We start from the raw sequence: 61682 nt of genomic DNA on the forward strand, positions 1-61682 counted from the left end.
TCTCTTAACACTGCTGACAGCTGGATATGCCTAATCTAGCATTTGCCACTACACTCTACCCTATGCTGTCTATCCCTCTTCTCTCTCCCTTGATTTCACTTGAACTGTTATTCCATTTTATGTGAGTAGTATGATGAATTGTCCTAATGTGGGACTGCCTAATGTGGGATGCTGCTCCAGTGGGTGTGGCTCTTCCCCAAACTGATGAATGTCAGTGAAACTATGGCAAAGCCAAAGCTGTAGGGTCCTGTGATCAATGTGGATGTGGATTTAATGTGTTGCCCTCACATTGTAGCCTAATATAGCCTACTACTGAAGTCCGAAAAGCAAAAAACGTCCCATATTAGGGCAATCTACCCCTACTTATTGCTGCACTAACAATATCCTAATGGCACTTATTGCTGCACTAACAATATCCTAAAGGCACTGTACGCGGTACCTTTAACCCTTAAAGGTGTGGGTTTTTGAACATTCTAAAATAAGATTCTGTTCATGAACCCAGATATTCTTTAGATCGTTCATTTTCCAACATTCCATTCACAGCGGTGTGACGGTACACCTTTATTAACTGTACCTTGGTTGCTGTAAGTTGCTTTGGATAAAAGTATCAGCTAAATGACTAAATATTGTACTCTAGAAGAATATTAGAATATATGCTTAATGTACCATAATGTTAGGATGTGTAACATGCAACATACAGTATGTTACTAAATTGTGCTGTCAAATGCCCCATGGCATCATTATTGCTGTACATAATCGAAACTTATAAAATATAAAACCCAATTATTCCTAAAAGAGCTAGGCAATCTGATTAAAATAATTAAATCAGATTGCAAACATATCTGAATGATTTAAGTACTTAGGCCATTTTAACAAATGTATTATTTAGTAGTAAAATGTATCAGTTACACAAGAAAACAAAAAAGAAAAAACAATATGTGTTTCTATATATTACTAATATGTCTTATTTGAGGCTTTGAGTAACACAGGTTTACTTTTCAATATAAATTTGACATTATTTATTTATTTTATTTACTTTTGTTTTCTTTTTTAGCAACAGATATGATGGATCAAAATAGCTCAAAGACTGCATTTGTCATTCCTCACACTCATGGCCAAATGCACGCGCACATACACACACACACACACGCAAACGCACACGCACACACACACTAAAGTAGAAGTCAATGTATTTCAGTACATTTGGATTACTGCTTCATGAAATCAATTCAACAATTCAGTATGAACTTGTAGCCTACTAAAGCATGACGCATATACAGATAAAAACACACACGTAAACACTTATATTAAAACTTGTTGAACAGTTTAAAAACCTACGCTTAACAATTAAAGCACACACACACATACATGTATACACACACATATACAGTACATTACTGTATATTATGTCCTTTACAGAAAAAGCACATGTACGTGTGCATTAAGTGGTCACCATTGTGTGCACTAGTGTTTTGTTATCACTGGGGTTGGGGTGAGATCTATCAAGAGTAAAAGTATCTTTAGGCTACCACAGTGCTAGAAATCATCATTCATATTGTCCATCAGGTGAGCAGGCTGCTGTTAGAACAGGACCTCCTTCATATTAATATACATCTTAAACATTTCAGTGTCTCCTAATGATAGACATAATGATTTTTCGGTTGCACTTTACTTGAAGGTATCTACATAAGAGTGACATGACACTGTCATGAACGTGTCATAAACATTATAAACAAGCCATAAACGTTTATGACATAACGCTTCTGTCACTTTTGTGTCATTAAGTGTCATTAAGTTTTTGTCATGACAAGTTAGGGTTAGGGTTAGGGTTATGGCAGTGTCATGTCACTCTAATGTAGATAGTAAAGTGTTACCGATTTTTCATTTACTTTTGGGACATCTTTACAAGATCACATGGAAATAGGGAAGCTGTGGTAAAAATAGAATAAAAGGTGTCATGAAATATAATAAGCATCAGCTTGTTGGAGGAAACTCCACTCACTGTGTTCTTTGTGTCCATCTCATCAATATATTGGGAGACCCTGATGGTCATTGTCCTGTCCTTATTGAAATATTAAGTCTCACACTGCTCAGAATGTGATCACAAAATGTTAGGGATCATCTAATTATTACAATTATTCATTAATAATTTGGTGCTCAGTTTGGCAAAGAGTCCTATGAGAATGCTTTGCTAAGACCAATTCAAAACAAAAAAACTGTTTCAAAAGTAGCCAGACATGCTGGTCAAAGAGGACAATTTAATTTTAAGATACTATGTGGACATTTTTTTATTATTATTATTATTATTATTAATAATAATAATAATAATATAATAATAATAATAAAACCATTCAATAATGACTTACAAATATCAACAGAATGTGAAGAAACAACCATTTTGGCGTAATTTCAAAAACGCCTATGCTTTGTATTGTCCAGATATCCACTGAAGTTAGCATGCAAACCAGACAGTACCGGACCGGCTCTCTTGTAATACCACATTGTACCACGTGTGGCTGCTGTATTAAATACTATACATGTCAATGGGAAAGTGTCATGTTGCTTTGTTCAAGACAACTCAAAGCCTGCTGAATTCCACATAGCTTCTTTAAGATTTGCCTAGACCGTCGCTATCTTAAGGGGGCTAGTTGTCAGGTATGGTTGTTCCTGTTCCACCTTTTCCTGCAACAGTAAGGCAGACAGCTCAGTGCCTTAAGGTGATGACACATCGGACATCTTTCGGAGCAATGCGACTGGTAAACACATAGCCAGTTCCATGTCTTCTGATTGGATGATCATGACAATTTGCCTACTGATGAGCCCAGAAAAAGAAATTTCGGCAATATCAATGGGAACGTGCCAGAACAACAATACTCAGGAACAGTGTCCAGCAACATTGCTCAGAAAGTTACCCTGTGTAACATAAGCTTTAGACAGTCACGTATAGTCATCCATTTACATCATGCATGTTGTACCTCAGGCTTCGTTCGGGCATAATTTGTTTTTCCAAAAGCTACATTTGATTTCTCCAGGAGGCTGCGGTAGACATCCATGTCATAAGGAAATGTGAGTGTTCCAAAGGCTTCACCATGACAACATGGAGTTCACCATGCCGCGTGAACTCAGTTGTGCCTAGGTTACCACAATGTCCACATGCAGCTTGGCTCTTCTGTTTCCTAGTAATTCCCTTGGTAACACTGGAACTTGTCTCTCTACCTTTTTACACAGGATTAATGTGTCTCAGTGCAGTATGATCTCAAAACCATGTAAATATAGTGTGATATATAGATGTGTGAGACAGGATGATATGCAGGGCATTTTGCTACGTTGATCCCATTCATCTCAGTTAAGCCCTAATCCGAGGCAGTACCTGTGAAGAGAGAGGGATGGCTCCAAGGACTCCTGTGGATTACAGACCACAGACTATCAGTAGCAGCAGCAAGGCTGTTGACAAATAGGGGATATTTGTGATTTTGTGTGTGTGTGTTGTTAGAATATTACGCTGATACCGTCTCTGAAATCAGAAGGGCTGAACAGGAGAGACTGTAGTGCAAGCTCACCCTCTCTATGGCATCTCTCTGGCATGCGTTGTTGAACTGAATTTGACCTGAAATTGAATACGTTCTCAGAAATATGCACGTTGCCATGAAAGAAGTTTCTCCTCACTGTGCCAGGAATCTACAAAATACATTAAATGTTTGGTTTGAGTAAAATTGTACACTAAGTCATGTATGCTCATACACTCAACCAGAGAGGACAACACACACACACACACACACACACACACACACACACACATACACACTCTCTCTCTCTCTCTCTCTCTCTCCCTCTCTCTCTCTCTCTCTCTCTCACACACACACACACACACAGACACACTCAGGCACACTCACCTGGCAGGAACAAACAGAAACATATCCCAACTGGGTCCAAACATGCACACAAACCTATTGTCTTAAAACTTCTCACACTTACACACACATACATATTGATCCAAATTTAGATACTAATGCATACCATACACAGTTTGCACAAGTGGAGGCTTTGGCATAGTCATGTTACCATTGGTATTTCCCAAACATACACATACATTCACACAGGAGACATGTGTTTAAGCAATGATCAGAAGAGCATGTATTTAAATACCCCACTGGGATGGAATAGACATATATAATAATCATCACAAGAGCAGCACAATACAGCCAACCACGGAGAGAAAGATAGAGAGAACAGGAACAAAGTCAAAGGAAAAGAGGATCAGGAATGCCCCCACACTGGCATCTGAGCACCAGGATCATGGGCATGAGTCTTTGGGCACAAGTGTGCTTCCTCCTCTCCAGACAGGAAATGATGTACGCACAGGGACAACATGGAGAGGAGCAGAAAACCATGCTGCGGACCAATCACAGAAAGAGAAGAACAAAGGGCCAGTCGTCTTAGACACTCCCCTCACTCCCCTGTATGAGATAGCAGACACCCCAAATCAGATTCAGGTCTATGTTTCGTTTTGTCTGTCCCTGTTCTTTGTGCCTAAGCACCATTCTACAACAAAACTGCCATCACACATACTGATTTTTTTTTTGTAGCATGAACATAGCATTTTCCATAACAACACTGAGCCGTTTGGTGTGCCTAATGTACAGATGCTGGTGATACAGGAGTCGTCACTAACGCAGGGCCAGGGTAGAGTGTTTAAAGATTGGTAGGTAAGAAAGTACAAGTGAAAACAAGAGAAAACAGAAACCGAAAGGGAGGGAGAGGTTGAAGTCAGGGGTCCAAACCAGAGGATTTTGATGATTGATAGGTTTGGTAAACTGAGGGGGGTGGCCTGATTCCCTGACTGACTGCTCCCTCACTTCTAGAAGCACCAACCACTTTCCAAACACCCCACCCAGTCCAACTGAAGAGGGAGAGGCAGATACATTATGTGTGTGTGTGTGTGTGTCTGTGTGTGTGTGTGTGTGTGTGTGTGTGTGTGTGTGAGAGTGTGTGTGTGTGTGTGTGTGTGTGTGTGTGTGTGTGTGTGTGTGTGTGCACATGGTTGTCTTTTGATTGTCACTGCTGGAGAAAGACAGAGTTCAGCTGTTCTCCTCTGTTTCTTCTCTTCAGTCTTTAAAAAAGGAGTAAAAATGAGCGAAAGAGAGATGTCCTTGTATCTCCTAAAAGTGGGAAAGACAGAGAAAAAATACTTCAGTGCAAGAGCATATGTACATCTTATCTGAAACCATACTTGTACATTTATTAAATTAAATAAAATCTTAAGATTTCATACATTATTTTAGAGGCAGTAATGTATCAGCCTTCTGACATCACCTTATTGAAGTTTGCCGCCACTGTGGGCGTTAAAGGTGCTCTAAGCAATGGCACACGTTTTTAGGCTAAAACATTTTATGTCACTTACTGCAAACATCACCTAACCAACCGCTAGCTGTCTGTATCCTGTATACACTGTAAAAAAACGCGATCTCTGTGGGCCCCAAAAACGGCAACAAAAACAACCTGGGCAAACCTAGCCCATAAAAACATAACAAACTGTTCCAGCAAATCACAGACAAGATGCGCGTTTAGGAGAGTTTCAATGGCATGGGAGCAGCATGGGAGGGAGGGGGAGGAGCTAGCTCTCTGTTTTGTTTGAAAGTCAACAGAAGTGACATTACCCAGCATCGCTTAGAGCACCTTTAAGTTCCTAATGTTTCATCAAAATGCTGTAATTCTAGTTCAGTTGACTATTTTAGGCAGTTTTTTAAAGGTAGAAGTTCTAAAGAATTCGTCTATGCTTATAAAAGTCCCATTTGTTGCAACCAGACATATCTGATAATTGTGCGCATGTACAGTAATTCCCTGTGCATTAGCCACATTGTGTATACTGTAGGCCGCAGGACAGTGTTTTATGCAAGTTAAAAGAAACAAAACCGTATTAATACCATATTAACTGCCCCGTGTATTAACCTCATAGCTGAAGAAATTTAGCTAAATCAATGTATTAGCCGTGGCTAATAGGTGGGAAATTACAGTTATTAAAATACATTTTCCCACATCTGCCCCATTGGTATGGTATATCAGCATCAGTTTAAAATAGTGTCTAAGACAATACAACAGATACTGTACTGAGTATGTGTGATTGTGTAAATAGGAAACCAACAACTGATAGCCATTGTGTTGATCACTAGTAACTTGCCACTAATTTACCACACTAGTGACAGATGAGCTAACATTAATTTGAGTGTTTCATACAGATGACCCAGGGACATTTTTACAGTAATGGACGTGGAACTACTCTCTTAAAACAAATGTGTTGAAAACTCATCTCTGTGTCCAGATAGGGACAACACATTCATTTTAAGAGTGTAGATCTGACACAGATGGCTGCTCCCAAAAGTTTTCCTGTATTTCACACATAATGTAGTTGCCCAGCATCAGTGTTTTTGCATAAGATTGATAGAGAAACCCCTTCAAAATACATTGCATTCAGAGCAATTATGAAAACCTAAACCTAACCTAAATTTGAGTCCAAAACAAAAACCTGAACATCTGGGGGGGGGGGGGGACGTTGCACTACTGCACATAACAGATAAGCATCCACAAGGTAGGCCAGACCTCACCTGCGCTGCATTGCCATGGAGATGTCCTCTAAAGGCTGGTGAAGCAGTCCTCACTGGACTGGTCAAGCAGCTGGCACAGCACCCCCCCTCGCATGTACTCCTCCGGGTCACACACCCCTGTGTGAGGGGGGGCTCTCTGTACAGGGCCAGGGTAAGGAGAAGGGGGCATAGCTCTCAGACCAGGGCTCATCATGGGCAGGTCTCGTTTGGACGTGTTTCGGGGATCCTCGTAGGCGTGGGGGTTGTACCAGCAAGGGGAGGAGCTGTATCTGGGCGAGTCGTACTGCGAGATCTGCTCCTTACTCACCGACGAGCCACACTGAGGCAGGAGGCGGGGAGTTGGGGAGAGGGTGGGGCTAAATGTCCTGGAGGAGGAGGAGGAGCAGTAGGGCTGAGAGGGAGGGGCCTGGGCTGGTTTGGGGTAGGGCTTCAAGACATCCAGTTGCACAGATGGGCTGGGAGAGAGGGAAGTGGAGTCGGTGGGGTAGATCTGAGAGGCGCGCTCATCAGAGGAGGCGGTCGAGCTGTGCCCGGAGTATGGCGAGGGGTACTCACAGGTCTCAGGGCCGTGGCTCATCGGGGATAGGCTGCTACTGTCTCCGCTGTAGTAGTCCAGAGTCTCCTGGAACATGCTCCTCGTGGGAGACTTCTGGGACGGCAACTTGGATTTGGTGGTAGAGCGCTCCCTCTGGCACGGCGAGTACCCATATCGTCCTCCTCGGGACCCCCGCGACCCCCGACCCCCGACCCCAACCCGCTTGGACCCTGAACTGTGAGAGGACGGGCTTACAGGGGACCCTGGAGGCACGGTCACTGAAGGACAGGCCTCTTTCTCACCCTGTGGGCTTTCGCTTTGTTTTCTCCTTCCACGACCTGGCTTGGACCCGCCCTGGAATAGCATGCTCTGGCTCCAGTTGTAGGAGGGACCGGTAGAACTCTCATTCCAGTCCATCATCAGCTTCTCCAGACTTGATAAACTAGACTGTCCTTCGACCACAGGCACCTCCCTTTGTCTGTAGGCCCCCCTGCCACCTCCACTAATGTGTGAGGAGTCAGATGATGACTCAGAGAGGGTGTCTGAGCATGTTCTTTGCTTGGTTTTCTGAGGTGTGTAGTTTGAGATGTCCAGGATGTCTTTGGACTCTGGAGATGTTGTGGCACCAGTGTACTCTGCATAGCTGTGGTACTGGCTCCCCACAAAACCCTCGCTCCCTCCCCAGGCCTGGCGGTACCCCCACTGACCTGCAAACTGCCTATACTCCTCAGGCAGAGAGCCAGAGGAGGAGGCGTGGTGGCTGGATTTGGACATCATCATGTAACCCCCTCCTGGAGATGTGGGGCCGTTCCCCTCCCCTCTCATCAGGGCAGAGTGGCCAGGACTATAGGCTCCATAGCTGCATTTGGCTGCGGGCTGGTAGTTTGCGTAGCCCATCTGACACTGGGTAGAGGGAGATGACGAAGCCTTTGCCCCAAAACCAAAGCTGCAGTCACTCGCCCTCTGCTGGGTGTGGCTGGGAGAACTAACGGCTCCTGCTGGTATGTGAGGGTGTGTGCCAGTACTGCTGGTATAGCCAGAGGGAAAAGGGGCATAACCTGTGGAGGGGTGTGGGGAGCTAGGAGAGCGGGACTGGGAAAGTGTAGAGGACTTGGAGTAGGAGGGCGTAGTTGGGGATATTTGTCCATATGGATAGGAAGGTCTGATTGGGGTGCTGCTACTGCTTTTAGTCTGGGGCAGACCTCCATCCACAGGAGTACTTTGTCCTTTAGGGCTGCATTTGGGGAATGCAGGGGACCATCGCTGGGGTGATCCCTCAAATCCCACGGGGGGCTTGCGGGCAGGGGGACTGGACATGTCTAGCAGGTCAGAGGAGTCATCTGAGTCGAGCAGCGAGCGGAAGTACCCTGCAAATAGTCCCTGGGCCTCGTCTCCACCGCTGCTCTGAACTCCTGGGCTGCCATACATCCCCCCACTGCCCCTTCCCTCAGTGCAGGACAAGGAGCCAGGTGTGTTCTTACCCTCCCAGGCCATACTCCCATTGGCCCAGTCATCGCTGGCCAATCCCTGGCCAGCTTTGAGCTGTCCATTTTTGCGTGAGCGTCGTTTGCGAGGTGGCTTCTCACCTGGTGGGGCCATAGGATCCACCTCCCCTGCTTGTTTTTTTTCCGAAAGCGAGGCCCTGTTCATCCCTCCAGCCCCACCAAGTCCACCTCCCTTCCCCCGTTTCCGTGGAGCCCCTGGTTCAGACGGCAGAGCCTTTCGTTTCTTCCCGATTGTCTCAAAAAAGTCACAGAAGGAACTTTTGGGGCTACTGCCTCCCATGCCTGCAGCACCTACTCCTCCTCGCAAACCAGCCCCGCCACCTCTCCCTCCCCTTCTCCGGAACCCAGAGAGTCTTTGAAGGAGCGCGGGGAGTGCAGGGTTCTGCAGCGAGGCACTGGCACTCTCGGGCTGCGTTGGTGTCCAACATCGCGGTGGGGAACAGCGTCCAGTGGGGGGAGGCTGCCGCGTTAAGAAGGCCAGCTTGGACAGGACATCAGCATACTCAGTGTACGTGTCATTGGTTTCAGTCACATAGCAGGGCTGAGGCGAGGGCAGCTTGACCCGCCTGCGTCGCCGTGGTTTCTTGGGCATGTCGGCGTTGCCTCCCGCGGCTGCAATGGCAGCAGCAGCTGCCCGGGTCTCCTTCAAATCAGGCTGGCCAGGCAGGGCCTGTTTAGGTGGTCGTCCACGGCGACGCTTCAAGATGACAGGTAACTCGCCAGGGGGAAACATCACCATGACACTCTTCCCATTGTTCTTCATGCGCAGCAGGGCAGTAGGCTCACGAGGAGGTCCCTCTCCCTCTTTCCTCTGACTGCCCACACCCATGTTTGCCTCCTTACTACCTCCCACCCACGACACTGCCTCTAGTGAGGAGATCTTATAGCTCTTCTGCCGGCGGCTGAGGTGCACAGGAATTCGAGGTACCTTCACCACAATGCGCCGTGCACCCCTAAACCTACCCTTCCGTTTGATATGAGGGGGACAGCCCATGGGACAGCTGGAGGTTCTTGTTGGTGGAGTGGAAAGGGGTGGGGGGTGGGGGTTACAGGGGGGTGCAGGAGGAGGAGGAGGAGGAGGAGGAGGAGGAGGAGGAGGAGCAGGAGGAGAAGAAATCTCAGGCGTTCGTTCTGTTTTCACCCGCTCAATCTCTCCTCCTCTCCAGTTTTTCTCCTCTCTCTTCACTTGTCTTTCCTCCTCCTCCATCTCGTCCTCTTGCCGGTCCTTTGTGCTTTCAGACACTCGACGAAGCCGGCTAGACTTGCGCAGGTGGCTGGGGAAGCGGGGTCGCCCAGAGCTCCGCAGCGTGTACTTCCTCTCTAACTCGGCAGGGCTAGAGATGGGGACATGGCCTGCGTTGCAGGTTGTTGTGGTGTGGTTTGGCTTGGTGTGGTCAGGAGGAAGGGGTGTGGCGGGAGGGGATGTGTGTGCAGGTGGCATGGGCTTGAGCAGTGGTGAGGGTGTTTGCCTGTGTGTTTGTGGCTGCACAGTGGAGGATTCCAACTCCATCTCAGGGTGAGTGTCCCCTTGTGTGTAGGATGGTGTTTGTGACTCTGTGTGCATGAGGGGCTGTGCCGTATGTGTCTCCACCTGCTGCAGGGGTGTCGCAGTGTCGCTTTCCAGGTGGGTGTAAGCGTGGCGGTCTGATCGGTCCTGCTGCGCATTCGCGTTCGCCGCCTCCTCGCTCCTGCGCCTGCACACGTGACGCTGGTTGTCATGGCTGCGCAGGCCGTTAGCAAGCGTGTGAGAGGGGTAGACACTGTAGTGCAGCGCGGAGGCCGAGGGGGCGGGACCTATGGAGCCACCGGCCCCCGTGGCTCCCCCGCCCGCCCCCCAGGCTTCCGGCTCCACGCACTCTTCCTCCGCCACCCCCCCACACACAACGCGCACGCCTCCTGACCTCAGCCGCCCAGACAGGCCGCTCATGGGACTGTGTGTGTGTTTGAGATTGCCCCCCCTGTGTGTGTGTGTGTTTGAGATGCCCCCCCTGGTGCTTTGCACAGTCCAGTCTGAAGAAGTTTGCTTTGTTGGTTTAGCTGTCAAAATATGGGAACCTCTTCCTCTGGTCCTTCTTCTCCAGAATCCCCAGTAGGAAATCAGAGTGGGCTATCACACAAAATCCTGAGGGCACACCAAGGAACAGAGACTAATTAATACTACTTCACTGAATTGCAGGTCAGTGTCAGTCATATACAAACATTTCTCTTATTACAGTTATACTCATGTAGGGTGTTACTATATATTATGTACTACCTATGGTAGATATATGATATTTTTATCATTTTCAAGGTTTTAAACCATGAGGTAATTTAAACCATGAAGTAATTTTTAGCTAAAACTACTTCATGGAACTCATTTGTGGCTTTTGTCAAATGACTAATGCATTACCTTTACTGCTTTGGCATCCATTCCCATTTCTGAATCTGTGAGGAAATAATACAATATCAGTCAGATAGTAATGCCTTTCAGCCTTTGTCCCACATCCTGCATATTTAAAAACTAGATGTACCACAGAGCGGTACAAAATATCGCCGCTGCTCAGTCCTGCACATTCTCTCCGCAAAAATAAATGACGCTTGTCAATTTGTCTCCATCCCCTACTTTTGGGGGTTGCCTTTGTGTATGTACAGCAAATGAGTGTGTGCATGTGTGCTTTGCTTTTGTGTATATGTGTGCTTCTTTTATTTGTGAGTGTGAAGGTAATGGTGTGTGTGTGTGTGTGTGTGTGTGTGTGTGCGTGTGTCTGCTTGCCTATACGTCTGCATGTATGTGTAAGTGTTTTGGGTGTATGAGTGTGTGTGTGTGTGTGTGTGTGTGTGTGTGTGTGTGTGTGTGTGTGTGCGTGTGCCTGCATGTGTGTGTTTTTATGTGTGTGTGTGTGTATGTGTGTGTGTGTGTGTGTGTGTGTGTGTGTGTGTGTGTGTGTGTGTGTGTGTGTGCATACCTGTGTATGTATGTGTGTGTGTGTGTGTGTGTGTGTGTGTGTGTGTGTGTGTGTGTGTGTGTGTGTGTGTGTGTGTGTGTGTGTGTGTGTGTGTGTGTGTGTGTGTGTGTGTGTGTCTGCGTATGCATGTATCTTTAGGTGTGTGTTTGCGGGTGTTTATGAGTGTGTGTGTGTGTGTGTGTGTGTGTGTGCGTAGTGTACAGTCACTAAATGTACACATATATTCATTTATTGTATGGTCCCTAATGACCGGAATTCCACGAAACTTGGCATGCATTCACAGGGTGTGCAATTTTGTGCAGTTTTGAACATGTCAGCCAAAGATACCTGTGATTACAACGTAAATGCGCACTTCGGTTTTGCTTTTTCATTTTCAACTAGGTGGTGCTATACATCAAATGAGTGGATATTGGATGGGTTCACATGGCCCCTGGAGGCCAATATACAAAAACTGGTCATCCTAGGCCCAACAGTTCTCAAGATATTCACAGAAACTGTGTCCGCCTATTGGCCTCCAGGGGCCATTGACCTGCAGTTCGAAGCGAAAATCAATGGTTCCGTGTCCTCCTTGTTGGGCTACACCAAGGTTCGTGCAGCCCAGTCTTTCAGTGTCCCGGGAATCGCTATGCTAGCGTCACAATAATGCTTCACATAGGGCTGGGACGATAACCGCATAGACCTCTGAAGTTCACCTACAAAAAAGCTGCCATCTTTGATATCCGGTATCTTGCGATTTTTCCTATGGGAAAATAACATGGGGGTTTTGAATTATTGCACCTGTTAAACTCTCGCTGGGACGAAGAAGTCTGAAATGCAAACGTTTTGCTCGACACACTTTTGTCCTCTGCCTTCAAGTGGCTCCTGTGATCTTCCGTACGTTAAGACGGCAAACTTAAGATTTTGGGTTTTGGGACATGGATTCAAGGTTTTCTAAACAAAACTTCAGAACTAATCATCAAAAGATGAAGCAAACCTGATCTTTTGCGTGCGTGTTAGGGAGCTCAATGTTCCAACATTCCATTTGTGTTTACTATGCGAGAGTAGGGGAGAACCGGCACAATCGTAACACTGTTCTAATATACGTACTTTTTATTACTTTCATATTATATACTTCTATCAATATGAAGTATTCAAATTACTATATATTTTTAGCTATTAGTAATTATGCTGATCAAAAAATACTATAAATCATTAAAATAAATGAACTTTATGAATTCCAAAATATAAAATAGAAACAAATGGCAAGCCATAATTTTCTGTGTGTGTCTGTGTGTGTGTGTGTGTGTGTGTGTGTGTGTGTGTGTGTGTGTGTGTGTGTGTGTGTGTGTGTGTCTACAGTAGGATCGCCACTGATGTGAATGATCACACAATATTCAGTATTACTAATGGCATCAAAGTGGTGGGGGCCCCCAAATCAAATCAATACTGTGATTCCCGGTCCATGCTCTGACAACAGCTCAGATATGGAATGTATATGGAGAGCGATAAAAAGGTGACCTTGATGTTGTGCCGATAAAGGCAGCGCGATGAAAAATGTAGGTGCACCTACATTTTTGAGCTGGTGCACCTAAATAAAAAAGTTAGGCGCACCAGTGCAACTTGTGCAAAAAGTGAGTCTGGAGCCCTACAACATCCAGTAGTAATTTTTTCTGAAAAGTTGGCTTTCATCCAGTGGCTGAGAAGAAAGCAGTGAAGGTACTCATCATCAAGAGGCTATGATGGCCATCTATCAAACTGTGTAGACATGGGTGCAGCCAGTAATTTCCTCTGCTATTTTACAAAAATACAGATGTTTTTCACATATATCTGTATGAGACATTTTTCTGAATGTAAAACAGTGCTAAAGTAGAATGTCATATTGTACTATTTCATGTGTGAGAAAACATACATTATTTGTATCAAGTCCCATGATAGATATGTTGCAGTCACTAAAACTCTCAAGACTGGCATCTGAAAATGTTTTTTAGTGTCTTCCTCACCAGGAGGAATAAACAAAGACCAATACAAAATAATACAAACCATTGGCCTGCTTGTGTCTATGAATCAGTGACCTAACCTGTGAAGGCCCAAACCATTGGCCTGCTTGTGTCTCTGAATCAGCGACCTAACCTGTGAAGGCCCAAACCATTGGCCTGCTTGTGTCTCTGAATCAGTGACCTAACCTGTAAAGGCCCAAATCCCTGTCCATTATGCAATCAGTATGTGTTCAATCAACTTGAATCGAACCATTCTGGTGGGCAAACTCCACACAGGTATCCTTTGTTTGGATTACAGACGTTCAATTGTTACTCTCTATCAGCTGGTGAACACGTGTCTTACGGCAGGCCTTGAAAAATGCACTTTGTTACTGTGTTAATAAGTGTGTTTTGTGTGTACTGTATGTGACCATTTATATGCCTGTCACAGCTGTCTATATGTATTTGTACCTGAGTTTAGCTGGCTGGTCTTCAATACGAGTATAAGAGAGTATGTGTGTGTGTGTGACTATTATTGAGAGTCTGTGAGTGATTGATTGAGTAGCCAAATGTCTGTCTCTCTCTTTCTCTCTCTCTCTCTCTCTCTCTCTCTCTTTCTCTCTCTCTATCTCTCTCTCTCTCTGTGTGTGTGTGTGTGTGTGTGTGTGTGTGTGTGTGTGTGTGTGTGTGTGTGTGTGTGTGTGTGTGTGTGTGTGTGTGTGTGTGTGAATGTGTGTATGGGGTGTAGAAAAAAAACCCTCACTCAGTTCTAAGGGGAGTGCAGTTGTTGCTAAGATACAGGCAGGAGCTTTGACAGCATGTGAGGGTGAGAGACAGAGAGAGAGAGGTGGGGGGGAGGGAGAGAGATGGTGAGAGAGTGAGAGAGTAAGGGGAGCGAGAGAAAGGTGGGGAAGAGAGATGCAGGAATGGAGAGAGAGGAGTAGCAGGGAGAGAGATACACAGGGAAAAGAGAATGGGTTGGAAAGGAGACAGGAGCAGGAGAGAGAGAGAGAGAGAGAGAGAGAGAGGGAGAGAGAGAGAGAGAGAGAAAAGGAGAGAGAGACACAGAGAGAGATAGAGATAGAGAGAAAGGGAGAGGGACACAGAGATAGAGAGAGAGAGAGAGAAAGGGAGAGAAACACAGAGAGTGATAGAGATAGAGAGAGAGAGAGAAAGAGAGACTAAGAGGAGAGAGGGAAGGGGGGGAACTGGGTCACGGGGTCCATGGAGACACACAGTGACACTCTGCAGAAATGCAGCTGTCATCATAGGCACACACACATATATAAATGCAGACATGCAGGCTTGGAGAAATTAACTGACTGTCCTGATAGACACACATAGTGTTTTCTTGCACTCTCACAGACACATACAGGCACGCGCATGCAGACACACACACACACACAAGCAGTGTTCTACAGGCTTCTGTAGTCTTACTCCCCCTGTTTTTCTTGTACTCCTCTCTCTCTCATTCTCTTGTTCTTGTGCCGTTCCTCCGCCCCCCCCCCCCTCTCCAGCTGCAGGAAATTCCTGATGATCTTCATCATTAGGGTCTGTGTTAAACAGCCTTTGCCAAACATGCACACACACACACACAAGCACACATATATCCACACATACACACACACACACACACCTCTGTACACGTGTGTGTTCGTGGCTGTAGTGGCACTGCTCTGCAAGAGTAGACGTGTGGAGGTTATTTTAAGACCAGCAGAGACCCTAAACACCCCCAGCCTTTTCTTTCTCTCTCACACACCCTCTTCTCCTCTGCCTCACTCCACCCTCTTCCTCTCCCCCTTTCTTTCTTTTTTTCTCCCTCTCTTTTCCTCTCCCCCTCCCCCAGGCTCTCTCTCTCCCTCTCTGCTGCTCCTTCCTTGGGTCATGTGATCAGAACTGCCAGCCAGGAGCAACCAGGCAGCTTCACTCCCTTTCCTTCTCCCTCCGTCTTTCTTTCCCTCAAACTCACGCCCCCCACACACCCCCCCCCCCTCTGCCCAGCCCCCCAACACACACACACACACACACACACACACACACACGTACTCGTCTGCAAGTATATCAGCATATCTCTCTGTCTGTACCGCGTCTTCCTCTCACTGTCTCCATCTGCCTTCATATTCTAGCACTTTCTCCACTCTTGACATATTCACCCATATGTTCAGTCCTCGCCTTAAACTTTGTTGTTTGGATGAAACGAAAGACATCTACGATAGACACTCGTAATGACCATTCTGAACAGATGCTGCAACTTTTCATATGTCCCCTCAGCTTCCTCCATCTTTTCCTTTGTCTGCTTCTCCATCTTCTGCTATTTACTCAGATGTCCTTCGCTGATTTTTTCCATCACACACAGCGACTGGAAAACATCAGCAACAAACCTTGACACCGCTCACTGGATAGACTCCTAGAAAGGCCTGCAATGGCTTCAACTTCCTGCATCACCTCCCCCACAAGCCGCCGACAACACCATCAACACCCGTTCCTGTTCCACAGTTGCCGTGGGAGACACTGCAGTGGAGTCGGTTGCCAAGGAGAGGCTGCTGGCTGTCTGTTTAAACAACAATGTCTGTCTTCTACGCAATCTAGTTCTGTAGAAGGCCTGAAGACACACACAAACACAGTGCGAGCATGCCGTCTCTATCTCTCAGTCCCTACATGGACGTTATCTTCAGACATTTAGTAATCTAATCGATCATATCTATCTGATAAACACAGTCAATGATGTGATGCGTATCTCTTGTCAATAGTTTATAAGAAATACAGGCAATAAGAAATAAAATTCACACAAAGTTTTTGAATTAAATGTAAATCAGGTGTCTCGGCCAAGTATACTTGTGTACACAAAGAGTTTGGTCTCTGCATTTATCCCACCTGTGAATTAGTGAACACACAGAGCACACAGTGAACACACAGTGAGGTGAAGCACACACTAACCCAGAGCAGTGAGCTGCCTTGCAACAGCGGGGCTCGGGAAGCAGTGAGGGGTTAGGTGCTTTGCTCAAGGGCACTTCAGCCATTCCTACTGGTCGGGGATCAAACCGGCAACCCTCCGGGTACAAGCACAAAGCCCTAACCAGTAGGCCACGACTGCCCCTGAATTTTTGAATGACATTCAAAGTCTCTCAACCCCTTTACTGATGAAATTGTCTTCCTTGAGATGAGAGCTCAAGAGTACATGTGAGAGTGAAGAACTGGTAGCTAGACAGACAAGCAGACAGAAAACAATCATTTGCGTTGTGGAGTTCCAGTGAAATCATAGTGCCCTTGACAATGTGTCCTAACACTTAGCTTAAAAGACCTCTGTAATACACATTAAACACACTTTATGTTTTTAAATTCCATTATTTTAAACTGTTACATATTTAATATTGGGCCAAAGGTACAGCAAGACTTGTAGACTGCCTTCACACAGGTGAGACATGGCAACAATGTTTCCAAAACATTAGGGGGGACATCTGTTACATAAAAGTTATACAAAAAGTAATTGATATCACTAGCCCCATAACCAGATTGAATATGGCTGATTTGTTCAAATACTGCACTGGGTTTTAATATTGAAAATGAATGCCATTTTGGTAACTGAAAATGCTGAGCTGGCAATTATGAGTAGAATTGTGTGGTTACAACAGAAGATCCCCTCCCCCCCCCCTTTGTCCTGTGAGAAATACTGTGAAATATAAAACAAGATTTTGATTCAAAAGTGAAAAACTAATGGAGACAATGAGACAAGAAGATCGATGCATGTATTTGAACAGGACATGACATAAAGGGATAAGCATTCTAACAAATTAAAATGTAGAAAAATAGATAAGGTATACTAGATACACACAATATGGGCACACACACACACACACACACACACACACACACACACACACACACACACACACACACACACACACACACACACACACACACACACACACACATGCGGCACACACACATTCACACACATGCACACACACACACACACACACACACACACACACACACACACACACACACACACACACACACACACACACACACGCGCGCGCGCGGCACACACACACACACATTCACACACATTCACACACATTCACACACATGCACACAAAGCTGGGACAGAACAGAGGTTTTCACCAAAAGCAGCTCTGTGTCTGTGTCTCCTTAGTCAGACACCCTCTAGTCACTCTCTCTGTTTTCCCTCTACTGATCCCTCACTCTCTTACTTTTCCTCCGCCCTTCCCCTCTCTTGCTATCCCTCTCTTTCTCTTGCTATCCCTCTCTCTCTCTCTTTCTCTTGCTATCCCTCTCTCTCTCTCTTTCTCTTGCTATCCTTCTCTCTCTCTCTCTCTCATTGTCTTTTCGAGATGTAGAAAGGCACATTCATCCATCTTTACCCCATTCATACTAATATCACCCCCATCTCTCTCTCTCTGTCTTACTCTATCTCCTCTTCAGCTTCTGTTCCTCCTTCCTTTCCCTCCATGGCCTCAACTCCCTCTTTCTGACTCCCTCTCTCCCTCTTTCTTCTCTCTCTCTCCCTCTATCTCTCACTCCCTCTCTCTCTCTCTCTCTCTCTCTCTGGCAGTGGAAGTGTGTTCCCCAGGGGGAGCAGGGCTCATTAACTTGCAGTAGACAGAGACAGAGAGAGAGAGAGAGAGAGAGAAGAAGAGAGAGAGAGGGAGGAGAGACCAAAGGGGAGGGGAGAGAGCAGCAGAGAGAGGTATAGAGAAAGGGAAAGAGAAAGTATGTAGGGAATGAGTCAGAGCAAAAGAAATAAAGAAAAAAAGAATAAAATAAATGGGATTCATTTGTGTGCCCTATACGATGTAAATAAAAGTAAACTTCTGATCTCTTTCCTATCTATGGTATCTTAATCTGATTCAGTGATTCAATCTTGAAAGCCATAAGCAAAAAATATTTCAAGCATTTTATTTAGCCTTCAAGTGCCCTGGATGTTGTGTCTATGGTGGTCTGTGGTGGCTATTTTATATAGAATAGTGGCAAGGGTGTTGTGAGGTTGTTGCTACTGTATGTTACATTAGGTGGTCACTTTGGTATTGCTAGCCGACTGCAGTGTAAGTTATGTTGTAGCTGAGGTGTTCCTGAGGTGGTAGCCTATGTCTCAGTGACCATCCAAGGGTATAAGGCTAAGTCTTTTTGGAACATGTTGCTTCTTTACCAGATGTCAGGTTTCTCTCTATAGAAGCAACTAGAGTTCATTGATTTTCCAGTTTTACTAAAAAAAACCAGGATCAACGTCTTGTGTGTGCTGTGTTGACTTTTTAAAGCACACACATATCAACCTTTAACCCGTACATCTCAATCATTACCCCAGACTGTGAGTTATGTCATTACATTTGCCCAAAGGGCCTAAGCTGCACCTACTTAGCATAGCTGAGCTTGAATGGCAAATGTTATCCAATTTCTCTTCCACTTATGACTGATACTGTTACCATACAATTGGTCTAAATGTCAGGTTCAAATGTGTTCCACTGAGAACATTAAAAAAAAGACTAAAATGGCAAGCGGGATAATGCAGTGTTAAATCATACTGTATAGTAGTCCTAGTGCACCTGTACAAAAACAAAAAAATCCACATTGAAGGTAACTAACCTAATTGAAAGGCCTGTCAAAAAAAAACTAAAAAAATTACTTGTCTGATAATGGATTGTTGGCTTTGCTTTACATTCTAATTGTTCAAGAGTGCACTAATCCTTTATTCCGCTATAATCATTTAATAGGAATTGTTATTGTATGACATACTGTAGTGTGTTTAAGTCTAGCTAACATAGTTGATTGCCAAAAGATCAACCGACATACACATGCACACCCATCAAATTCCGAAGGTGGATGCTTGCCTTGTAGACAGAAAAATGATGGACTAATCCTCCAATAGCTTTGGACTGATTGGGTGGGCAAAAGTCATTGAACTACAGTAAATGAACTAAAGTATTTTAAACAAGGTCGATTAGGTCAAGGATGGTATTAATTTGCAGTACTTTTCACACAGCACCATCAACAGTTTGGCTAAAATCCTAAAAACAAGTCAAAGTCTTAAACTTAAATGGGAGAAAAATATGAAGATGAATGATCCCTTAGAGCGATGACACAATCCCCAGAGGAAAATATTGGCCTAAAAAAAGAGTGGGACTAAATAATTGGGTTTCATCACACTACAAGAGACAATGGTTTCTTATGTATGACATAAGGTATTGGACAAATAATATGACAAAGTAAAAAAAAAAAAACATTATGTGTAACACATCCTAAGGGGATATTCCACCTTTCCAGCCCTTGAGTTTTTTCCAACCTGACACTCATTCATAAAATTCAGTTTTATTTATTATGTTTGCCCCATCCAGGAGATTATTTACAATAATGGGAGCCTCCTCCACAACCATGATAGTCTATCTTATGATTGTGTGTGAAGTTTATGATTATGCCTCATTCATCTACATCTGCAGTTAGTCAACACTGCTGATAAGTAAAGCAACTGTTTTGGAACATATTATCCTACTGCTATTCATACTATGTATTTGTCATAAATAAATCACCTGCCTCCGGTTAATCATTAACAGAATTGGATCAGGCAGGTAAGATTTACAGCACACAAAAGCCATAAAACCAATATTACCCTGTTGAAAGGCACAACACCCTGCTAAAAAATGACTTGACCATCTAGGGACAGGCGTGTTCAATTGTCGTCCATCCCTTGCAACTTCAGATGACCCTAGTCAACGTCTCTCCCGTTTGTGGAGTATGGTCACAAATGTGTGATTAATGTTGGCATCTGAAGGTAAAGTCCAATTTGTTGTAGCAATAACTCCTCAAAAGACTAGATTTTTTTAGAAGAACTCAAAAGAATAGATTTTTTAATAGAATATTCTTAATGCTGCTTGGGTTGTAACAAACAGTATGCCACTTTGATTGCCCGTGACTGCCACATATAGGGCCGCCGTGGCCTACTGGTTAGCACTTCGGACTTGTAACCGGAGGGTTGCCGGTTTGAACCCCGACCAGTAGGCCATGGCTGAAGTGCCCTTGAGCAAGGCACCTAACCCCTCACTGCTCCCCGAGCGCCGCTGTTGTTGCAGGCAGCTCACTGCACCGGGATTAGTGTGTGCTTCACCTCACTGTGTGTTCACTGTGTGCTGAGTTTCACTAGTTCACGGATTGGGATAAATGCAGAGACCAAATTTCCCTCACAGGATCAAAAGAGTATATATACTTATACTTATACATGAATGAATGGAAATAGCAGTAACAACTACTGTACAGAGGTCTAGTGACCTAAATCATACATTTAGCTATCACAACTGAGCCAGCAGCAGCATGGACTGATTTATGAGCTACTGGGCCACTGGGCCACTGGGCACAGACACGAAAAGCCCCCCCCCCCCCCTGCCCACTTCAGAAAGTTGGTAAGTATGGAAAGATTGAGACCTACAAATATGACATAACCATTAACGGATTCAAGGCATCTCAATGCCAATTACAAAGCATGATTATCACACATAGCGTAACATGTGTTTTTTGACTAAGGGGTCCCATTCAGATATCAGAAGTGGAGACCATAGTAGCGACTTCACACAGAGGCTTGGGCTTCAGGGCCCCCTGAGCTCTTGGGTCAATGGACCTGGGCCCGGTAGGCCTGTTCAGTAATCCATCCCTGAGCAGTAGTTCACACACAGTCTAAGCTGGACAACTTTACTGGCTACACTTACATCCACTAGGCTCCATCATCCCTGCTTCTGCCATGTCTGCTAACCTGGCCTCCACCTCTACTCCACTCCACTCTAGAGCAGGGGTTTCCAGCCTTTTTTGGCAGGTGACCCTATTTTGATGTCACATGTTCTATGTAATGTACTGGTCAATTGTAATATATATCAGCCGACCCCATTTGGATTTCAGACGACCCCACATGGGGTCCCGACAAATGGAGTAAAATTTAATGAGGTCCAATACTCCAGGTTTGACCAAAAATATATCTGACCCATTATTGCTGTGCATACAGAAAGCGCAACATACCACTCACAGGACCATAAAATGATGATACAGTATATCTGCTGCTAACAAAAAGTCTTTATGTTCCGACAGAATTTGCCTATAAAGTTAGTCTCCAAAATCAAGGTGAGATGTAGCATTGCTGTTGTAAGGCTGCCACCACACTGGGAACAGTGAACTCTTTCAGTTTACTGTAGAGCAAAGTGTAGCCAGTGCAGGGTATCTGTATGTTTACAAGTTAAAAATAATACCATCACTATGAGCATTGTCGACTTATAGTATGTGAAACCCACCACAATTCTTCAATTTAGCCTATTTTTGGGGGGAAAAGTGCTGAATGCAGTCCGATGACTGATAGTGGTGCTTTGCTAGTGGATAACTTTGCCAGTGCAGACAAATTCGCTAATAAGGATAAGAGACAGACAGGTACAATAAAACAATACACTGAACAACAAAATCTGCCATTCTGCTCATTTAATGCCTGCCCTCCAACAATTCAAGACATTTTAAGGCATTTCAAGAGTTCTTAAAGAAGACATCTCCTTTAAGACTTTTAAATGGTCTGTGGAGACCATGCTCTGGGTCCCTCTAGCACAATCATAGCCATTTTCAGGGGTTCAGACCACTGTGCTGACAAGGTTAAACTGAAACAGATAGGACTCCAAACTGCAAGTGTCATATAGCTGAAAATGTATAACTCTTTTTGGATGGTTCTTTGCCTTTGGTGCGGGACTGAATCCAGTGCAGGACTTCCCTTCCCACACTGAAGGTTACAGATGCAATACTCATACCCTTTTAAAGTCACAGTTCAGTTTGGCTTTCTGTTTTTGTTTAGTGTTGAAATGGATTCATAACAGAGTTTAAATGACATGTAACACAGATAAAACTGAAGAACAAAACAAGGTACTTTGCCATGAGGTAAAGGACAAACCCTATTACATTATAATAACACTGTTATAATACTCAAGTAATACTATAATGGCCACCCCTTCTCTTAAAACTTCTCCTAAACACCAATCCAGTAAGGGCATATCTGCACGGAAATTGAATTTCTGTGACAGGTCAACAGCCCACCATAAGTCAAGAGTTACTTTCATATGGTAACTACTCTATTTCAAGTATTGGCACACCATTGCAAAGCTGTAGGCTCATGATGCAGCTGTTGCATAGATAGCATACAAACATTCCACAGGAATCATTCACAGATTCATGTTATTGCTTGTAAGCAGACATCTTTGAAAGCCACTATAAATAACAAACATATCACTACTTTGAACTTATTATAGTCAATTTTATCAGGTAGCATATGTTCTGGTTGCTGGTTTTACAGACAATGCATAAGATACGCCCCCAATGGGCTCCACTGACAAGCCACCCGCATCTAATTCAAGTCACTAATGCTTGCTTACCAAGTGATGTCTGGGTCCTCTCCTACTCATAAAGGCTTATGTTACCCCTTGCCGCTACGTTCCTCCAAGGAACATCGTCTGGCACTGTCGCCCCTACACACACAGCCATCCAGACCATTTTTGTTTGTAGCTCCCTTTTGGTGGAACGACTTACCACCAACAGGGAGCTACCAGAGTAGGGGCGTCCCTCTCTAACTTCAAAAAGATCTTAAAGACCTACTTCCGTGAGTACCTCCTCTCCTAACACATCTAACAACCCAACCCAACACACCTAACATGCACTTACCATGCACTTACTATACACTTACCATGCACTTCCTTTCTTCCCTCCTTCTACTTCTACCTCCTCCTTCTTCTACCACTATCTCCTTCAACTACACTTTGACTCAAGGGCGCTGGTAGATAATTTGGGCCCTATAACAGACAATAATTCTGGGCCACCCCATAATATATAGAGGGGGCTCTCTGGGGGCCCCCTGGCAGTGCTGGGCCCTTAGAATCATCCTACACCCCCCCCCCCCCCATTCCCTGGTAGTAGTATTTATCGTTGTAGTATTAATTGCTACCTAAGGTCTCCTCTGCAATGTAGCTTGGATGTTATTCCTCACTGTTGCTTAGGATAAATGTCTGCTAATTAATAAATGCAAATGAAAATAATAAACATGGTTTGATGAAGTGTTGATTGGATTGATATGATATTGAATTGATATTGACATTTTTATCAACAGCTGAGAAATTTGATAAATTATGATATAATGACAGTATGTGTAACAGCATGTGCATGGGATTACTCACATCTCTTTTGGGTTATCTTTGTGGGCATAAATATGAATATCTAACTACTTTTCTTTTTTTCACAGGAGAGTGCCCCCCTTTCCAGGAGTAATAAATTAGCAAAGAGGTCTGGGAAGGGCAACATGATGATGAATCATATGCACACAGATGTTTGCCATTTCTATTACTCAGCACTAGTTCTATTGTTGTTTGAACTTTATCATCCAGAGTAGGCTAATACATAAGGTTGAATAATATAAATTGTACTTTGACAAATGTGAAGAGTGAAAGGGTTCAGAGGCATCCGAGGCAACACTTTCTCTTTCAAGTTCCCTGGGTGTGTCAAAGAACTAATGTTTTAATAGTTATGGTTCTTTGGTATTATAAACAGTTACAATAAAAAATATAATATCACAGTAGCTTACTTTGTGTGTTCATGTGACTTGTTTTCAGCACAGTACACACTCTGGAGTCTAACAATGAAAAAGCATGTGCCAAAGATGGGCGTGTTTTGGCAGAAAAACTGTGTTAAATTGGTCCATGCAAATATCTAGTTATAGGAGATAATAGTTTTACATTGATGTGCTAGATAAATCCCACTACCCTAATTAATTTACCATGTTGACTGTCTACACAAGCAGTAGAATACTAAGTAGTACTGAAGTATCCACATCTACAATATTACAATACATGCTGCATATTTGTTTTGCCTTCCACAACATCAAAATAAATACAATCCTGAACAAAAGCTTTGACTATATCTGACCTCATGTTTAATGTAAGCTGCAAATATGCCATGGGCGAGATGACCGTGTATAGGTGAAAAAAGGTGTTCTCAAAAATTGCAGACACATACCAGACTACTTGTTGCTAATGTACTTCGAGATTTTCCACTTCGTGTTTATTTTATGTGTAAAATAGAAATCCAAAGAGAGTAGTTACATATTGGATACTTACATTTGAATGTGTGCCAGTTTGCATCTTTGAAGTCTGTCTAGACAATTAGATAATGGATCATGGCTCTGACTCTAAAGCAGAAACGTGTTTGCATGCACAAACTCTTGAGGAGACATATTCAAAGCCGTTTCTTAACAAATTAGCGAAGAAGAGATTATTTCCATCAGATCTATTTAGCGAAGTAGCTGGCTGTTGAAAGACAGGTTGTACAACAAGCATTTACACTGGAACTCCTGTGTAATAGGAGGCTGTGTAGTGACATGATGCTCTGCGTCTTTCTCCAAATGGCAGTTAGAAAGTTTGCCCATCTACAAGACTGCCTCACCTTACTGCATACCTGTGTATGAGTCAAGTCTGATGATGTGTTTCTGTAGAGGTGGGTACTGGTTTTAATAGACCCTTGAAACAATGAATGGGCTTGCTGTTTCATTACACTGCCGTTTACTTGAGAAATCCTTGTAGTCTTATTATATCTATCTGTCTATGATTGAAGAACAATTATTTTTATGCTGTGCCTTTTTTATGCTGTGCCTTTCCACTGAGGACCATTGGTCAGGATTTCCAAGTGGGACCACTGACAATACTAATGGCATTGGTATTACAGACATACACAACCTACAGCCCCGACCCAGACTAGATATAATCACTCTGTGAACGAGTCCTCATAGGTGAGGCAAAGTGATTTGTTTGTACAAAAATGACAAAAGGAGCAATTGGTCTCAGCAAGCCTGTTGCCTGTTTCACATTCCTCATGTGTTACCTGAAGTATGTGTATGGGTGAACACACACACACACACACACACACACACACACACACACACACACAGCAATCCACCAACACAGATGGAGACACATTTTGCTGTGCCTCTATTCTCTCCCTTTTTAATAATTAAAGTGGCTCCATCTCTCTGGTTACTGTGGGCTTGTTAGTGAAAGAAACAGAAAACAGGCAGATAAACAGACATACACAGTGCTTATGTGTGCATGCATGACACACACTAACTACTACTACCCTCTGAATATGCAGTTCAAAGGTTAAGGTGAGCTGATTCATACTGACAACAGCCCAAAATAGTGGGATGGATAGAAAGAGAGACTTGTTGAATGCATTCATGTAGGTCTGCATCTGTAGGTCTGTAATGTGCAAAAGGTTACCTAAGTAGATTTTTCCCATCTAAGTGAATGAGTCTCTCTCTCTTTCTTTTTCTCTCTCCCCCTCTCTCTATCTCTCCTTCTTTGTGTGTGTGTGGTGTGTGTATGTGTGTGTGTGTGTGTGTGGTTGTGGTTGTGTGGGGGTGTGAATTCATGTAGACACTCATGGCATGAAAGGTCTGTCTCAACCAATAGGATGATTCCAGCTGTTCTGGTTGGAATACAGGTCACCATGGAGATGTGAGCTGTCAGACTGACTTACATTCACACAAAATGAAACCTAAACTATCCAATTGTTGTACAGGTTACATAGAGATGCATAGCACATTCATATACTACTCATAGGTGTGCGAGCTAAAATGATTTAGGCACCTGACAACCACAGGAAGACCATGGCACACGCGTCATCCTCACCATAATAGACACGAACATTTGAGGCTGTTGTCATGACAACCTGTGCATCGATACTGACAGAGAAATCGTTTGCATACTGCCACCATGTGAGTAAGGTTTTTAATCTCATGTCAAATGTCATAAATACGCGCGAACTGTCAAAACACAATTTTCATCCCGTCACGGACTCCACTGCAGCATTTACATAAATACCTAGGAAACATTATTATAACATCTTGTTACCGTAAGCTAAATTCCTGTCAGATGAAGACCCTCTCATTGTCTAACAATGTGCATTTGTGTGTATATGAGTGTGTATGTGTGAGTGTATGTCTGTGTATCCGTGCGTGCGTCTGCGTGCGCGCACGCGTGCGTGTATGATTATACTAATCTGAGGCGGGTTTTAAAGAGAGGTGGCGCGTGGGGCTGTGTTCTGCCTCTTGGTCATCCACAATCAGTATCCAGTGGTCGTTTTCTCATTAGCATAATTGTATCTGATCATCGATAATTACCGTTTTGTTCGTACATCCCGTGACAAGTTTGAATTGGGCTCAATATTGCGCGTCGCTGACCGTTCAGGGGTAAAGGTATTTAAAAATGTCTGAAGGAGAATTCTGATCATGAAGGGCTTCATAATGGTACATACACCGTGCCCACATCAGCTGCAGATGTACCTGCTCTTTATAATATGTGACATCGACGTAGAACATAGGTAACACAGGCATACAAACACGTGTTAAATTAAAAACAGCGCGAGGGGAGGGAATAAAAATATTGCCAGGGAGCACAGATGCTGCTCGCGCACTCACTCACCAGGCAGAGCCAGCCGTGTACTCCGTCTTGCTGCAGCAGCGGCGGTGTGTTCCTCTCGCGCTCCTCTGAGCTCCCGCGGTAGACTTACAGCTGCGATGCCAACCTCCGCGCACTGCATTTTTACCTCATGTATGCATGAAGCATGAGAACACTCCACTGTTCTCCTTTTAATTTTGATTTGTCCAGCAGTGTCTTCCTCCCTCACTGTAACACTCGATTCGGAAACAGGCTGCTGTGATTCGGCATCTGGACCAAAAAAAAAAAAAAAAAAACTAAAATATGAAGTGCTTCTGCTGCCTCAGTGCCACCCTGTAAAAACGATCATTTTTGCTTTACGATGACTATATGGAGCTGCCTGAGGTTAGGTGACGAGCAATAGAGCGATTCCGAGAGAGAGAGAGAGACAGAGAGAGAGAGACGAGGAATAGTGATTTACGGGCTGTGTTCCTTGCGCCCTCTGCAATTCCGACCAAGAGGAATGTGGTTTGCGCGAGCTGCAGACGTGCCTTGAGTTTGGACGCATCCGGGACACCGTAGTTAACATCGGGATTGTTCTGCACTCAAGAATTATGGGGAATGATGTTTTTATTTAGCTGTTTGTCTACGGTCTTGCGCAATCCTATATTAGCCTATTTGTGTGAGGGTGCCTAGGTCAGGTGTGTGTCAGTACTGTATTTGGGTTAAGGTGTATGTGGTATGACATATTGCTGAATAAGTGCAGAGTAAGTCAGAGTAGCTTTGGTATTTCCATCAACAACAACACAACACATAAGATTTCACAGTTAATGTATTACCTCTCCAGGCAGGGGAAATTGGAAATTGTTCAGATTTAAACATTGTCGACACACTTCCAAATATATGAAAAGGTAGCATTAAGACATTCACAAACACAGGAGAAGATGGAAGTTCATAGAGGAAGGCCCTTTCAGCCTGCTTTCTTTTTATTTCACAGACAAATACTTTTTTTTCTTACTGTCATTTTCAATGTTTTATATCACTGACGAAAAGTCATAAGCAAGAAAGTCCATTGAGAATTGTTGTGCAGTTGCCATTCCATGTATAAATGGACTTTTACAGTGAAAACAAACAACAGTTAATTTGGTTTTGTAGCACTTTATTTTAAATGTAAAAAATAAACCCATAGAAAAACAGGGAATTCGGCTATTTGACAAATCTCTCTGCCCCTTCCTGCCCTCCCATAAGCAATATAGAAAGCAGACAGGGAGAGCAGTAGAAAAACTCTAAACGACCATATCAAGCAAACCTCCAGCCAGCAGAAGGAGCTGCTGAGCAATTCATTGGGGACTTCAATTGAGCTATTTGGCAAGGCCATATCAGGACCTTCCTGTTGTTCCATGTGTAGACATACAAGACAGTCTTAAACTCTGCACTTTTAAAACAAATGTGTTGAAAACAACACAACTTGCATTGTTTTTAACACATCTATGTCCAGATAGGGACAACACAGTTTGTGTTTCCTTTTTTTATTTGTTACACAATATGTGTTGAAAATAACACAACATGCGTTGAAAACATAACACTCTGTGTCCAGATAGGAACAACACATCCATTTTAAGAGTGATACTTGACATCTACTTACTGTTGGGGATCTTTTCGTTATTCTCAATGCTCAATCCTTGCAGGGTTCCCCTGCTCAAAAAGAGATTAGAAAGCTGCAACAAACTATTTCATCACCAACCTATATAGTATAGCTTACTGACACTTAAACCACTCAGTGAAAGCAATAAATAGCCTACTCTGGACTGATATGCCAGTGTAAACTATATGACAAACAATGCATCCAATACAATAGCATGAGGACCTATAATCACTCAAAATGATTAGTTTATGTCTCAAAGATAAACAATGTTTATGTCTCAAACATGGACAACAAAAAATGGCAGCTGACTGTGGGAAAATTCAACCGTGCACTACATCCCTAAATCAGTTAATGAGCTTATCCAGGCATGAAAGGACCAGATTCAGTTCCTTTTCTCTGTCTGTTCATACAAAATGCCAGTGCCACCAAAATGAAGGTCTTGTCTCATGGTTAACCAAGACAGTCAAAATACTTAGTCATGTTGTCAGATCCTGAGAGTATAGTCTTTGTTTCCAAATCAAATTTTTCCTGTATATCTTTCACCCTTTTCCATTGCATAAAGTGCAGAGTCAAATAGAAGGAACAGCAATGGGCATTATGTCTATGAAACCCTTTTCAAATTTTATGGAAAAAGAAGTAGATTGACCCAAATGACCCCATACAGTATGATTTAGGTATGAGCTACACCAGGCGCGTAACTAAAGCGTTCCGTTCGCGACGCGTAAAATCCATTTTAGATGAATGTTCTATTTTTTTCGAACGTACGCCCCACTGTCACGTCTGGTGTAGCTACTTCCATTGATTATAATGGAAGCTAATTGTTGCAGCAGACGCAACGCAAACGGAACGCTTCAGTTACGTGCCTGGTGTAGCTCAGCCCTAAGTCTTTTTGTAAAACCTCCTTTTCTAAAATATGTCCATGATGCTGGGACTATAGAACCCTTGGTAGGCTACATAAAGTACTTACTGCATTTCATTGGCTCTGTACCTGTACTCTGCTAAATTACAATAAAGTTGAATCTAATCTATTCTAATCTAAAGACAATAAAGCTGATCAAAAGAGGACGATCCAAGTTATTGACATGGTATACAGGCCAAACAATGAAATGGTGAGAAATACTTGCTTTATTTTCATTGGCATATGAAAGTGTAGTCTCTGACCGTAAAAAAAAACATCTTAAGCTCTAAAGCTCTTCTTAGAACCTTAACTGCTGCAGTTTTGAAGCATTAAAGTTTCTACAAAAATCTCTACAAAAAGTGGGTTTTTGGTAGAACCTTCAAGTTTTCTAAATGAAACTTTTAAAACTACTATTAAAAAACATTTTTCACAATCCTATTACACAAGGGTACACTATACAAATTCAAAGGCCTTTTATTCAAAGTGGTATAATAAAAAAGAAACATAAATTCTTTTGGTCAGACATGGTAATTCATGGTTTTCATGTTGGCATAAACACATATAAGGCCTAGATTTATGGACTGTATACCATGATTTACAAACACTACTAATCAGTCACACACCGCTGAAGATGCTCTCAGTTGTGTAGCTTGCTCATGCAAGCTCAAACATCAGCAATACACATACATGCAAAACAAAACAGACCTGTCTTAAGTTATACATGGAGAAAAGCCAGAGTTAAAATCACTCATAAACATAAAATGAAATTAAACAATCAAATGTTAATGTCACAAGCAGCAGACAATTACACAAACAATATACCTACACTGAAAGAATGACATCAAGCAGCATCTTGACATCACACAAGACAGAAAAAATACAGTGTCACTCAGATGACAGGCTGTTAGAGGGGAAACTGTTATGAACACACAAACAATTGTGAGTGAGTCAGTGTATAAAGAGCCTATCACATTACACACAGTATCCGCTATGAAATGCATTATTGTCAATGGCTTGCGCGCGCAAGAGCTGGCCTGCCGCTGCGCTGAGCAAAGTGCAGCGCAAGCACCATTTTGCCGCTTTGCCGCTCTTGCGCGTGCCGCGGTCAAAGTTCAATCATGTTGAACTTTGACCGCAGCGCGCTGTAAGTCATAGATATTTTGCCCTGAGCCCGGCGGCAAGCACAACAAAAATCTTTGAGGGTTTACCACAACCAAGAGCAACCTAGCGGCGAGCGCAGCACATATCGTGTACAATGTGATAGGCCCTTATGTGTACACGTATCTGAGTGTAACTGGAGAAGATACAGAAGGGGAAAAGACTGTGAGTAAAATGAGATTTATTTGTATAAGAAATCACAGAACCGCTATGATCTACCAGGACTGTGGCAACATACATTCTATACAACTTAACTGTTACGTATTAAATTTTATGTTGATATTGTTTTGCATTCATTATGAGAATACAATCCAGTAAAATAGAACGTATGTCAACATGCTCTGTGTAAGTACAGTAGATCGATGTTCCTGTTTTGTGTCTGTGTTTTGCTGTGCTTGTATGAGTCTTTATATGTAAGCGTGTGTGGGTCACAGGTCTTCCCCAGGTTGGTACTGGGGCTCAGTGGCAGTGAAGTAGTCTTCTAGGAATCCCTGAAGGTATTCGAAGGTGTGCCTCTCGTCCGCGTCCTTCTTCCAGCACTGCAGCATCAGCTCGTGCAGTGAGGCGGGGCAGCCAGGGGGGGAGGGCATCCTGTAGCCACGGTCCACCTGCTCCAGCACCTCCCTATTATTCATGCCTACACACACACACACACACACACAGAGAGACACACACAGACACACAGACACACACACACACACACACACACACACAGACACACACACAGACACACACACACACACACACACACACACACAAACACACACACAGAGACACACACACACACACACACACACACACACACACACACACACATACACACACACAGAGACACACACACAGAGACACACACACACACACACACACACACACACACACACACACACACACACACATACAAACAGAGAGAGAGAGAGAGAGAGAGAGAGAGAGACACACACACACACACACACACATACAAACAGAGAGAGACAGAGAGAGAGACACACACACACACACACACACACACACACACACACACACACACACACACACACACACAGAGAGAGAGAGAGAGACACACACAAAAGCAGGTATGCATTCAGGTATGCAAAAGGGACGCAAGTACACACATCCAAACAGACATAATATACATCCTACATTGTTGAGGTACGGGTGTTTATTCTATTTAAACAAACAAAAAAACACAGCACAAATCACTATCACACAATATTAACACTATCAACAATATTAACACAATATTAACACTATCAACTATCACTATCAATATTGATTAGAACTGTTTTCTGACTGTATGTCTGTATGGAATTAAGCATTTAAAAGCAAATGTAGAATCAATTTCCCTAATGTCATGTGTTATTTTAAAAGCAATTAAAGGCCTGATTAAAAGCCCTTTGAATAAACATATACACACCTGGGTATGGCACACGGCCCTTGGTGATGAGCTCAGTGAGCAAGATGCCAAAAGACCAGACATCGGATTTGATGGTAAATTTCCCAAAGAGAGCTGCCTCTGGTGCTGTCCATTTGATGGGGAATTTTGCTCCTGCATCACAGTACCATAGTCTTAATTGGGCTCTTACAACCAACCACATGACCACTAACTCCCTTAACAGGGAAGCCAATGACTACAATCATTTGCCATCCAAAATCAGGCTCTGAAAGTCCAGTACTAACCTAAGCCACTGGAGTACACAAAATGGAGTTCTAATAGAACTTGAAAGAAGTTGCCATTCCAAAGGTTGCCATTAAGTGTGTTCTACATTCTGTCGGCACATTATTGTGAGTTTCTGAACTTTACAGTTCACATCATCATGAACCTATTAACTTTATGGACTTGTGCTTGTACTTTTACTTGTGTTGCTTTATTTTCCATGTGCATCAATATAAAGTGAGAACCAAATGGACCCTTTCAACAAGGTAAACAAAAACAATGCTTGAACATTCTATTTGGGCCCCAATCTACTTCCTCTGCATTAAGATAACATATGGAATGTTAAAAAGAAAGTCTTGTGGGGCCAACTATGATGCTGATAATAAAAATTCCATGAAAGGGTCTATATATATATCTCACCCTGTCTGGCTGTGTACTCATTGTCCTCAATGAGTCGTGCCAGTCCAAAATCTGCAATTTTACACACTAGGTTGTCTCCAACCAGGATGTTGGCCGCACGCAAGTCTCTATGGATATAGTTCATCCTCTCAATATACGCCATGCCTGCTGCAATCTGAACACACAAACACACACTCATTACACACACTCAATGTCTTTGCTAAAACAGATTCTCAAAATACCTGCAAACTCCTGCAAAGTTTTTTTTAAAATAAAAAGAGCAAACAAGTTTTTGCACTTTGTTTCATGATTTATTTTGTGAAAGAATTTCATTCAGATACGAGACATGTTGTGTTGGTGGTGACTAACTAAGGCTATACCTGTGCTGCCATGTCTACCAGCTGAGGAAGTTTCAGATTTCGGCCCTCTCCGTCTTTCAGGAAATCAAGCAAACTCCCTAAAAGCACCACACAAACAAACTGCAAGTTCACAACTGTGAATCACTTATTTAATAGAAGTGTACGTGTACACGTCTGCTTACATGGCCATCTATGTGTGATGAATTTACAATGTATGTGTGAGTGAGTGTCACATAAGTAAATACACAGTGAGTTTACCTTGACTCATAAATTCAGTGATGATGTAGATGGGCTCCTCAGAGACCACAGCATAGAGCTGCACCAGCTTATCATGGCGGAGCCTCTTCATGATCTGAGCCTCGTCCAGGAAGGCCTCAGGGGACATGGTGCCCGGCTTCAGTGTCTTTACCGCCACTTTCGTCGTGCCATTCCACATACCTATCACAAACGCATGCGGCACACACACACACACACAAGTACACGCACATACCGATACACAAACACACATAAGCACACATATAAATACACGCAAATATGACAACAGGAAAAGGATGTTTTAAAAAGAATAGTTAGAAAAATACTTGTTAAACACTTCTATCATATGGCTAGCAACTAAGTAAGAGAAATGATATATGATGAGAGTGATATGATTATTTATGTTAGTGAGATATGGGAGATATGAGATTAGAGTTCTTATATGCATGCCATGCAAACAGGGCAACATCTTTAAAATGTTTCTCACATGCTCATGCAAAAATAAGGGGGGGAAATCAGCAATCAAAATTATGCAAATTTGTGCAGAAAAAACTCAGAGACTGGGAAATACCTCAAGGAATGATGAGAGAATTATGCTGACAAAAATGCTGGAAATAGCAATAAAAATATTTCCGAATTATTATCCCCTAACAGGCTCATAATACTATTAACTAACACATCTGTAGATAATTAACACTGAAGCAAGCGGCCGTAACAATAGAGAAAAAAAAGATTATGACTGAGATATTTAGTGTAGCTAATGAACTAAATACAGCTGTAAATGCTGGGCATGAGCTCCAGCTGAGTGCAGGTGGAGATGGCGGGGCCTGAATTTCTCACCCATCCAAACATCACCAAAGCATCCCGCGCCCAATTTGCGATTGAGCTTCAGCGTGTCCCGGGGGATCTCCCAAGCATCTCGCCCTAAACCCATAGTCTGCGGTGTGGAGTTAGGACAGGGAGTGGTGAGGTAATAACACAGACCATCATTACTACCTGAGAGAGACCAGGGAAGGGATGGAGACATGGGAGAGGGGTTAAGTATGGAATGAAATGTTAGAAACATGCAGTGATGAGGAAGGCAAGAAACGTCAACTCCTTAAGGCCCTCAGTCTGCCTGCCTACCACTTTGAGCTTGTCTCTAAACACTGTCTGACATCCAGGACTGAGGGCTTTAGGTCTTTGGAGTCTCTTTCCCTCCATACAGACTAGTGCTCCCCAGAAGAATGTGTCTCTGGGAATGTGGTTCCAGCAGAAACACATCTCTCTCTGACTGGTTCCTACCCATCCACACTTCTCCAAATTGTCCATTCCCCAGCTTCTTCATAAGCTGGAGTGACTCGCGTGGGATCTCCCATACATCTTTAGTCTTCACTGAAAGGTCAGCCAGCTTAGGCATGCCCCGCCTACAGCTGCCCATCAGACGACAGCAAAGCCCTGCAGCTCGTTCTGAGAGCAGCGGTTGGAATTGGTGGAACACAACGGCAGTGAACGAGTGAGAGGGTTGAGAGACAAAGACAACAGATATAAACATAAACTTCATACACAACTTTGTACTCATGTCAATTATTGAGCACATGTAAAAAAAGAAATATAACGTTTCAGACAGAAATAATAAAGACAGACAGAAATGTTCATAAGTGTGCTTTACCAACATCCCAACAGTTAAGCTTTTATGCAGAATGTGCTACAACACTTCACAAAAGTGTGAAAGCTCATGTTCCCTTGACTACAACAAATGCTTTCATACCAAAACTACTGTGTAACTCATGCAATGAACTACCAGTAAAACTATTGGCGCAATGAAAAGTCCATACACTTTTTTGTTGCATCCTATATTTTTGCATAGAAAAGTGTTTCATTACAAAAAATAGAAAGTACTACACCTCTTTACAGTATATGGGCACTATTATGACAGTCTAAAGCTCATGGTTACTAGTCAAAAGCTTATTCAAATTTAGTAGGATGTCCAGTCCACATTGGGAGTGTTTTTGTTATCAACCGTCGGGCGCATGGCGCAACAAGGCGTTCCTAGGTTTCTTAATCAGTCATGGGTGTGTTTGGGGCATAACATCATTTAAGCCAATGAGAATGACATCTGTACACAGGCTCGCTCTGTAGTTGTGTGTGCTGAATAGTCTGTGTAGATCTAGTTCATCTGTGTGCATGCATTTTGAAAATGTGTTTTTGTAAGACTATGGGCACTAATTGGAATGATTGGCAAAGCGCAAAGTATACTTAAGCTAATTTAATAACGAGCCAAAATCAATTTGCTAATTTAACACTATGGGCAAGATCTTTACAGCAAGCATTGATGAACTAGCTCAATGCTCCCACATAACACATGATAGCTATAGTTCATGCATGAGAACTTTGCTTTGTTGATAAACTTTGCACTTTGCCTTCCATTTAAATAAGAGTGTGTGTGTGTGTGTGTGTGTGTGTGTGTGTGTGTATGTGTGTGCGAGTGTGTGAGTCTGTGCATAGTGTGTGAGTCTGTGTGTAGTGTGTGTGAGAATGTCTGCGTTGGTCTCACCTGTATAATGCTCTACAAGCTGCTGAACTGTGTCAAACTGTGTACGTGTTGTGATGTAATATCCACCATTGTCCAGTTTTCTAATCTTATAGTGCTTGACATGATCTCCCTTTCCATCGTCCCAGTCACGGATGGACAGTGAGTATGCTCCTGAGAGAGAGAGAGAGAGAGAGAGAGCGACAGAAAGAGAGATTGGAAACAAACCTGAACTGTGTGTGTGTGTGTGTGTGTGTGTGTGTGTGTGTGTGTATGTGTGTGTGTGTGTGTATGTGTGTATGTGTGTCTGTGTGTGTGTTTGTGTGTGTGTGTGTGTGTGTGTGTGTGTGTGTGTGTGTGTGTGTGAATGAGGTAGGTAATGGTATGGTCCCTAATCGGTTTGAATCTTTTGGTAATACCTATCCAGCATGGCAAAAATAAAACCTGAAAATCCTGAAAGTGTTTAGAGTAGAGGAAAGAGGACCTTAGTCCTACCTTTTGTGGTCTCACTTTCACGTATGAGAAAAGTTCCTCTTGGGTTATTGGCACTAAGCAACTGGCGCTCTGCATCCTTACGACCCATCTTGCCAAAATACCATCTACAAGAAAGCATCCATAAAAATGTCAACAAACAAAAATGTCAATAAACAAAAAATAAAAAAATCTCCATTTGAGAAAAGTGTCATACAGTAAACATTAAAGTCCAACTACTAATACCAAATACTATTTTTATTCTGAGAAAAAGAAAAGATTTCTTTTTTAAGATTTCGGTTTTATGCTGGGCAAATTCAAAATTTGAACTTGTATGTTGCTAAATGTTTGTGTAGGCATTTCTTACTCTTCTGCTTGTATAGAGTCCACTGGAGCGACATAGTTGCTTGGAATGTACCCAGAATTCCCTGTGTCCAAAGAACGGGCCTCCCACCAGTCACCTTCGCTGGAGGAAGAAACACAAAACAATATATAAATATAATATAGTATACAATATATAAATATAATATGAACCATTACCACACAGTGTTTGGCAGTTTATTAGGAGCACTGAGCTAAAACTAATGCAATCTAACACATCAGTCCTGCCCTAAATCCTAGCTTCATTAAGATTACAATATTCAGTATTTTGCAAGCTACTTCTCTTGAACTGTTTAATACTACTAAGCTTCACATTATAACACTTATGAAGGGTGATTTATTGCAGCTCTGTTGTATTAATGAAGGCATTCATTTTTGTTATAAACTGGAAACTGAGTGTACACTATACTATAATGTACTGTTCATATACCGATATGTACATTCAGGCCACTTTGCTACAAACATCTTTATTATTATTAGGTAGGATCACCCTGGCCCTAAGAAATGTTCCAGAAATATTCTGTGGAGGTTTTGTTATGTGTAGACAAGGCAGTATCATGCATCAGATATGATGGCTGTAAATCTATAAATTCACAACTTAGTAGTGGTGGGATGCATATATAGGTACACTGAACTCACTCACTGTGATGTTAGTGGAACTAGTTTGAGATACTGAAATAACGTTACTTAAAAGTAACTCACGTGTTGTTAATAATATGGAATTTCTCTCCTTTGAGAAATGAGAGATCGTCCTCGGTTCGGGCTTCATAGTCATAGAGTGCTATGAAGAGAGTCACACCCCCACCTGCACACACAGACACACAGACACAGACACACACACACACAGACACACAGACACAGACACAGACACACACACACACACACACACATAAAAAAGCTAAGGAACAGTGTGAAGACCTGCACACACAGTATGCAGAATTGATAGGTCCAAGTGCAACACACACACAAACACACACACACACACAGACACACACATACACACACACACACACACACACACACACACACACACAAACACACACCTGTGATGGCAGTGCTGCGCTGCGGGCACATGCTGCTGGGGAAACCTGTTCCAGGGCTGATGGGCTGTGTAGAGCCCATGGGGAAGTTGTTGAAGTTGGGGATGAGCTCTGCCCCTTTGTTCTGGGTTGGATCGGGGGAGTAATGGGGCTTGGAGCCCACCCCTTCACTGCTTGGGTCACATGGTGATGGGTCCACTACTTTTTCCTTCCGCTGCTTACAGTATGCACAGCCCATTACTATGGAAACACACAATACAGTATGCACAGCCCGTTACTATAGAAACACACAATACAGTATGCACAGCCCGTTACTATAGAAACACACAATACAGTATGCACAGCCCGTTACTATAGAAACACACAATACAGTATGCACAGCCTGTTACTATAGAAACACACAATACAGTATGCACAGCCCATTATTATGGAAACACACAAAATAGTCAATGCAGGAATCCAGACAGTTAAAGCTGGTAAAAGCTGTATGTTTCTGTCGCTGTATCTGAGTGTCTATTTATCTATGAGTGTTTGGTCATTCAGACATCATGAATGCTGAACTTCCTATGCCTAAGACTACATATTCTCCAACAATTGGTTCACATGAGTCAAGGTATGAAAAACTATGGTAGTCCTGAAGAAAGTTGCATCAAACTAAAGGTCATAAGAGGCCGTGTATGGCATTCTAACCTTAATTATTGTGGTCATCTGCCCTTCCACGTCCTGAGCCAGAGACACAGCTGAAGAGAGAGAAATATAGAAAGGGAGAGGGGATAAGGGTCAGGCATGTATGAATTATGTTGTAACAGAGATATTAAGCTGTGGCAATGAAATGGAGGATTTACAAGAATGTTAGCGATGTACAAAGCAAAACAGACAAGGAGATGGAGATGTATTAATTAATGATTATAATGACCTACAGTCAAAAGGAAACTCTCAATCTAACTCTTTCTGTCTATCCATCTCCCTGATTCTTTCTTTATCTCTCTCTCTCTCTCTCTCTCTCTCTCTCTCTCTCTCTCTCTCTCTCTCTCTCTCTCTCTCTCTCTCTCTCTCTCTCTCTCTCTCTCTCTCTCTCTCTCTCTCTCTCTCTCTCTCTCTCTCTCTCTCTCTCTCTATCTATCTCTCAGACACACAGTCACACATGGAATCACATTTCATTAGAAAATAATATATACCCATATCATGTTCAGATTAGTGCTCTTCTTCATCAAATTCATCCATTCATTCATTCAACCTTTATTTATTTTTGGAGGTTCATTGAGGATAATCAACAACATCACACCTCGACAATGACCAACTGTGTTAAAGGCAAACACAACATAACAGCTTTGACTAAAATACATTTTATCATCAACTTGTTGATGTTTGTCACCAGACTGTCAACAGGTGTTCCTATGACTGGGTGGAGCGCAAAGGCAGGAGACCGTCTTCCTCACACCCTGAAACAAATTGTGTCATACCATGTTCAAACACTAGAAGGCAGCCATCACTCATAAAGTGTAGTACACATCACCCACGTTTTGGAAAACAGAAAGAAAGATCATTAATGAAGTAAAGAAACAGAAGTTAACAGCTAGAAGAGGAAGGTATTAGTGAAACAACAGGCTATGGCTCAACATTGTTCCTAAATTCACTGAACAAACAAACCTAACAGACAACTTCCAATTTTGGTGGACCGCCAGCTGTTGATAACACCTAGAATAACTGGACATATATGTCACACCTGACTCTGTGCAATATTGACCACCGAGCACGGGTGAATCTCTTGCGTATAATCATGTACTCTGACTAAACAAAAAGATGGACTGAGAAGCTACAAAGGACACTGGGTGTGAAAGACGAGTTTACAGTTATGTTGACCACTAGTCTAGCACCAGGCTCCACCACCACACTTTCCCACCACACATTGCATTTACACTAGGAGTGCTATTAGCCACAGTGATGATGCTACCATACATGTAAACTTTTATGGATTAAAAGCGTGAAGTCTGCACTTCTGTAAGTCTTCTGCAACATAAATTTCCCACCACACATTGCATTTACACTAGGAGTGCTATTAGCCACAGTGATGATGCTACCATACATAAAGTATGCTACAATACTTAAACTTTTATGGATTAAAAGCGTGAAGTAAGTCTGCACTTCTGTAAGTCTTCTGCAACATAAATGTCCTACTGTATTGCTTTAAGTTCCTCAAGGAATCCCCTAAAAGGGAAATGCTCCTGGAGAAGTCCTAGGGTGACTTGAGGCTCTCCTAATTCTAACAGTGTGGTGTATATGAAAATCTTATGGAACAGAATCTTGTTTCATATTGCATTGTGTGCTTTTCGTTTTGAGAATGGTGATGCATGAACACACACCAAGAACAACTGAGCATCTGGACATGAGTGTGTTTGTGTGCTGAATGTTCTGAATGCTTGTGTTTCATGGGCAGCTTTGGAGCAGAACTCATACACACTGTCAGCAGTGATGCCCTATTCCCCCACCCCACACACACACACACCATCTACTGACAACAAATAAAATATGTATCCATTTTATCCAATTTATCCATTATGTACACAGCAGATTGTACAGATTTCTCCAGGAGGTTATACATGTGGATATCCGAAAGGGGTTTACATGTATGCAATACTTTCACAATATTTTGGCCAATGATACATTATTATGGATAGTCTGTATGAGATTGTATATATTTTCTGATACTGCAAGTATTATGATTCAATTCTATGATTTAAATCGGTGATACATTGAGATTCACTTACATTATTAAAGGTTGTATCAGCGAAAAACAGAGAGCTAGCTCGCTACTCCCTCCCTCCCCCTCCCTCCCGTACAATTGAAACTCTCCTAATCGCGCATCTCGTCGGTTTTTGGTTGGAACACTTTATTTTGCCTTTGAGTGGTTGCCAACACTTGTTGGTAGCTATTGTTTTTGTGTACAGATCTCGGAGCCTAGGCTGCCTACAGAGACACGTTTTTGACAGCCTGCTTATGGGGCAGGCAGCTAGCGGATCGTTAGGAAAGATTAGATGAATGTGTTCATTTATGTTTGGGCCTTTTTTGGGTCTGAAATCGCTGATACAACCTTTAAATCATAACATTAGGAAGTCATTAGGAAATCAACACACTCTGACTCTGAACCTCCAAAACTTAAGTAACTGGTGTTTACACAGGACTATTGAATGATGCCAGCACTGATGCAATATTTTTAAATCTGCATTCTGACCAATTATCATTAATGTGACAGTTTATGAAGCATTGCTTTTGCCCTGGGGTGGGGATTTATCTATTTGGGTTCCAGGAGACCCTTTTAACATAATGTCTCATCTCTCTAATAATATCTGCACGTACAGACACAGACAAGTCTAGCATCAAGAGTCTAGTCTAGAGTGTTGAAAGGAAATGATGTAGCATTTTTTAAGGAGCTGTTCTTATACTTGAACTCACATGACATCGGCCATAACTGTCTCCTCGTGATCTTTGCTGAGTCCAATAGAGTACAAATGAGCCCACTCTTAGTTTCACTTTTTGAGCACCCTGACCTTTATATTTCGTTTCAAGCCGTTATTATTATTGATTTCTGTCTCTTCCTGTCTCCCGTACCACACAAACTGATGCATTTCAATGTCATTCCCACTGAATTCCAGTCAGACTACTGTATGTAGCTGCAAGTTTGTCTGCATAAACAGTATTACAATATTGCATTTTGGGTCAGCCATAATTCTAGTTCTGCAAATGACCCCAAAACACCATTTGTATCATTGTATCAAACCACATAAACAACCGCGGACACCACCTCCCACTCACCCCCCCCCCACACACACACACACAGGAGACACCAGAGAGAGAGCGAGAGAGAGAGAGAGAGAGAGAGAGAGAGAGAGAAATACACCACGCATTTCCCGCTCTCTGTTGTCCAGTCTCTATCTCTCCCTGCATCAGCACAGCTACAGGAAATCAGCTCTGCCAGCTTCCTGTCCACCCCTGAAAAGACTCCCCCCTCTTTTCCTGTTAGGCGAGGACACAGTCCAGCTGCATTGTGCTGACCAACTCCCCCCCCCACACACACACACACACACACACACAGAGACACACACACACACATACTGTATACACACACATACAGAGAGAGAGAGAGAGAAAGAGAGAGAGAGAAAGAAAGACAAACAAACACACTCAGGCATACACATTGATGTATATGTACATGTCTCCCCTTCAGTATAATCTTATCTCTAACTGGTTCTCTCTCTCTCTCCTACTTCTGTCCACCACTTTGTTTTTTTCTCTGGTTGACAGTGAACCCCTTATAAAACAAAAGGGGAAACTATAAACACACACTCAAAACCCTCTCTTGTCTGTCACACACACACACACACACACACACACACTCAGGAAAGAAGTGTTTTCTTGTTCATCTTAAATAACATGCTGAAACTTCTTCACTTCACGTGGGAGGTTCACTGACTTATGGTCAAGCAGAAGCAGCTTACCAAAGGCCTTTGGACTGAAGGCCAAACTACTGACGGACAGCAGCACAACTTTCAAGATCTTCAATGAGGAAGTTTCCCAGGCTACTTTTGAACACACACTTGTGACAGTTTAAATGTGCTACGAAAAGCATCTCCCTGATTGCAACAATATTAATGCTATTGTTTTGCAAATAACTGTGAAAAGTGAATACAATAGCTCAATCAATCCAACAGTGTCATTAAAACGATCATATCTTGAACTAAACATTGTGTGTGTGTGTGTGTGTGTGTGTGTGTGTGTGTGTGTGTGTGTGTGTGTGTGTGTGTGTGTGTCTGTCTGTGTGTCTGTGTGTATGTGGAGACTTTTCAGTGGTTGTAGATGAAAATAAAGAGTGATGAGTCTATTTACCAGTTTAGACTTCCTCTCTGTCAAACCACAGCAGTGTGACAACTAAGAGAGAGAATACATACACGAATGCACAAACAAGCTATAAAGCACTTCCACACACAAGAGCTGAGACTGTAGGGCCCGCCCTTTTCCTACCCAATCTTCCATAGATAAGGAACTCCCAGGAGGAAAGCAACACAGGACACAGAATACAGCAGCTCCAGCTTCCAAACATGCTATCACAAACACACCCACCCACATACACACAAACACAATCACACAAACACACATTCACACACACACACACACACACACACACACACACACACACACACACACACACACACACACACACACACACACACACACACACACACACACACACACACACACACACACACACACACACACACACACACACACACAGGCTTTCCTTCCTATTTGACAAACCAATTTGATGAAATGTGTCAATAGTTAAAGCTAATTTCCATAAAAAAAACCTTATCTGTTTTCGGACTGGTCATCACAGTCCATTGACTCTCTCCTCAAGAATTTTGCCTAAATAGTTGCTAGGTTGTTTTGTATGTGATACATTCATGAAGGAAGTGTTGGAAGTGTGCTGTCTCCACCTTAGTTGTCTGGCAGTTCACACACTCTTCAATACTCTCTCTCTCTCTCTCTCTCTCTCTCTCGCTCTCTCTCTCTCCATCCTTTCTCATTTTCCATCCTTTACCAGGAAACTGCCAACAGGAAAAGAAGTGTGTGTGGCTCTGAAGTGATAGGATACTGAGAGAGCCGACACACTAACATCCTCTTGCTCACACAGTCTCGCACATCTGCGCTCAACTCGCCAAACATTTTTCCTTCATTTATACAGTCCTGCCAAAGACTACTATTTTGTGATTGGAAATGTCTAAAAGTTTAAACAAGGAATCAAAATAACAAGGAAGAAATTAACTTGGGAATTAGCGCCAGGTATAATATTATGTATTTGGATGTCAATTTACTATTCTTTACAATTTCTATCCCCCTCACAGTAGGGGAAAGAGCTTTATAGCAAGAAAGAGGAACATTTTCTAAAGACCTAATCTGCCTATATCAGTATTGTAGGGAAAAAGGTGGGTGAACGCGACATTGTTTTCCCCTCCCTTAACATCCACGGCTGAAGTGCCCTTAAGCAAGACACCTAACTCCAAACTGCTCCCCGGGCGCTGTAGCTGAAGAGGTGTGTGTGTGTGTAGGGGGGGGGGGGGGGGGTCCAGTTCACCCTGTAATATAATGTCCGGCGTTCTATACATTATCCCTTACAATAAATCGTTACATTTCTCGTTGCTGTGCCTTTATTTTATGAAATCTTGTCAGATAATAGTAACCGTTTTAGAAAAGCAATAAGCCACTCGAGTCCATAGGTTACACTGATTTTACAACAGCTAAACAGCTACAACAGCTCCACTTTCGTGTCGTGCCTAACAACGCCCCTTAACAAAAAAAAAAAAGGTGAATTAATTTGTCAACGTTTCGTGGCTTCTGTTGAGAAACAAATAGCTTGACAAAGCCAGAAATATCGATACAAGCAAGACAGTTTGTTTCTCACTGCTCCATTAGAGCTCCTAAATATTTGCAATATATCCCATTCTGTTGGAAAAATCGTTCTACTCAATTCTGCTGCCTTACATGGTATCATGCTCATAAAATACTGCCACTGATTGTGAGTGTTTTATTCTAGTGAGTGTTTTATTTGTTTTAGAGTTTCAGCTATAAGCAAAACAATTTTGTCCACAAATATTTTGATAGAAAGAATATGTTGCGGTCAAAACTGTGTAACAAACGATAACTGAACATCTCTATATATGGAAATTCTTGTCATATGTAATCAAAATAGATATTTTAATATTCAAAGATTTTTTCATTGTTTTATTCATTGTTTAAACTGTGATTTGTTAGGTCCGCTTCATATACGTATACATTGGAATATACCTCCCTTTCTCTATGGGCACAGGAAGAGATGAACACAACTGTAACCCAACTAATGTCTTTGGTTAAATATTTAAATTACACTATATTTAAAATAGTGATCAGTGCTATAATGTCCTAATAAAGTCCTGACAAAATTATTGATACACTGCGGGTGTCCCGCATGCGGAAAAATTAGTGCCCCCCACCTCCCCCCAGCATTCTAAATCAATTGTATGCACCATATTGCTATGTAGCATAGTAATATTATACACAATTTGAAAGCTTGGACTCTTGGGAATCCATATATGACAACCTTTTTCATGTATATTCTGTATAGCGCTTTAGATTTTCAGATTAATCTTACTATGTCTCAATTAAATTTGATCAAAAATGCCCTCCTCCCCCTTCTCCGCCTTTGGTTCTTCCCTACTTTCTAGTTGCAGTGTATATCCCATAGCAATAAGTAGATGCAGCATATTGGGTATTGAAATATTTACAGGAATCCCTAGAAATTGAACATTCATGTTGTTTTATCCAATATCAGTTGTGCATATGTATAGTCCCATTTTATTCACATCCATTGAACCAACAAGGAAAATGCAAAAATAGAGACTTTTGTGTAATCATTCCATATGTTGTGTAGTCATTCTATATCAGAACCCCTGAAATACATTCCCAAATAGTCTACAAGAAACCTCAAAGTGTTACCTTTCATTTGATACCATGATTATGCTTCTACACCAAAAGGTTTCCACATAGTAAGCCTTTTATCGTCAGTATGCATTTTGGGTAACCAAAAGTCCTGGGGAGTTTCCATAGGGAATTTTACAAAACGCATGAGCATACCTTGGCAAATAATGTCTAAAGTACTCATATTTTATTCTATATTGATCTACTTTGAGATACAGATTCACAAGACCTGGTAGTGGGCCTCAGTTGTGTTTCCAAGACAAAATAAATGACCAAGAGGGCAGAATGTGGTCATTTCCAGAGATGTACAAAACTGCCTAAACTATCATCTAAAAAACTATCAATCTACCCTTTGCCACTCTCTGACAGTTCATCCCACACTCAATCTATTGGTATCAAAATAATCTACAAGGCCTCTGCTTTCAAAAGATGTCAAGCAAGTCAAAGTATGTGGAAACATAATAGGGGGGTAAGTGTAAAGATTTAAAAGTCTAGGTGAGCAAATTTGAGATTGCCTTTTCAGTAAACTAGGTGACTACAATCCTTTTCTGTTTACTGCCCCACATTCATTTTAACTGGCAATGTAGCACTTTATAGTCTAATGATAAAAAACGCAGTGCTTGGACAGGCTTTGTGCTGTAAAGGGTAAATGTTGAGGGGATAGATGAATGTCAAAGAGGCGGGGGTGATCTAAATTATCAGCTACACAAAGTGCAGGTGACCCGGTGCTCATTGCTGTAAATCTTCACTCACCACTCACAAACTACATTCATACGTTCACTCTCCCCTTAAGTTGTAATTCTGATCATTGTGCAATGTCAAAATCGTGTGCGTACACAGTTATGTACATTGGTCATCCTTTACCTACCAAGATACCAAGAGATAGAGCGATAAGTGGAGAACAGAGAGAGAGAGAGTGTATGTGTGTGTGTGTGTGTGTGTGTGTGTGTGTGTGTGTGTATGTGTGTGTGTGTGTGTGTGTGTGTGTGAGTGAGTGAGTGAGTAAGTGAGAGAGAGAGAGAGAGAGAGAGAGAGAGAGACAGAGAGAGAACAATGGGAAAACACATCTTGGGAATAGGAAGTTAGGTGTCTGAGGCAGAAACTTCCTTTCAACAAATGATGTCAATTTCCTCTTCAGAGAGTGAGAGTAACGGGGAGTAAGGTCAAGAGAGTGAGAGTAACGGGGAGTAAGGTCAAGAGAGTGAGAGTAACGGGGAGTAAGGTCAAGAGAGAGTAACGGGGAGTAAGGTCAAGAGAGTGAGAGTAACGGGGAGTAAGGTCAAGAGAGAGTAACGGGGAGTAAGGTCAAGAGAGAGTAACGGGGAGTAAGGTCAAGAGAGAGTAACGGGGAGTAAGGTCAAGAGAGAGTAACGGGGAGTAAGGTCAAGAGAGAGTAACGGGGAGTAAGGTCAAGAGAGAGTAACGGGGAGTAAGGTCAAGAGAGAAAGGGGTGAAAGGAGAGAAAAAGAGAGAACGGGAAGAATAGGAATAAGAGTTTTTTCTTTAAAAGTATGTCTTAAATTACAAAAGAAAATCTGCCTACGTTTTTACAGTTTTTCAATTAGACCGTTAAGTTAGAGTGTTAACCTCACACTTGTGCTAAATTAGAATGCGATGCCAGTCTGCTTCCAGAGGAAAGTATCAGGGTCAGAACCAATCAGGGACAGCGCAAGGTCTTTGCAGAAAGGGTGTCATTTCTAGGAAGTCTAGAGCCTCCCAGAGGTCTACAGATCTGCAAAGGCTCTCCGGTCAAGAGCAGCTTTATTACAGACTAAAGTGCACACTATACTTGGTGTAGTGATGTGCATGTTACAGTAATTTCCTGTATTAGCTGCATTGTGTATAAGCCGCAGGACAGTGTTTTATGTAAGTTAAAAGAAACAAAACTATATTACCGGTAATACTATATTATCTGCCCCCGTGTATTAACCTCATAGCTGAAGAAATTTTGCAAAATCAATGTATAAGCCGCGGCTAATAGTTGGGAAATTACGGTAGTGCATACATCATGAGCAGAGCAAATGGTGGAAAATGAACTAGACCTGCTAGAAATAATCAATTCCGCCCTACATGTTAATTGTAATAATACAATTGTGTGTACTGTATGTGGTGGACACCCTATACAAAATAGTGGGCTTCTTATTGGGATGTATTAAGCAACTTAAGCAAATCTCATTCCGACAAAAAAACATAAGTTGTACTTGATCTGTTAGCTTTGACAACAGCTTTTATTTGCTTTGATTTGGAGAGAACAATGCCAGCACAGTTCACATCCACCAATAGGCCTATTTATGAAATTCTTAATCCACAGCATGGCTAAACTGTCAGCCCAGTACATATGACATATATTATTTGTGTCATTCTTTGTGTATTTGTAATCATGTTAACAACTTGTCGAGATGGTTTGTGACCCATTCAACAATAATTATTTTGCAGTGTAAATGCAACTGTGTTGCGTCCCTGATGAGGAGACTACTACAGTAGTGGAAGTGATGTAGGCACTAATGAAATCAACACAAGTAATCAGCAATGTATCTGGCTGTACACTTTGGACACAGCCATAAAAATGCTGAGGTGTCTCAGCTGTCCACAATATGATTTGATCATCCAAGATGCATCTTAAAACCAAGAGGGTCATAAGTGTTCTGATAGAGTCACTGTGAACAAGCGTGACTTACTGCCCTTTCAGCTTGGCACCCAAGGCAATCGCCTGCTTTGCCTCCTCTGCCCCTGGGGCAGAAAGTGGGTGAGGAGAAAACATAACACTAGACACACACACACACACACACACACACACACACAGAGATAGACCTGCACCAATGTGACCACAATCTGGAGCCCTGATTGAATGACTGATACTCATTAGCGTACTGTTGAGTTCTTTCCTGACTTCTCTTAAACGCGAGAGTATGAAGTTGCACAATGTTGCACACTGAGCATGCATGAATGAAATCCTATAGCAGTTAACTGGTGCATTTGTTCTATCCTGCAGAAAGTGTGATAGGCTACAGTGTAAATGTCTGTCTCCTCTCAAATCAGGTTAAACCAAATTAAGCAAAACCGTTTATAAAGTGAGAAAACTTGACTCAGACCGAGTAAGCACAGTTGGTCATATTCTTTGGGCTTTGTAGATGTTTGCAAACATGGATATGCAGGACTTTATGCTCACTTCATGTTTCTCTAAACTACAACTGCTACATTAATCATTGGTGTATGTTACTGTGACTGATCTGAGTTTTGGTTTACACATCAAGACACATTACGCTGCTATGAACTTGTGTTCTCAGTACTTCTTTCATGAAGTACATTATTTCAGCATGAATAGGAGTTGTTGCATTCTTTGAGGAGGCCTTATAACACAGTAAAGGTTCGGTCAAATAGATAACAAATAAAGTTGCCATGAATACAGCGAATATCAGCAGTAGCAGTCGCCAAGGCCAAGCACTTTCAGGACATATGAATGCCAAGTCATCTGACAACTTTGCACCTCTCTGTCTAAACAAGTGTTAACAGCATCTTCAACCACTCACCATTTTCTGACATAACTTGTTACAGAAGAGACACCACACTATGGCTCAATGTGCTTAGGGTATTGAATAACATCAGTATATCGTCTATACACCAACTATACCAATGAGACTAAACTATTCAACACTCGATAACTAAAAAATGCCAATTCTCTCTCATGTGTACCATAAACACACACAACCCACACTCACCGCACCCACTTCCTCCTCAATAGGGGTAAAGCCAGGAAGTGACCTTGTGAAGAAAATGGAAGTGCCACACACAGACTGTCATTACTCTCTCCCCCACATAATCTTTTTTCATTCTATACTTCATCTAGTCGGTATAGCTCACAAATGTATATGACAACAAGGATTACAACCATATGTACATGCATACACACAAGCGAGAGTACCCATACACTCATACACATGAAATACATATACGCAAGACCAGCACGTATAACAGTTCAGTACGAAATAAAACCACTGTATTACACACACACGAACACACACACACACATACAGAGACACAGCGAGAGAGAGAGAGAAAGAGAAAGAGAGAGAGAGAGAGAGAGAGAGAGAGAGAGAGAGAGAGAGAGAGAGAGAGAGAGACTAAGTCCCCCAAACCACATCAAACATGTATGGCCTGACATACTGAGCAAACTGGGTCTTTCAAAAACACCTGTTTCTGGTGGCAGCATATAAAATATGACCTTAAAATCTCGTGTGTTAATTACATCCTAATTCAAGCATGCCAGCCACATTTACTCTAAGAGATGTATTAGCAAGATCAGTAATCCCTGACAGTATAACAGGGATCTCCAAAACATGAAACACTCTTGCTGTATCTCTCTATTGCACAAGTATCCCTCTCTCACTCTCTCACACACACACACACATACATACACACACTCTCTCTCCCTCTCGCTCTCTCTCGCGCGCACACACACACACACACACACAAACACAGTAGGCTAACTCACCTGTTAACCGTTCCAAGCGAATGGGACCGGCTCCAGTGAAGACCAGCGCTTGAGACGGCCGGGGAAAGCGACAGAGTTTCGTTTCTGACGTGTGGGAAGCGACCGTAGCCTACTTGCTATGCCCGGAAGGGTTGAATTCTGCGCGCAACATCGGCCCTCCCCTCACAACTTCCCCTTGTCAACATTAGCGCTGAAGGGGACACCGAACTATAGACAATGAAGTGAAATGGAAATGAAATCGAAGTATTACACTATTATCTGATTGCACGTATACTCTTAAGATGGTTTTGGTCTTAACAGACCCACGCTTGTAAAGGGAAATGTGAATCGTCAGAATTTCACATATTAGCCTACTGACACAAGAAAAATCGAGGCTTCTCGCCAAGTGCAAGTGATCGGTCTAATCAGACTTGAACCTACCTCCCCAAATAAAATTAGTACAGGCTTAAGTGAAGTGAATGATCAGCAGCAATGAACATGTGCAGCTTAACGTAGGTCCACAGGAAGTTCATACTAACCTCAAACTGACTCACATCCATATTAATTGTTGTCACCATGTGTCTCTCTTCAGTGGCACAATGCCCACTGTCCTTGAGCTGGCACGTGCAGACCTTTCTGGGTTTTTTGTGCTGTTCTTTCCGTGACCTTCGGATGCCCTGTTAAACACTTTGCAGTGCTTCGTTATCCTTGTCTCTGTATAGACAATTCAAGGATTCTTTTGTATTAATACAAATGTCTAAAGAATGTAAGAATGTGGATAGCGCACTTTTCCCACGATCATAGTGTTCCCTCTAGCGACCACAATCGGAGGTGCCCTATCGTTGAATTTACATTTCATAAAACATAAAAGAAAACTTACATTTAACAAACTGACACATTTCTACGACTGATTAGCTGGAAAGAGACCAGGATAAATATAATGTCCACTTTTTGTTTCCAATATTATGAGTTACATTAGATCGAACTTAAAAAAATAAACAAGATCCCGTGTCTTGCTTTAATCACTAGATGGTAGTATAGAGAAAGACCTGATCATACCTGGAGCACCCAGGAGTTGGGTACCCAACCATGGTTTGAGTTTTCTCGACATTTCTAACGTAAACATACATTCCAGACCAAACACCTCTTATATATTGTCTGGAGATCACAGTTAAGATGTTAAATATATCAGAAGTCATGCAGGCCTTTAGTATGAGATTAACCTTAAATAACTTGTAAATAATTCAATTTACATTGAAATACAGTTTCTGGTAGTGAGAGAGTCTGCAATTGTTTTGGTTTAGCTCTGACAGATATATGCAACATTCTCATTAAAAATATATTTCATGATATCATTTTAGAATGCAAATCCTTACTGTTAACATGATTTTTTTTATCAGGAATATCAATGCCAAATAATACTGCCTCATTTATGATTTGGTATCATCCTTTAACGGTCTATCTGTGGCCTGGAGTGTGCAAACATAGGCTACTGGACCTCAATTGACAGTAATTAACTTTAGGTACAATTAGGAATGGGCGATAAAACATCAAAATGTATTTTAAAATAAAATACCAAATAAATGTTTCAAAATAAACTACAAAGTACAGTAGCCATGCCATATATCAAAATAAAATACTGTAGGCTATTTTTGTATCACTCAAGGGAGCATTAAATCACTTTGCAAATCTTCCATCTAGCAGTTCTTTATCCCAAAGCATTTAGTCTATTAAAATTCCAATAAGGCTATATACCAATAAAGATATTACACATCAGAAATTCAAAAACAGTTACAAAAAATTCCAAAAGTTCCAAGTTCCCACCATCAGTGTGGGTGCAAGTAACAAGGATTGAGTGAGTGTGTGGGTGTGAGAGGGAGTGTAATGAATGTGTGTGTGTGTGTGTGTGTGTGTGTAAATGTTCTACTGGAGCAGAGAAGGAAATGATTGTGTCTAACCTAAGTTTCACCAAAGCCGGGTAGAGACAGTGCATTTTTTTCTGCCGTAACTCCACTATGCGTTTCAATCGGATAACGATTGATGTACTAACACTGTAGGCCTACATTTCAGTGTTGCGCGGTCTGCCCGAAATTAAGCGGTTGCCCGCGGATGACCGCGGTCACCCGCGGTTATGAGTCATAAACAAAATAGGTTTAATGATATTCGGGTCATTTGCGGACGGGTCAGTTAAAAATAATTAAATATATATTTTCTACAAATAGGCCTACTTAGAAAATCACGAGAAGGCTAGCATCCATAGGCTACAGTAAAGCATCAATAGAGTAAAGTCAACAGTAAAGCTGAAGACGCGAGTTAAAATAATAAAGACACCCCTTCAGGGAAAGCGATATATATGCTATGGGTTGGGAAAAGTTATTGGGAAAAGTTCTTAAAGAAGATGACAGTAGTACAAGTTATGGTCTATAGGCCTACTTCTTGCGAAGCCATTTAAAAGTATGACAGCCAAAACGGGCAGCCTGCAGGAATAAATGTTATGGCACAGACTACAGCCATATCTACCGGTATGTATAGGTTCGCGCATGCATAAAAGTTACCTTAGTTCGTTGTGTTTGTGACTTTAAACAGTGGATGTGCTTTAGTAAAGCTTTGTGCTTCATTCAGCATTATAAACCAGTTCTTACGCTAACGTTTTGACCAGCAATGTATCTCTCTTGCCTACCTTGCCTCACCATTTCTGTTTTCGAAAGAAAGATGTATGTAAGATGTCCATGGCCTTCAAATCTTATCCTAGTGTTCTAATCCTTGGTGGTTGCGTGCGTGCTTGCGCTCTTATTCTCATTCTCTCTCCTGCGCAAATGTCCTGCATGCCTATTGCGTGTAGTTCTACTGCATAAAGTTTCGCAAATAAATTAGTTTGTTTTACAGAAATGGCCTATACTGTCACTGCATGCAGGCTATAACCAAAAGCACACCTTTTGTAAATAAGCGGGTCGGATCGCGGGTCGGGTATAATTTTGTCCTAATTAATATTTGCGGTCCGAGTTGCGGTCGGGTTGATTAAAATATCGGGCGACCGCGGGCCGCTTGTGACCAAACCCGCGCAACACTGCTACATTTGACAGTTCACATTGAAAGATAGCTGACAAAAAATCAGACATGCCAGATATTCAATTGGATCAGACTGATTGTTACGTCTTCTAATTTGGCATTGTTTATTCTGAAGCTTGCTCAAACTACATAACAAAACAGACAGACCAGACTCAAAAGTTTGTCAGATCCACCTGATTCTGTTCTAATCAGGTCAAAATCACACATGTGTCTGCTTGGCATATGTCAGCACCAATCAGAGACCGCATGCATTATTTTGCACTTTTATGACACCATCACATAGATGTCTCAGAAACAGATGTCTGTATTTTCCAAATACAAAAATACACATCAATAAATTATTCTGATACAAAATACAAAGCCAGTTTCTTCAACCCAGTAAAATACAAACTACAAGATACTATTTTATATTTGAAATGCATCAGAAAGCCCATTTCTGGTTACAGTCAACAACCAAACCTTGAGAATAGAGATGACCCTGGCTAGCTACAGCTACAAGTGTTACCAGTGTTCTTTGATGCTCCTTATGTGTGCTTTACAGAAAACCATCCAGTACAGCTTCAAAGGTAGGCTAACTGCCTACATGTTGCTTATAACAAGAATTCCACATACACTGCACAAACACACACACACACACACACACAATCACACACACACACACACAAACACACATACAGACACACACACACACACACACACACAATCACACACAAACACACATACACACACACACAAACACACATTCACACACACACACACACACAATCACACACACACACACACATACACACACACACAAACACACACACACACATACACACACACCACACACACACACACAATCACACACACACACACACACACACATACAACACATACAGGCATTCATGCACCAGTCAACCTTTCACTCCAGAAAGTCCACACCTGGTGAAGGACCCCCTCTGCTGGCCCTGACCCAGGCACCCCCTGCTGGACAGACACCCTCTCCATTGCCTCCAAGCTCAGTTCAGCCACATGTTGACCTCTCATACACACTACAGCATGGTCAGCCTGCATGTACTGTAGGACTTCATGAAACGCATATGGCTCTGAAACGTTAGGTGGATGTGTGTGCACAAAATGCAGTTGGTGAAATAAAGATAAAGACCAGACCAGGCAGTTTATTCAGTGTGTGTGTGTGTGTGTGTGTGTGTGTGTGAGAGAGAGAGAGAGAGTCTCATTGCAAAAGCAAACAAACAAAGAAGCAAAAGACAAACAACACACACACACATATTTTATTCTGTCTTAAATTACCTTTATATATATATTTCATATAAAATATAATATAACTTTCACTTTTGGCAGTGGAATGAATGAGAAGCTGGAAAGGGGGGTGTAGATGAGATGAGAGAGGGAAGCAGAAATTATGCTAAACCTCCACAGGCCCCGTTTTTCCCTCGGTGGCGAAGCCTCTCACCAGCACTCACGCTGCCCAGGGACCAGGTACCTGCACCCACACAGGCTGGTGCCCAGCTACCTGTGTGTGTGTGTGTGTGTGTGTGTGTGTGTCTGTGTGTGTGTGTGTGTATGAGTGTGTGTGTGTCTGTGTGTGTGTGTGTGTTGGGGGAAAGGGGGGATTGTTGGTTGCCAGTGGGTCAGGACTCTTCTGTACACACACCGGCCTGGCAAGAGAAGTGCCTCTCAGTGAGCACACACACACACACCTGCAGACTGGAGGATGGGGTCTGTCAGGGGTCCCTATGGCAATCAGTGCTCTGTCTCCAAGGAGACGTGTGATGGGAGGGGCTACATGGAGTAAGAAAAGCATGAGAGTGTGGATGGGCGGGGTCAGTTCTTTAAAGCTCCTGGGGTTTACAGGAACTTAAAGGGGGAAATGTTGAGTGTGGTCTCCTCAGACAATCTTGTTCTCCAATGCAGCGATCCTCTTTGTCACACTCTCCAGTGAGGCTCTTGTCAAGGAAATCACATTCTGATTATGGCTCATACTTTAACATAACAAAAATACCCTTAAAAAAATACTTACGTTGACCAATACGGTATCATATTATTTCCAAGACATATACATATCAGCATGTTCTTATATTCTCCTCTATGAAACACATGGAAATACTAACACATTTAAAATGACAGACACATCCACATTCTCACATCAGTTTAATACCATAAAAGGATATATTTTTTCGTTAATGCCTGTAAAGCATCTTCTACTTTTTTCTGGAACTTAACGATGGAGTCACATTCACAGGGATTCTCATCTGTAGGGAAAAGATAGGGGAAGCTTGTCTGCATTGTCATATTTATGTATTTATGTGCGTTCTCATACTTCTGCACACACGTGTATATGTGTCAGTGAGTGAGAGAGAGAGACAGACAGACAGACAGACAGATGTTCTCACCTGGGCAAACGTTGATTTGCAGCTTCTTGGCTATTTGCGTCATGGCTTTGAAGTCAGCCGTGTAGAAGTAGTGGTCAGCAATGGGCTCTGAGGCAATCTCCCTCAGCTCATCCTCCACCGCATTGCCCACACCCACTGCATACATCTTAAATCCTAGTGCATACACAGTGCTCATAAACACCATATACATACACAGAGTGATACTACACAGAGGTATACATGCATATCCACACAGATTCAGACAATGTTGTAAGAAATTTCAGGTAGCCACACGACGTTGGTCTCCGGTGCCGTGAATTTCCCCTTGGGGATCAATAAAGTAGTGATGGGCAAATGAAGCTTTGGTGAACCACAGCAGTGTGAACCTAGCGACACTAGCTGAAAAGCAAAAAGATGGCCGCCACACATACATTTTTCAACATAAAAGTCCTTAGCAAACCAATATTTTTGGTTACATATACTGGTTTGGGTAAGGACTTTTATGTTGAAAAATCTACATGTGGCAGCCATATTGGATTTTTTCATTAGTGTTGCTAGCTTCACACTGCTGTGGTTTAGTGGTTCACCAAAGCTTCATTTGCCCATCACTACAATAAAGTATCTATCTATCTATCTATCTATCTAATAAAGCTCTCTGAGATGTCTGACTTGACTACTGACTGGCTGGCACTTTGTTCAACTGATTGCTAAAATCCTAGACCAATAACGGGTAGGCAAGTGGTAAGTGATTCTAGCTATCCACACTATCCCCTCGAGTTTTCCTACGCGTGCCATCGCTCCTCACTCCTCTCTCGTCCTGCCCCAAGCTTGTCCTCTTCTCCTCACCTGTCCTCTCTCCTCCTTTACCCACCCTCTCTCCATCCTCCTCTCTCCTCCTTTACCCACCCTCTCTCCATCCTCCTCTCTCCTCCTTTACCCACCCTCTCTCCATCCTCCTCTCTCCTCCTTTACCCACCCTCTCTCCATCCTCCTCTCTCCTCATTCTATCTCTCCCCTGTCCGCTTTCCGCTTACCGTTCTCTTTAGCCTTCCGCGCAGCATCGCCAATGTAATCCTGAGAGCGGCCATCAGTGAAGACGATGCCCACTTTGGCTACACCCGGACGGGCCCCCTGGTTGACAGTGAAGCTGTTCTCCACCATGAAGTTCAGGGCCTGTTGAGGAGGCAGGATTAGAGGTGCGTGAGGTGTGTGTGTGTGTGTGTGTGTGTGTGTGTGTGTGTGTGTGTGTGTGTGTGTGTGTGTGAGGAGATGCCTAGTCAAAAAAACTATGTGTGAATGTGTGTATATAAAGACCCATATACCCATACCTGTCCAGTCATAGTTCCACGCTCCATGTAATCCATCTTCTTGACCGCTTCTTTCAGGTCTTTTTTGTTGTTGAAGCGACCCAGAGGGAACTCCTGTCGGACGGTGCTGGAGTACTGCACCAACCCCACATGGGCGCCTTTTTCGGCCACGTCCAGCTTGTCCACGATCTGGTTGATCCATTTCTTCACCAGCTCAAAGTTCTCTGGTCGCACACTCTTGGAGCCATCGATCACGAACACAACGTCAGTTGCAGAGTTACTGCAGGCTGCAGAAGGAAAGAGACAGAGAGAGAAAAAGAAACAAAAAGAGAGAGTAAGAGAATGTTGTTGTGACTTTTCTGAAAAGTTGGTGTTTATACCTGACACCGTGAGTAGAGCTGGATGCTTGCTTCAGAGACAAGAGATATACACACACACACACACACACACACACACACACACACATGCACACAAAAACACACTGACACACACACACAAAGACACACATGAACTCACCACTGCAGGTTCTCCCATCCTCCTTCAGGGTGTGGCCATCGTGGCAGGCGCATTTGAATGATCCAGGTGTACTGATGCACACCTGTTCGCAGTCATGATCACCAGTAGCACACAGGTCTGAGACTGCTGAGCCCACACACATACATACACACATGCATGCACACACACACACACACACACACACACACACACACACACACACACACACACACACACACACACACACACACACACACACGCACACACACGGCAATGCAGACCATCCATCCACCAACACAAAACCAGCTCATACAAGCACACACCCACACACACACACACACACACACACACACACACACGTGCATACAGCAATGTGTGTATGCACACACAGACACACACACACACACACACATACAGCAGCAGGGGAGCATGAACAGAGGTTAGAGGGGAGAGAATGACACTATGTCAGTTTGAGAACTTAAGAACTAAGATGAGAATCTACAACAAATTTAAAGATCCACTGAAGTCTGCTAGAAGCTGCAGCTGTAGAGATCTCACTGCTACTCATATTGCTGCTGATTCTGCCTCCACAGAGGACAGTGGATCCTTAAAAACATGAGGCAGGACTGTCAGAACAACACATGCTGCACAATTGAGGGTTTTTTGTTGTTCAAGAAAAGATGGCTTACTGATGACAGTGGGCCATATTGCCGTTGTATTATATAAATGGTGTGTTGTTTAATACAAGGGTCTGGCCAGAAGAAAATGGTTTCTTTCTTGCTTTCAGTCATGTGCCTCATTTGATCAATGCTTAATAATAGGATACTTGGTCACGTCTAACCTGCTCTGTGTTTCTGTGTCCTCTGTGTATCTGTTAAGAGCTGAGTTGCAGTGTTTGCTTTGGAAGTTTCAATGCAAAGTTAGATTCTGACTAATAGTATATTAACACTACGACTACAACTATTGCTATTAGTACTACCACTACTAATATTAATAATAATAACAGTACTAATACTAACAACAATACTTGACATGACTGGCCTTATGTTAAGATATTCTACTCTGATTACATACTGTCTCTAGCTTCCACTTAAACTTAAAATGTTCACCACTTTGATAATTCATTGTGATGACGCTTTGATTCTTGTTTTGCTGTGCATGTAGCCCTAGTTATTGTCACCTTCTCTGTGTTGACACAAAATAAATAGGGCCCACTGTGTCAGTGAGCAACTGTGCATGTGTGCGTTGCTCTGACACAGCCGTTCAGTCTGTAACACTCACACAGCCACTTATTATGAAGTGATTAAAGCATGAAAGAGGTGATCCTCACACACAAGGTTCAGTGGTAGTGGTTAATCTTCTCAAAGAATGGTCAAGGGGGGCATTTCTTAACATTAAGCCATGCCCACCCTTGGCTTCCTTCAACTGTTGTTTGAAGAGCCTCCCCTTTCTGGATCCCGACACCTGTTCTATCCCCCTCTCCCTCCCTCCCTCCCTCCCTCCCTCCCTCTGTGTCTCTCACCGCAGAAGGCTTCCTGGAACTTCTTGGTGAGTTTCTCGATGAGGCTGTAGCTCTCCACGTAGTCGGTGTGCTCCTCCAGAGGCTCGCTGGCCATCTGCTTCAGTGTGTTCATGTCCACACGACCCACACCAATAGCAAAGATCTCGATGCCGGCATCTCGTGCTCGTGCTGCCACCTCACGTACGTTATCCTGCGGACGTCCGTCTGTCACAATAATGGCCACCTACATGCACGCACGCACGCACGCACACAGGAACGCACGCACATACACAAACATATACACAGAGACTGAGGTCAAGGGGCAGAGAAGTGGATAATGAGTAGAAATGAGTAAAATACAATGCCTAGGGGGGTATTCCAAGTACGTGGTTTAGTGACAAGCCTGGGTAAGTTAACTCAGAGTAAGTGGTAAACCTCCTAAAAGAAGAGCTGTATGGCTTCATTCTCTAACAAAACAATGGCATAGGGCTCTTGTTGTAGGAGGTTTACTACTTACTTTGAGTTAACTTACCCAGGTTTGTCACTAAACCACATACTTGGAATACCCCCCAGTTCTCCTATTCAGCATAATGTGTTTCGATGTGTGTCTGTGTCTTGTGGGCGTGTATGTGAAGTAACCTTGCTAACTCCTTGACTCTTGACACGTGCTCCCTCAGCCTCACTGAAGGCCACATTAAGGGCAAACTGGATGGCCAGTCCGGTCATCGTGCCAGTGGACAGTGGCTCGATCTTGCTGACGGCCTTAGTCAGGGCAGCCTTAGTGCGGGTGGCCTTGAGAGATATCTCGTTCTTCACGTGGCTGGCGTAGTTGACCACTCCCACGCGTGTGGCATCTGGCCTCACATCCAGTCCCTCAATGACTTTAGCCAGGAAGACCTTGACCTGCTCAAACTCAGAAGGACGAACGCTACGGGAGCTGTCCACGATGAACACCAGGTCAGTAGGGCGAGTATTGCACAGACCCGCCGCTGGTCAGGGGGAAAACAATGTGGGAGAGACAGAACAGAGAGATATAGTTACATATGCGTGACCAGAGAGACTGTGAGAGAGAAAGATTGAGATATCAATTTAGGTAATGGCCTCCTTACACCAAACAACTTTGACAAGAAAAATTCTTTATAGATTGTAGCCTTTTGAGTAAAGCTTGAATGGGATGGCATTAGTTAAAATACTTTCATGAATCTTTCCCAAATCTTGTCAAAGTAGTTTGGTGTAAGGAGGCCATAACTGAGAATAAGTCGACATATACTGACTACTTTTATCTTTCCATCTTGACATGATTGTGGTAGCAAGTTTGAAAAACACACACACATATTCACACACTACATTAATAATATATTGAGCCCATAAGAACAGTCAGCGCTCATTAATGGATACAGTATGCCATCAATATGGTTAACCACTTACCAGTGGAATTCTGTTAAGTAATCAATTGATGTAATAAAAGGGGACTTTCTAATAAAATATCCCCATGTATCTAATACATAGACTATTTTATAACATTTTTTATTTACAAGATGTTTAATAAGACACAGAGACAGACACGGTCCAACCAGTCTACAATAATCGAAACAATGTCAATCACCAATGCATTGCTACTGAAAACTATCAAACTCACAATACTATATAAACTGTAATTTTGTTTGACACAAATTATTCCATCTTCCAGCAGAACTTCTCCCCCATGCTTTACTCAGAAGATTAAGAACCTCCTGGCCTGCGATCATACAGCACTGAATCATTGGCTTCTTTTGTAAAAAAAAATGCCTTATTAGACAAATGAGATTAATCACAAGATTGCCACTCACATGCAGGCAATGACACGCATACACGCATACATGAGCAACACACATCTCACCCATAGCGGCGGCGTTCTGCATGTCCATGGTTGTTCCCTGGGCTGCCCTCATGCCGAGGAGCAACAGACACACGACCTGCAACCATCCAGGAGCCATGGCGACCGGTAAGGCAAAGCGTTGGAGACTGACAACCTGCGACAGACTGACTGGTGCATATAGAGTGTGGGCAGTTATCAGCACACTCATTCAACTACCCAAAACTCAGTGGCAGAGACTGCCCTCTGGGGGGAGAGAGGGGGGGGGGGGGTCCTCCAAAATCTGAAGGGGTGGGCAGGAAAGACAAACACACCTTGATGTGTGTATGTGCGTACGTGTGGGGAGCTCTAATGGGGGCCCTGCCCATGTTTTTAAGATCAGGGCCGAACCCAAATAAACATTGAGCTGAATGTGTGTGTGTGCGCTCTGATGAATTCCTGGTCTCTGTTCATTTTCCTTCCTAAATTAACCTGTGTGGCAGACTCAGGAATTCAGAGCAGGAAGTCTGAGGCCCGAGCTCACATAGACAGCTCTGTGCCTGTTTGTATGTGCTTGTGTATGTGTACTGTACAAAATGCAGTGTGTGTGTGTGTGTATTCATGTGTGTGTGTGTGTCTTTCAATACCACTAACTGGTAAGCAGGTGATCAGACGGTGGGTGTCCTCTGTTGCCGGTGAGATGATAGCGAAGCATGGCACTGGAGACACATTGACATGTAAGTTCCAGGCTGTGATATTTTGCCATGCTTCTCAGATGAGTGAAAGATGAGTCAAAATAAGAGAATATATATATATATACACACATACATACATTTATATATATGTGTGTGTGTGTGTGTGTGTGTGTGTGTGTGTGTGTACCTTCCTGTCTTTACGCACAGACATAAACTCATACATGATTTTCATACCTCCTTGGATTTGACTCTGTATGGTTATATGTGCCTGTGACTGTTTTAGTGTACTTGAGATACATTTGAAAGACTCCTTTGAGTGGTTTGGCTCTGGTATACACTGAGTGAAAGTAAGTTTTCACTCTGTAATGACTAATGATCATCTGCCCATCACAAGCACACACACCCACACACACACACACACACACACACAGAAACCTGATCCGCTGTTCAAATACCATTGGTTGGGGTGTCTGAGGTCAGTTCACTACTGGCAGTCGGAGTGTACCTGTGCACATTTCTAATGTTTGCCTCACCTCTCCTCATGTCTCTAGTGTTTGCTCCTCTACATTTCTCTGTTGAGCACACAAACAAATAAATGTGTCCTCCCAAAAGTATGAAGTATTTTCATTATGAAAGGCATGGAAGACGCAGCTAAATTTACACA

The 61682-nt window shown here is 42.8% G+C and overlaps 3 protein-coding genes and 1 long non-coding RNA gene across 8 annotated transcripts; 1 reads left to right on the forward strand and 3 right to left on the reverse strand.

Annotated features, from left to right (window-relative positions):
- Positions 1–6762: 6762 nt before the first annotated feature.
- On the reverse strand, positions 6763–10569 carry ahdc1 (AT hook, DNA binding motif, containing 1; the record flags this gene model as incomplete). The annotated part of the gene is made up of 1 exon (XM_076301725.1): positions 6763–10569. A coding segment is annotated over exon 1 (3807 nt), but the record flags the coding sequence as incomplete, so codon positions are not given.
- A 19173-nt stretch (positions 10570–29742) lies between these two features.
- yrk (Yes-related kinase) lies at positions 29743–50023 on the reverse strand. 3 transcript variants are annotated; one of them, XM_076301388.1, is made up of 13 exons: positions 49764–50001; positions 38453–38502; positions 37766–38002; positions 37425–37527; positions 36709–36807; positions 36366–36469; positions 35895–36044; positions 34643–34807; positions 33362–33541; positions 33125–33201; positions 32766–32919; positions 32106–32237; positions 29743–31328 (listed from the first exon to the last, which is right to left on the reverse strand). In XM_076301388.1, exons 3-13 carry the CDS (start codon positions 37998–38000, stop codon positions 31120–31122), a joined length of 1608 nt encoding a protein of 535 aa, XP_076157503.1. In that variant the 5' UTR covers positions 38001–38002; positions 38453–38502; positions 49764–50001; the 3' UTR covers positions 29743–31119. The 3 variants fall into 3 exon arrangements, with proteins under 3 accessions (XP_076157503.1, XP_076157505.1, XP_076157504.1); XM_076301390.1 differs by lacking the exon at positions 34643–34807 and adding an exon at positions 34199–34354 and having other exon boundaries at positions 49764–49997; XM_076301389.1 differs by lacking the exon at positions 38453–38502 and having other exon boundaries at positions 49764–50023.
- Positions 46326–46868, forward strand: LOC143140101 (uncharacterized). Its single transcript, XR_012990541.1, has 2 exons — positions 46326–46433; positions 46680–46868. It is a non-coding gene; the product is annotated as an uncharacterized LOC143140101 (long non-coding RNA).
- Positions 50024–54145: 4122 nt separating the features above from the next.
- On the reverse strand, positions 54146–60498 carry matn1 (matrilin 1). Of its 3 annotated transcripts, none has more exons than XM_076300924.1 (9): positions 60369–60498; positions 59129–59478; positions 58511–58733; positions 57010–57132; positions 56515–56780; positions 56221–56359; positions 55208–55360; positions 54986–55066; positions 54146–54752 (listed from the first exon to the last, which is right to left on the reverse strand). In XM_076300924.1, the coding sequence occupies exons 1-9, from the start codon at positions 60463–60465 to the stop codon at positions 54703–54705; spliced, it is 1482 nt and encodes a 493-aa protein (XP_076157039.1). In that variant the 5' UTR covers positions 60466–60498; the 3' UTR covers positions 54146–54702. The 3 variants fall into 3 exon arrangements, with proteins under 3 accessions (XP_076157039.1, XP_076157038.1, XP_076157040.1); XM_076300923.1 differs by having other exon boundaries at positions 57010–57135; XM_076300925.1 differs by lacking the exon at positions 57010–57132.
- Between the last annotated feature and the right edge of the window lie 1184 nt (positions 60499–61682).

Source organism: Alosa pseudoharengus, unplaced genomic scaffold (assembly GCF_046254945.1).
Source record: "Alosa pseudoharengus isolate Yale_2024_CS ecotype anadromous, Long Island Sound unplaced genomic scaffold, YU_APseudo_1.1 YU_APseudo_1.1_scf_23, whole genome shotgun sequence".
Lineage (NCBI taxonomy): Eukaryota > Metazoa > Chordata > Actinopteri > Clupeiformes > Clupeidae > Alosa > Alosa pseudoharengus.

Excerpts from the sequence above, each read along its gene's own strand:
- yrk (XM_076301389.1), bottom strand. The coding sequence starts at position 38,000 with ATGGGCTGTGCATACTGTAAGCAGCGGAAGGAAAAAGTAGTGGACCCA. Across the intron at positions 36,808-37,424 it reads TTCCATATTATTAACAACAC|CGAAGGTGACTGGTGGGAGG; the intron begins GTGAGTTACTTT and ends TTCTTCCTCCAG. Across the intron at positions 32,238-32,765 it reads TGAGTACACAGCCAGACAGG|GAGCAAAATTCCCCATCAAA; the intron begins GTGAGATATATA and ends ACTGTGATGCAG.
- matn1 (XM_076300923.1), bottom strand. The coding sequence starts at position 60,465 with ATGGCTCCTGGATGGTTGCAGGTCGTGTGTCTGTTGCTCCTCGGCATG. Across the intron at positions 57,136-58,510 it reads GTTCCAGGAAGCCTTCTGCG|CAGTCTCAGACCTGTGTGCT; the intron begins GTGAGAGACACA and ends GTGTGGGCTCAG. Across the intron at positions 56,360-56,514 it reads GTGGAACTATGACTGGACAG|GCCCTGAACTTCATGGTGGA; the intron begins GTATGGGTATAT and ends CCTCCTCAACAG.